At 38.3% G+C, this 66,015-nt stretch overlaps 2 protein-coding genes across 4 annotated transcripts in view; one reads left to right on the plus strand and one right to left on the minus strand.

Annotated features, from left to right (window-relative positions):
- LOC145987651 (sarcospan) overlaps positions 1-6,149 on the minus strand; it is a 72,260-nt gene extending 66,111 nt beyond the window's left edge. Inside the window, exon 1 of the mRNA XM_083122154.1 lies at positions 6,022-6,149. Coding sequence (XP_082978280.1) covers positions 6,022-6,070 — 49 coding nt within the window. The 5' untranslated portion in view covers positions 6,071-6,149. The remainder of the gene's footprint in view (positions 1-6,021) is intronic.
- A 27,081-nt stretch (positions 6,150-33,230) lies between these two features.
- LOC145988210 (abasic site processing protein HMCES) lies at positions 33,231-56,542 on the plus strand. 3 transcript variants are annotated; one of them, XM_083123052.1, is made up of 7 exons: positions 33,231-33,319; positions 34,174-34,248; positions 40,621-40,861; positions 47,933-48,127; positions 52,332-52,445; positions 53,047-53,154; positions 56,281-56,480. In XM_083123052.1, the coding sequence occupies exons 2-7, from the start codon at positions 34,229-34,231 to the stop codon at positions 56,431-56,433; spliced, it is 831 nt and encodes a 276-aa protein (XP_082979178.1). In that variant the 5' UTR covers positions 33,231-33,319; positions 34,174-34,228; the 3' UTR covers positions 56,434-56,480. The 3 variants fall into 3 exon arrangements, with proteins under 3 accessions (XP_082979178.1, XP_082979179.1, XP_082979180.1); XM_083123053.1 differs by lacking the exon at positions 33,231-33,319 and adding an exon at positions 33,630-33,649 and having other exon boundaries at positions 56,281-56,481; XM_083123054.1 differs by lacking the exon at positions 33,231-33,319 and having other exon boundaries at positions 34,229-34,248; positions 56,281-56,542.
- Positions 56,543-66,015: the final 9,473 nt, after the last annotated feature.

The following is a 66,015-nucleotide window of genomic DNA, read 5'->3' on the forward strand; positions in this document are numbered from 1 at the left end:
CAGAATCTAAGAGTAGCAGGACAAAATTATACTCAAGATGGAAATAGTTTTCATTATTTCTTGCATTTTTCTAACCGACTGCCAAGATCACTTGCAGGAGCACACAGGGGCAATTTTTTTCCTCGATTTAAAATTTTATGCAAATAAAAATACGTTTCGTAAAATTTTCTTACTCGCTTCGCTCGCATTGTCTGCTTTTCTTACAGTCTCATCAAGTTCGGAGCCGTAGCTAGGGAGTGACAGGAGTCGGACCTGGGCACCGAAGGATCTAAATGAAAAAGTTGTTAAAGAGAATGCCATGGCACCCCGTGAATTTATTTGCGCCCTATTAAATCAATAAGTTTGCAAGAATTGGATCTGAAAATTTTCTGGCTCGCTTCGCTCGCATTGTATTTCTTTCCTGTAATGCATTCTAAATTACTAGAGAGAGAAGTAAGACCAAATGTGTACTTCAGACTGTTGTTGCTAAACAGTTTTGTTTTAATTATATGAAAAATAGTTTTGAGGAAATGGAGCACACACATGTGAGAGGATAATTTATATCATTTTTGTTGTTGGTTTGTTATGAGGTGGATGCATTGATTATAATACAGCATGAGCATAAAAACACTCCCTGATTTCAAGATGTCATAAAATTATTAGTTACTTGAATATATTGATAAAATTGATATCCAGAGCTTAGTTAGCTCAAAATATTTTCATATCTTCCTTTCCACAATCGCTAGTTGTGACTTCAGCAGCTAGAGGGCAGTGACATCGAAAATGGCGTTCATCCCGCAGCAAAAAAGCTGGTGCGTGTTAGAACTTGCCAAAACAAGCAGTGTTGTGAGAGTGCAGTGTGCATTTAAACGAAATTTTGATGTTGATCCACCAACAAACAAATCCATTTTAAAATGTCATAAAACATTTGTGATCAAAGAAAATAACATTCTGGCCGACCGTCCGTCTCTGACTAAATTGTGGAGCGTGCGCGAGAAGCCTTTGTACGCAGCCTCAGGAAATCAACACGTCAAGCTAGCAGGCAGTTGCAGGTGCCACAAACAACCGTAAGCAAGATTTTACGGAAGCGTTTGCGGTTTCACCCGTACCTGCTGCAATTGTTTCAAACGTAATATCCATAAGACAAGGTAAAGCGACGTGAGTTTTGCGAGACTATTCACACTTTAATGAAGGACGAGAACACCTTTCTGACAAAGATAATTTTTAGTGATGAGGCGACCTTCCATGAGAGTTTTCTACATTCTACAACAAGATAGAGCGCCCCCACACTGGCATCAATCTGTACAAACCTTTCTCAATAACCTCCCACACCGATGGAAAGAACGAGCTGGACCCAAAGATCAAAATCTATGCAAGAGGCCCCCACGATCACCGGACATGACAGTTTGTGACGTTTTCCTTTGGGGGTTCTTGAAGGACCAGGTCTATGTATCTCCACTACCCATAACCCTGAATGATCTTCAGGAACGCATCCGTGCAGCTGTCAACTTCATCACACCGGATACGCTTGAGAAGGTATGGTTGGAGCTGGATTAACGTCTCGATGTTTCCCGCGTAACAGTTGACGCGCACATTGAGTGTTTGTAATTCCAATGAACACCACCGGTGTCCGAACCACTATGTACCTCCATCGGGTAGTGGCCGCGGTGGCTCAGTCGGTAACGCGTCTGACTACCATACTAAAGGTCCCGGGTTCGATCCCCGGCCGGTTCAAATCCGGGAACTTTTCTAACGGTGGAAGCGGCCCCGGCGCCTACCCAGCGTCGAATAACATGGGTACCTGGGGGAAACCCTGGGGGGTAAAGGCGGTCAGGGGCGTGATGCTGATCACATCACCCCCACTCACGACCGGATCAAGAAAGTGTGGGGCGTTACCCCTACACCCCCTATACGCCTTCATGGCGTGGTGCTATGCACAGGGGAACACTTTACTTTCCTTTACTTTTATGAACACCACCAAAAACTTTATGAGTTTTTGCAACTAGTGTGAACATTTCCGCAGAATACTACTTTTGGTATTAAAGTTATACACTTTCAAAACCAGGGACTGTTTTCGTGCTCACCCTGTATATATGTATTAAAGAAACATTGAATACGTACGCAATTTTGTGTTAACAAGTTCCATATGTATTTACTTATTTAACGTCGCTCCATGTTGCATATGTGTAAAACATATGCTCTACATGAAAGTTACATATGTCATATATACACAAAAGGAATTATATTCGTCATTTTTGTCTTTCAAAAATACAGTTTGTGTGCTTTGTGAAATTGAACGTGTTGAAAAGATACCAGAAAAATGCCAATAATAATAATAATGCCATTATCATTATTATAATTCCTATTATTATTATTGCCCCCGCCCCCAGAAAAAAATTCGTTGTTGAATATTTGTTTCTATCATAGCAAATTATTATTTGCATGAATTGCCTCGGAATCATGGATGTTTCTTTCTTTGTTGTATCCATTCATAAGTTTCAGGCAAGTGCGATTCAATTTGTAAGTGTCACGATTAGCCAAAATGCCAGAAAAGCTACGAATAATAGGGAAAATATAAAACACAGCTTTTGCGCTTGCTACAAATCGAGTAATAGTCTTGATCGAGGACACCCTGCCGTACATGGATATCCAGCGAGGGGAACGATGTGCATACTAGTGCCATCTGTTATGCACTAATGAAACTAATTGCAGCACTCTCACAACGTGTCGGTAAAATATAGTTTTTCTGAAATTTCCCCAGAGCATAATGAATAGCCAACGTTTTCCCTTTATTTAAAAATATCCATCTATATGCAGGTGATATTATTGAATCCATGAAGTTCAAAGTTAAAATAATCCATAATGAAGGAAAATATACAAAGAAAAATGTCAAATCACAAAATATTGACACGTACAGGCACGTAGCCAGGGGGAGGACTAAGGGGGCTAAAGCCCTCCTACCGAAATCATACAAATATCTAATTTAAATAGTGTGTAGTTGTAATCATTTTAACTTCCTTCAGGATTAAACATCTTGTATAATACATTGTAAAATACTGAGAAATTCATCTTCAGGGCTTCTAGCCCCCCTTCACCTGTAGATGGCGGCTGCTGATAAGGGATGAGCCCCTCCCCAAACAAAATCCTGGCTACGGGCCTGCATACGTATCTAGAAATTTGGGGAGTTTGGAGTTAGTTTGCTCAAAAGGTAACGATAGGTTACAGAAGTTAGCATATCTCACCACCTATATCCACTAAAAATTCTACATGATAGTTTTTCAGTCATTTATAGTTGAGCAAGAATCTCTCACACACTCACTCACTCACACATACATACATACAGAGAGAGAGAGAAAAATGTAGAGAGAGGGAAGTAGAGAAAAAGTGGAGAGGTGGAAGGAGAGAGAGAGAGAGAGAGAGAGAGAGAGAGAGAGAGAGAGAGAGAGAAATAGTAGATAAAGTTGATTTGATTTTTATTTTGCGTCGCTTTTCTGCCAATTTTGGCCAATCACGACGGTGAAGATGAATGATGATATGAAATTAGTGAAGGGACACTCCAAAAGATCACCCATGACCAGGCCGGAATTCGAACCCTTGACCCTTGGCGTCGTTTCGCGCTGTGTTAACCACTACGCCACGCAGGTCAGGGAGAGAGAGAGTACAAATAGAGAGAGAAGTAGAAAGAATGAGTGAGGGAGAAAATAGAACGAGAGAAAAAATAGAAAGAAAGTAAGAAAAGCATCTGTATTACACATAAGAGAAGTGGAGCATACTTTCGTCACTCCAACACATCGAACTCTCAGATTTCCGGCTAAACGACTTAAAATAGACCTTCATTTCCCCTCCCGTCTCCTTTACATGTGGACCTTTAGTTGAAAGTCGGAAGTTCTCACTGTTAAAAAGATTTATGACATGAAAGCCACAATGCGAGCCAATCTCCTTCCCGAACATGCCTCCCCCCTTTTTTTGGCTAGCGCCTCTATCTAGACACTTTTAGCTGATGGCAACAATGAGAATGAATACTGATGGCTTGCAGTCGATCAAAGGGGATTCACACAGGAATTCGGTTCGATTCCGGCCTCGGTATGAGCGTTTCTCGTGAATGTCCCTTCATCAATTTCATCATATCATCACTCATTCCCATCTTCGCGATTAGCCAGAAGCAGGGATCGCGACTGAAATTAATTTCAGTTCGAGTTCTGGTTCTGGTCAGACTGAAATCACTCCTCGCAATACCAGTTCTAGTTCAGAAAAGCGAAGTAAAATAAACCAAATCAATCAATATTTCTTTGCATTTATAATAATACTTTACTTGCAAGTCTCATTAAATCGGACTTAATAGTTGACACCTGGATTCTGACGTTTACTAAATGGTTTCTATAGGTTACGTATATTGTTGAGACTGGAGAGCAGAAATCTATTTTTCACACAAGCATGTCGTTACGAAAGGCATCAATACTTTCAGGGTCCTCTTCAATAGTTACAGAAAGTCTTGGAGTTAAGTGAGCCCAGGGAAACATAAGGGACTTTTCCCGAACTGGAATTTCATTCAGAGCACCACATACGAGTTTATCTTGCGTTGTTGGTTGCTCGGAGCCCTTTTCAACACAAACTCAAAGTGAATCTTAATCCATCTACTGCTTGAATCAGGAAAACAAAAATATTCACTAGATACACCTAGCGAATCGTTACAAAATACACATCATTCATGGCACATTTTAACAAGATTTGCAGCACAGATTCTGTGAATACTTCCCTGTTCCTGATGCAAATCTTGTAAATGTGCAATGAGTAATTCGTCCTTCTAAGGCAATTCTTTGTCTGTGGAACCAAGAAAGTTTGTGTTTTTTGAACCGTATCATGGCTCCGTAATTAGGCGATAAAGCGACAATTCCAAATTTTTAGTCATTACTTAGATCTTGTCTTGAACTTTGAAGATATTGTAACGTATTCTCGTTGGAGATTTGAGTTGAACATATTTACATGAGTAAGTATATCTGACAGCTATGGTAATTTTACTGAGCACGAAATATATCAAATAAACTATTACAGAGGTGAAATTAAGGCTTCGTAAGAAATAATCTAATTTTCCATGATGCAGAAATCAAAACTTTACCTCGCAACAAACTCCACAGTGCGTAAAGGTAGGTAATATTTTTTCATTGTCGATTCTTTACAAAGCAATAGCTACTGGCTATTTCATTTCTCTCGCTGTTTTGTGTTTGAATCGAAGGTCGCGACTAAAGCAGATTGTACTTGGTTCATTGACGATTTGGACATGTTGATTCTTATATTTACAAGTTTTGTATTGCAAACAATTTCTAACGTTAACAAAAAGATGTTATGTTTCACCTACAGTAAGCCGTGGAAGTTAATTTTTAGATCGGTTTATTTGATAATTTTCCTCCAACCTTCGAGGAAAGCATAGAAGTTCATAACATTTCTTCAAGTTTTCGTAGACCCCTTAGTTCAACGGGCAACAGGTTAAGAACCAGATTTTCTTTAAATTCAGTGGAGAAGTTCTTTGTAGCGATATATCTGCAATGGATTGGTTGATTTGGTGTTTTAAGTCCACTTTATGCACCGAATTAGGACTGGACCTACAGTTTAAAGTGGGATCCGAACCACTATGTACCTCCATCGGGTATCGAACCCGGGACCCCTTGATTACAAGGCGACGACGCTATCATTGCGCCATCGGGGAGGCCATATATCTGCAATGGAAACTGTGTTTACGATGCCATGATTCTCAGTGACGTGCTCCGGGTGAGGGGTTGTTACCCCCCCCCCACCTTTGGGTAGATACTTCTAAAAAATAACTTCAAATGCTAGATAAGATGGGAAAATATAGGACTGACTATTTAAAAAATAAAACGTAAAACACTTTTAGAAAATCCTGGGCAAACCGCGGGTGCCCCAAATTCTAATTAAAAAAAACGAACTCTTACCACACAAAACCAATGCTGTAAAGATAATTTCCACTCTGATAGTAGATGTCTGTGACTTTAAAATTGCAAGGCATGCAGTCTAGTGGAAACTCACCGTTGTAAAATTTGAAGAAGGTGTCGGCGTCCATGTACCCAAGCTCCATTTCTGAGAATCGAACTTGATAATCTCTCAAGTGGTCAGCTGGTGGAGTTCGCACAAAAATATTCCTTCTTGACTGCACATCGACTGCATTTCCAACCATCATGGTCGACAGCGTCACATAGTGAGAACAAGCTTGAACTGTTTTGGCAAAAGAAATGACTCCAGCCGGAATAGATAGTCTTTTTTTCTCTCCTTCCTTCTCTCTTTTTTGCAAGCCAGCGCGCACACAGGGGGACAAAACGCCCAAACATCTATAATTTCTCCGGAGAGTTGGTTTTAGTGTTGCCAACTCGTGGATTCAAAATATTCCTGAGCGGGACTTCGCCACGTTTCTTTGAATCTTATTCAATCAAGTTTAAATCGATTTACTGTTCTCTTATCCAATTACTCTTTCATTCCACTGTATAAATGAGACACTACTGTTAAAAAAAAAAAAAAACACGGTGATATTGAACGTATAGTGAAATACATAAATACAATTAAGCACATTGTTCATCGCTATTTGCATGATTTTCTCTAACATCCTACGCGTTTCAAGGGATAAAATTGTACTGATGCTGGAGTAGATATCAACTGATCTCTTGTGCTTTGTTTCAATTCTTGAACATTGATTGATTGAGTTGGTGTTTTAAGCTCATTTTATGTACACTGTACAGTAAGGCTACTCGGGACGGACTGGACCTACAGTTTAAAGTGGGATCCGAACCTAGGGTGACCATACGTCCCGTTTTGACCGGTACAGTCTCGTTTCAGAGGCGTGTCCCGGTATTCCCGTCCATATTATTAAAAATACACCATTTGTCCCGTTTTATAAAAGTCTAGGAATTATATTGAATATGAAGTCTAAATTTGAGAGACATCTCATGCTACAATCAAAATGTTTCATTATCGTGGAGAACTTTCGAGCAGACAGCAGTTTTGTTTAAGTTAGCTGACGTCGCGGGTTGTATTTTTTTGTATGTGTTCCCTTATTTGTACAGCAGCGAATAAGCATGGCCATGAAGCATACATGAAGTTTCAATACTGACCTGCAACAAGAATTTAAATTCCTAAGTCTTGACACAAACTCAAAAGACAAATCGTTGTGTGTCAGATTTGTGGGGGAAGTTTTTTAAACGGTTGGTGAAGAATATAGTTACAGCTGTTCTGATGAATACTTCTGGCATTCCTCAACTTCGGTGTAGAACTCACATCAAAGATTGATCAGAAGTTGGCAGAAACGCTATGTAAGTCATATTTTTATTTATTAATTCATATTATAAAATAATACGTTAATAATTGTTATTATTAACGTAATATTATTTAATATTAATACGTCAATAATAACAATTGTTTTATAATTAGGTTTAAGCGATTTTTCAGGAAAAAGGGGGGGGGGCAATCTAACATTCTTTTATGTTCCGTTTTGGAATCAAAATATTATGATCACTCTAACCCGAACCCCTATGTGCCTCCACCGGGTATCGAACCCGGGACTCCTTGATTACAAGGCGACTACGCTAATTGGTAGACCTCAATTCTTGAAATTCTGGACAAAAAAGTGATGAAATAAATTTGTCTACTGTAATGTTAGCCGCCAATTGCAAACACACATACACATTTCACAATAAATGCATTAGTCTGTTTCTCTACACAGTACATTTGCAAAACCTATCGTTGAAATTTCGCAAAGAGGCAGAAAATCGGCGTAAAATAAATCAAATCTTCAAAAGCTGTTTCTTCTTTCTTCAATTCAGGTTGTAGTCTAAAATGTTTCTATCCAAGTGTCTAATGTGTGAAAAATAGGGCGTGCGTCTACGTCGTGTAAATTACACAGCACCACTGAAATGACTTGCCAAAACTGTACATAAAAAAATCGGTAGCACATACAAATATGGCTATTCTTATCGTGAATGGAAAAAGTAACCCCAGAGAAGGAATTTTGAGGAATCATTTCTTCAAAATTCCTTCGCAAGAAAATCACCTACCTTATATCACTGCCTGGCTTGCCGTGCCAAGAAAGAGTCACTTTATTTTGCATCATTGATCTCTCGACTTCGCAAATGTGCTGGTCGTGGGTCGAAAGAATTTAGCACAGCAGTGTGAAATTTGCGTGCCCCAAATAGCGTGCAGAAAAGCAAATGGTAAACAGATGAGAATACAAACTTCCATAGAAGTTACACAATTTCAGCAGTAAGTTTACACATGACAGTACAGGCGTTAGTCGTGACGTACTTACACTGAACAACTTGTCACTTGGAAGTTTTCAACAAAATGAATACTTATTACTTTATTAGTCTTAAGGGGTCCCAGGTTCGATACCCGGTGGAGGCACATAGTGGTTCGGATTCCACTTTAAGCTGTAGGTCCAGTCCCGATTAGCCTTACTGTGCATAAAGTGGACTTAGAACACTAAATCAACCAATCAACCAACTTTATTAGTCTTGGTTTAATAATAACAATGTAATAATGTTGACACACGAGAGTGACATCACAAGATAACAGGAATGGGTGAAATTTAAACACACTAAAATTAGATTTCAGCTAATTGACAATAATTGTCTGCAACAAAGGTCTGAAGATATGTTGACTGGTCTACACACACCTCCACAATAATTCAACAGTTGTACGGTCAGATTCTTGTCACGTTATGCACATCAATTACATGTAAAAGTTATATCGTTACCTGTATTCTTTTTTGTATTGAATTTGCTTAATCCTATTCTCGTATAATGCCATTGCTTTTCCGGTTAAATATGGTTTTGTAGCTTAATTGTCTCTCTGTTTTCGTAATGAGTTTGGTGTAGGTTCAATTTTGCGAGCCACTCATATTTTAACTACAGATTATGTAGTATTTTGTGAAAATAGTTCTGTGATCTGCCGCAATGTCGCTACTCGTAGGACCCTACAGAATTTTTAATATATGGCTAAAATTAACATTTTTCTCTGTGCAAAAACGCGACTCAAAGGATTATTTTATTTGATATTATGGAATTATTCAAACCTGACCTGCAAATTATGTACGTTCATTCTTTTTTTCGATTGAGCTTAGTTTATTTGGAAAGTGAGATCAACGTCATTGATCTGATCACTTTTCCAAACATAAACAGATCAAAACTCTTTAATTGACTACATTCACATCACAAATACATAACATCTTGACTTCCAAGATAAACTCCACGTTAGATTTTTATCATACCTCCCATTTCAGCAAATACGGATCAACACGCCTGAGATGTATTCTGCGGCAGCTGAAGCACGAAGTTGCGTCACTCATTCCTGCTGCTTGATGCTTTACCCTGTCACCACGCCCCCTCGCTGCATACTTTGGCAGAGAGCTTGTTTGGGTCATTTCTGGCAAATATCGTCGAATACTTGTTATCTCGAGGCGAGGTGAGGACAAATCGGTCACATTTTGAAAGGAAGTTCTGGGCCTGTGGTTGATCGGGCGATTATTTTCACAATGAAGAAAAAAAAGATGAAACTCTTTCTGCAACAAGGGCAAGCTGTAGTTACAGTTTAACTATCACTAGCCATAGGTTATGTATGACCTTGGAAGATCACATAGCATTCCTATTCCCCGGACCGGGTGACTGACCGGGGGGTCTCCCCTGAGTAGCACCAAATCCAGTTTCTAATCACATAATCATGGCAATACTCAATTTGTTTTTAGAAGAGTTGGATTTGTGTGGGCAACAATGTAAGGATTGAATGTACGTTTCTACAATAAATGTGTTCTTTAAAGTAGCACTCAAGGTAAACAACAGCAAACAATGCTTATTTAATTTTGGGCTTGATAAGTCTTTTGTGAAGGTGCGGACCCCAGGACCCCCCTTTCTAAACACGTCCTTTTAGACAACACATAAGGTACCTGAACCCAATATGGCCTAGTACCTAATATGAACTATTTGCTGTTTCCAAGTAGTTACAAGGTTAATTCAACAAATGATGTTAGTATGGCATATAGACTGTCCGAATGACGTGATTGAACCTGTTTGCTGTACCTATACTACGGTAACTTCAGAACAAAGAAGCGAAATAGCTAAACCTCGTGATTGTGTTCTATGTGATCTAGTATTGCATAGTCAAGTCATTACTTACTACATCTTCCAAGTGATAGGTGTTTATATCTCTAGTACATATTATGATAACTCATAATTTATACGTTACAACGATGTTTAGGCTTTAATCTGAAGTATTGTTTATAACAAAGGAAAAAATAACACTATGCAAGGTGTAATCAATATGGCCTACATAGGAATATATCGCGATGCGCAAATATGACATTTGTTACTCTTCTGTTCACATAGTGTCTGTGGAACTCAGGATGATAAAGGACTTTTAATTTGCCCAGACTGTGATGTGTAATCCATGGTCTTCTGGTAACAAATTGTGACATGTCACTCCCTTGATTATTGGTTTGTAAACAATGTTATTTCTTTGTGAAAATCTCACGTTATTATGTAAATAAAATGCAAGTGTGTCAATATATCTATAAAACAACATTGTGGTACTTTATTTACAGTTTCTGTTGCATATTTTGATGTAAAAAATACCCAACATGCCCTAAATGTTACTTATTAATAAAATCTTTCCTGCACCTATGTTTTTATTTGGAATTGGCTCCGACTTTCAGTAAACGTCCAGAAATGTTCCCTCTTTTGAATCTTGCCACTATTTTTACCTTTCTGACTTTGTACGTCACGGACACTGCTGGGTTGTAACGATTCCATTGAAATTCAATGCATTCATTACAGTGTCCGGCAGTGTCCGTGACGTATACAACATTAGAAACAATCAAAAACCTTAGGTAGGCCATATGGGTTGTAACGAACCTGAGAGTTTAAGGTTTTATATTTGTAAGAAGTTAAGATTTATAAAATGTTTGTTAACTAATTAATTAACTCTCTAGCCTTCTTAAACCTGAAGGTTCATGGCTGCAGCAACACAGGCCTTCCATCTGTCCCTATCTTGAGCAAGATCTATATACTCTTTTCCATCCCTACCGATTTCCCTTAGGTCCATCTCAACGCTGTCCCTCCATCTTCGTCTTGGTCTTCCTACAGGTCTCTTACCATCAGGTTTCCCAACAAGAATCCTGTAAACTCCTCTTTCGTCTTCCATTCGTGCCACATGGCCTGCCCACCTAAGTCTTCTTGATTTAATCATTCTAATAATATCTGGACATGAATACAAATTATGTAGTTCTAAATTATGTAACCTTCTCCACTCACCTGTCTCCTCATCCCTTTTAGGTACAAAGATTTTCCTAAGGATCTTATTTTCAAATACTCTCAATTTATGTTCCTCTTTCAATGTAAGGGACCAAGTTTCACATCCATATAATACTACAGGCAAAATTACTGCTTTCTATATTTTTACTTTTAGTTTCTTAGATATTAAACGAGAAGACAAAAGTTTATGAAGAGAGAAGTAACATGCATTTCTTGAATTAAACCTACTTTTTATTTTCTCTTTAATATAATTTTCACTTGTTAATATTACTCCTAAGTATAAAATGTTTGTTACTTCAAATAATGTGCAAGTTGTCACAGACAACTATAGTTAGATTGATACAGTTGTGTTCGGAACTTGTATATATGTTTATAAATACGTCATAATCTGTTCTTGTTGACGTCACTTTCTTATCTCAGCAGAGGAAGTGAACCCACCTGAATGTTTTTCTCGTGACGACAAACTCAGTTAGAAAACAGGTGAAGCTGGGGGATCAACAGAAACGTGGTAACGGTTAATGGAATGCCCAAATAGTGTAATTGGTAATTACTTTCGTTTCATTCTGGCTATACTCCAAAATAATAATTAAGTACATAAACTTACGTGTATTTACGTTTGTCTTGTCCAACGTTAATTTTATATGCAAGTGTGTTTAGTGATTGTAATGTGATTAAATATGCTATAGAATTGTTCGTCTTCAGGTTGAAACGTAAGCAAATCTGTACCTTGCTTGTAAGTCCACATACGATAGGAATATAAGTGATTATAAAACTGCTTTTAACTTGGAATACTGTGATGTGTTTCTTCTCTACCCAGCAAGCCCTGGTGATTTGCAAAGATTCTCATGTTCCCCGCTGGACCTTGTGGCCGAGTGGTTAGCCCATCGCGCTGCGACACCAAAGGTCCCGGGTTCGAATCCCGCTCGTGCTTGGTTGTTTGTGAATGTCCATTCGCCAATTTCATCATTTCATCACTCATCCCCATCTTCGCAAATTAGCCAAGAGGCACAAAACGCGAAGTAAAATAAACTAAATCAATCAAGCAATCAATCTCATGTTCCCGACTAAAGGAGTAGCGTACTAACTTTCTGACGACTGGTGTACAACCGGGGACGTTGCATAGTTATTTTGGCGCCCAACGTGGGGCTCGAGTGCATATTTATTTTGGTTCAATCGTGGGAACTCGAGTGCAAATTATTTTAGCAATTAAAACGTGATGCCCGATTTAGTACATACTGAAAGTGTTCGTCCATAGAATTCACGAAGGTGATAGTGAAAGTCCTTGGCATTCACGAAGGTAAAGTTGTGATAGTGAAGTGAAGGTATTAACTCGGAAGAGCCATAGACGGTGTTGTAGAATGGATAAAGACGCTACAGGAATGAATCTGCGAAGCAGAGGAAAAACAACAATGGATACAGAAACCAAGTTTGGATTCTGTGATGATCTTACCAATGACAGAATTCTTCCAGTGTTGCCAATGTTTGCAGAGGTTTCATAGTAGTTGTGATGGGCAGGAAGTAACCTCGGCATCAAATAAAGAGATGCGATGCACATCATGCTTGTCAGCACCAGAAACAGAACCAGAACCGAGCGTTCCTACCAAACCCTCATCAGATCACTGGCTACTTGATTGATTGATGGAAGATAAAGCAGAACGAAACCAGAAAGAAATGGGGGATGAGGAGCGTAGACATAAGGAAAGGATAGAGGAGGAGAAACAGCGTAAGAAAGAGATGGCTCAGATAGAGAAAGTTCGAAAAAAGGAGATGATGGAGTTCAAACTCATAGTTTAGTCTATAGAAGAAAAGAGAAGGAAAGAGAGAGAGGAGGAAGAAGAAAAGAGAAGGAAAGAGAAAGAGGAAGAAGAAGAAAGAGAAGGAAAGAGAAAGAGAAGGAAGAGGAAAGAAGAAAGAATGAAAAAGAAGAGGAAGAAGAAAAGAGAAAGAGGAGGAAGAGAGAAAGAGAAAAGAAGACTTTAGATATTTTCCGTGCATTGATTGAAACCCAGGAAGAAAGGAGAATACAGGAAGATATAAAACTAAGGTCAGGGTTACAGGCTCTATTCTCTCAGCACAAACTTGAACAGGTAGAGGGCATCAGAGGGGAGATAGAAGAGCTTAGTATTAAAGTCACTGAAAAGGTGGACGAAAGGGTAAAGGAAATTGTGGAAGAGCAGCTACTAGAGTTCTTAACAGTTCGGCAAGGACGGATAGAGAAGGAACAGGATCAATTGAAGAAGAATATGGAAACCTGTCTTGAAATTGTCCAGTCTGGAAGAGAATCTGAATGTGACCCTCCAGAGAGAGTTCAAGAATTAAAGAGTTCTGTAGAGTCTATTAATGTAGCACTAAAAACCTTTGGTGAACAGAACTCATAGAAAATATAGTGCAAGAACAGAAAGTTGAAATAAAGGAAGCTGGAGAAAAGGTTAATTTTCTCCATGACAAGGCTAAAAAGATGGAAGTATCTCTTCGCCAAGAAATTCAGGAACAGGCAGGTAGGAGGGGCGATCAGGTTGCTCTGACCCTAACATAGAAAGAGCGGCAATAGGGTTTCAATTTTTTTTTTTATTTTTCAACATACTCCCCTGCAACTCCAATGCACTTCTCCCATCAGTGCTCCAACGCGTGGATACCTTACAAAAAAAATTCTTCCGACTGGTCCTCCAACCATGAGTCCACAGCCCTTATCACCTCAGAATCATCAGAAATTTTTTGCCCACGAATGTCATTCTTCAAATGTTTGAACAAATGGAAATCACTGGGGGTCAAATCTGGGGAATAGGGTGGGTGGGGCAGCAATTCGAACGATGCATCTGCGATAGCGGCCCTCGCAATGCGTGAGGTGTGGACAGGTGCATTGTCCTGGTGAAGGAGCACACCACGGGTCAACATCCCACGCCTCTTTTTCTTGATGGAATCACGTAATTTCTTGATTAGGTCACTGTAGTATGTGCCAGTGATGGTTTGGCCTCTTTGTAGATAGTCCACAAGAAGGACACCCTTGGCTGACGTTTGCACCTTGAACTTCTTCGTTGGTGGAGAATGTGGGTGTTTCCACTCCATGCTTTGTGATTTTGTTCCTGGGTCGAAGTGATGGACCCATGTTTCATCCATAGTTACAAATCGGGCAAGGAAATCGTCTATGTCAGCACGAAACTTGTCAAGAAGTTCTTGACTGATGAGCACTCGGGTGCGCTTCTGATCTGGGGTGAGGTTTCGAGGGACCCATCTTGCAGCAATTTTTTTCATTTGCAATTCCTGTGTAATTATGTTTTGCACAGTGCCATATGACAGGCCACACATCTCAGCAACATGACGCATAGTGACTCGACGATCCTTCAGCACGATATCGTGGACTTTGTTAATGTTTTCGGTCGTCATGACAGTTTTTGGTGCTCCACCTGCATGTTCATTCTCACACGACTCTCTCCCACAATTAAACTCACGACACCATCTCTTCACCATACTGTATGAAGGAGCACTGTCCCCTAATGTATCCACCAAGTCCTCATGAATTTTGGATACCGTCCACTTCTTCTTCACAAAATATTTAATCACAGCTCTCACCTCAGTTTTCTCCATTCTGGCACATTGACACAACTTCACTCAGTTAAACCCCTGTAAAAAGAAAACTGTACGCTACTCAGACTTGCAATTCAGATTGAAAGCATATAAAGGATCACTAAACAATAACAAAATAAAAAATCAATCGTGACGTCATTCCTTCTATGTTAGGGTCGGAGCAACCTGATCGCCCCTCGTACAATTATAAGTAGGGTCAGTGAACTGCAGGAAAAGATCCATACTTTAGAGATACGACCAGAGACCTCTTCCGATATACTACCTGATCCAATCCGAGGACTGTTGACGTCACTTTCTCATCTCAGCAGAGGAAGTGAACCAACCTCAATGTTTTTTACCTGACGACAGACTCAGTTAGAAAACAAGTGAAGGTGAGGGATCAACAGAAACGTGGTAACGGTTAATGGAATGCCCAAATAGTGTAATTGGTAATTACTTTCGTTTCATTCTGGCTATACTCGAAAATAATAATTAAGTACATAAGCTTACGTGTATTTACGTTTGTCTTGTCCAACGTTAATTCTATATGCAATTGTGTTTAGTGGTTGTGATGTGATTCAATATGCTATAGAATTGTTCCTCTTCAGGTAGAAACGTAAGCAAATCTGCACCTTGCTTGTAAGTCCACATACGATAGGAAATATAAGTGATTATAAAACTGCGTTAAACTTGGAATACTGTGATGTGTTTCTTTTCTACCCAGCAAGCCATGACGATTTGCAAAAATTCTCATGTTCCCGACTAAAGGTGTAGCGGACTAACTTTCTGACGACTGGTGTACAACCGGGGGACGTTGCAGGGTACAGGTACCTTATAAGTAGTATTGTGAAATGTATGGTATCCGGCTTGCTCTTTTGATTGGTTTGATTTATTTTACTTCGCTTTTCTGGCACTTTGGCTAATTGTGAAGATGAGAATGATGATATGGTAAAAAAAAGGTAAAGTGTTCCCCTGTGCATAGCACCACGCCATGAAGGCGTATAGGGGGTGTGGGGGTAACGCCCCACACTTTCTTGATCCGGTCGTGAGTGGGGGTGATGTGATCAGCACGCCCCTGACCGCCTTTACACCCAGGGTTTCCCCCCCGTTATTCGACGCTGGGTTGGCTCCGGGGCACTTCCACCGTTAGAAAAGTTCCCGGATTTGAACCGGCCAGGGATCGAACCCGGGACCTTGAGCATGGTAGTCAGACGCGTTACCGACTTTTTTTTTTTATTTAAAAGGAAAGCCCCTAAGCGGAAGCTTTCCCCATCACACTTCATATACTCATATCATTTCATTCATATTTCTATTTCAGGACTTTTCAGGACAGACAATCACAAATACCCATGCCTTACCCGGGACTCGAACCCGGAACCCCTGGCGTTGTAGCGCGCTCTGTTAACCACTTCGCCACGGAGGTCGACAACTGAGCCACCGCGGCCATTGATAAAGGGACATTCACCCATGCCCAAGCCGGGATTTGAACCAGCAACCCCTGGCTTCGTAGCGATATGTTATAGGATTTCCGGGTAACCGGTTGCGACCAAGAAATTCCCAACTTAATGGGAGTAACGTAACTAGTTCGGTCATGGTCCAGATTTCTTTACCATTTAGAAAATGCAGCTCATAAGCTTTAATTTTTTGCCAGTTATCTCATTTTAGTGTATGAATCTTTAACGATTCTGGCTTGCAGTGACTGAATCTTGGGTTGGATTATCTGTGGCTGCATATTGAAATATGTAAAAACATAGACCCCATTCCTGATGCTCACATTGTATACAAGGAACACATCTTTTTCAGTCATAGAATTTACGAGAGTAAGCGACAAATGCAGCAGTTGGCTACACTGGCCCAACTCCCAAGCAAAACAAACACTTCCCTGGCAAGCTTTGGCATCGGGTTAGCCCTGCGTCGACCACAAATCAAACAAGAAAGATTTTTAACGAATCGTCAATCAAAGACTAGCATGACGTCATCTAGAGCAGAATGAAAAGAAGAAGGGAATTATTTAACGTGCTCGTTGAAGCTCCGAAAATACCCAGAATGCCTGCTGTCAGTTGTCTTCTTAGTTATCGAAATAACTTTGAAACGATTCGATTTAAAATAATGTTCCAATGTATAAGCATTACCTCTGAAAGTCAAGCAAGGTAGCATTCGATGAGTTTCAAATGAACTACAAAATGAACCTCCACCGTGGTTCGAACCCGGGAGCCTTGATTACAATTCAACAGTGTCACCACTACGGCACCGGGGAGGCCTGACATAGTTGAAAAGTAAGCGAGTAATATTTTTTCAACACATATATAAATATAAGGAGGGTCGCCCAAACATTTTCATATGAAGGGCCAGTGAGGTCCATTAAATGATTGGCCGCAGCTATATTACATTATATTACATTTTACTTACATGGAAAATAATGCCACAAAATCAAACAAGGAGGATTATTAAGTGTTAAGATGGGTCATAAAATAATTAGCTGGATGTGGACCGCGGGCCGCGGGTTGGACTCATTTGTTGTTCTCTGCTCGGCTTTTGCTACCACATTTTTGCGCCTAAGGGAGCTTTCAGACCGAAGAGACACGCGAGGATTTGTACTAAAAGTTATAGAAAAAGGTGATATATGATCTTACTTGAGTAGTGGTACTTGTGCTATTATAAACCCGAGAAAGGAAGAGCTCCCCCCAAGCAGAATTGTCTACACTTAAACCTAGCTCAACATGCTTATATGAGCTTTTTGCTCAAGTGTGGAACCCCCTCTAATCTAAGAATTTTGTAAAAATGCCCTCATGGATTCCATGAGAAAGGAAGAGCCTCTTAGATTGATGTGCCTATACTTACAAAAAGGCACTTCTGTGAGATTGTTGTCCATAAACTTGTCAAAAATTGGCCACACCTAAAACTAGGCCAAGACACACACACATACACACTTATACACACACATATTTACTTCCAATTTAAGTTTAATTGGACCCCAGCCTCAATCCAATATTAAAACAATGCAATATGCAGAGCTCCTCTAGAATTGCTCCGTGACTCTCTCATTTCTCACATCATAAACATATGATTTTTCCGCTATGAGAATAACACTACATATGGTGTCATCAGGTAAAGCCTCATGAAATTCACAGATAATTTTAATATTTGTTCTGTCACTCACCACAACTTGTTTTCTTTTTGAAGTGTTAATTACAAACATGGGTCTCTGTACCTTGAATTCATCTGGTGTGTAGTACATCTCAGTATTGCCTGTAGTGACTCTCTTGAAAGCCGAAAAAGCCTCATATAATTTGAGGAAATCATTCTTGGACATGTCTAAATTGTAATTTTCTCTAGGAAAGACCTCATTTCTGCCATTTTTAAGATATATGTTCTTGATGTTGCAGCTATCAAATTTACTTGAATTTTTTTCCTGATTGTTGTGTCTTCCAGTCTGAAACAATACCACCACAAAATCAGGCATGTCATATTGAATACTGGAGAATTAATTTGTAGCATCAAACTCATAATATGTACCAGATGCGGGCTTCTGTACGCATTGATACGTATAAAATTGCAGAGGAATCTGTGGATTTTTTATTATATCAGCTTTGTATTTAAGACCATAACTGGCCTCATACTCAACAACAGGGATTCTTAACTCCATAGTCTGAATAATGCATTTGCCTGCATCTGGTAGGGTATTGGGCAGAGCTTCCCCTGTAGAGTTTATTGCACTGTACCTCATCAAAGCATTGTTATCATTTGCAGCTCTTCTAAATGTGATTCTTAAACCACCCTTCCACATAATATCTTTGTAATCCGAGAAGAATCCTGGCAATAGGCGCATGGGGAACAGCACTGTGTGGTTCTTAGATAATATCTTATCACCAGCCTCGAATCCTCCTATTTTGTAATATGAAGCCTCGGTTTTGGATAATTTTAATGTGGCCAAAGCTGTGGAGGTAATGCCGGGATAATCCACTCTGTTTATAACAACACCATGCTTTCTGATCTCAATTTCAGAGAATAGATGTGGCACAAAATTGTCTACCAATCTTATATTTGAATTTGCCGGATAATCTGTACCATCGAGCTTTACAACATCAAATTTGATGTATAGATCTGCTCTGTGAGGGTGTATAAATCCATCCCCTACATCAAGATCAACCTCAATTTCTGTGTTGGGTTGATTTAAATTTGCAAATGTCCTCCTGTTTGGAGGGAATGATTGTAGCTCATAACTCTCAATATTTTCCATTGTATGTATTTTTATTTAAATATTAATCTCTATGATTGCAGTTGTTGTGGCTCCAGCAAAATCAACTAATTCTTCTTTTTCATTAGTGACCATCAATTCAATGTAATCTATTCTGTTATGACACACAGGAAAATATAATGTTGGGGATGGATTGTAGATGATGGGCTCCATGAATTCAGAATTAGGCTTGAATGTTGCAATGATGCCTGTTTGTTTGTGAGTGCCTATGCCATTTGATTTGGTGATCATACCCTCTGCTATATTACAGTGTATATTCAGAGTCTCTATGGCCAAGAATTTAGGTATATTCATAGCAGTGTGTTTGATGCCTGGTTCAAGTTTTGTGTTGTTCTCAAATCCCAACAGCTCCCCAATAGTACCCAGATCCACTGTTTCTGTAGCAGATACAATTTCTACTCTGTGAGTGACAGAATTTTGACTTAACACTACACCTCTGGGTAATTGAGCATTTAGAGTGGAGAGATTATATTGCCCTGGAGTGATGACAATTTTTTCATCACCAACTGCAATTGTGTTGTTGTGGTGTGTAATATTAGGGATCAAGTACATGCCATAAAATGCTCTGAGAGCTATTGTTTTGGGATACACTATGTCATCATGCAATTTGAGTTTCAATATTGAATTTTGACTGGTGAGATGGAATACCCCCATGATGTTTCAGATACCACAAGGCTTTTTGAAAATCTTCAATTGATGGTTTATTTATTTGAGACATGTATCTAAGAACAGATAAACACAAATGTCCGCAATTAACATCTTTGAAGTTTTGAACACGGGCATTATTGTAATAAAGATTAGCTGATTTTAGATATTTTATTAAATTTTCAGGTGGAACACCTCCAAATGAATCAAACACAAATGCCTCATCTTTTAAATATTTAAGATAACAAATCCAGTGAGTACCCTGATTTTTGTACTTATCCAAATTAACAATGCCACACTCTTTGTTGAGTGGTTGTTCTGGTAAAGAATCAGACATGTACACACCTCTAAAATGTTTGATGCCCAGGGGCCTGATTAAAGCTTCAATATCTTGGTTTGTAAGTGCTTCTTGTTTTTTTTAAACTTATTCATGGCTCTCTTAACACCCTTGCCTTTTTTCTCCATTGCCAGGTTATGGCGCCTCTGCTCATCTAATTCTGCCCTATTCTTCTTGGCATCTATTACTGTTTTTGCTATTGCAGCTGATCCCCCAGCCAAGCTCCCCACAGCCCCGAGAGCAGCTAAGATGGCAGGGATGGTAAATATGAATCCCCCCACATGTGATTTTTTTCTTGATTGCTGTAATTTTTTTAATTGGGGGGTACTAAGCAACAATTTCATACCATGACCTTTTGCAAGACAAGAATTTTTTTTCTTGCGCTGCTTTTTGGTCAAAAGACTGTCAATAGTTTTAAGAGATTTGAGACCTGCATAAGGTACTTGATACATAACACCCTTGGCCCTCATTGTAGGTTTATTATATACATATTCACAACCCCCACCCCAGTTTTTGTTTGGTGCTCATAGCTATGGTGGTTCCCAATGCTGCTATTTTTTCACTCAAAGAAGCATCTTTGCTTACAAATCTACCAAATGCAGCCTCTTCTAATTTCTTGTCTGCAACATGTCTCTTGTCAAGATCAGAATGTGTGTTGTATGCAATGTCATGGTCTCTACAAGCAGCATCTAGGGGATTAACACCAGGATCACCTCTGTTTAATCTATGGTCCAGTTTTGTGCCTGGACCACAATATTGATAGCCTGGAATGTGCAGTTCAAATGGCAACTTGTTTATAATGTCATTAACAAGGCCCCGACCCTCAGAAACATTCCAAAATTTAGGTGGTAGAGTATTAATAATTTTTATGAGATATCCAATCCCCTTAGGATCATTCACTATAAAATTAGACAATTTTGTGCTTATCATGTCCATAATTCCAACCTTTTCATTGTAAAAATTGTGGTTCCCAGCATTTTCCTCCCCAGCTATCACCAATAGCCTATCTACAAGTTTCCTGACATCATCAACCCACACAAATTCTTTGGGCAGGGTGTTGTATTGTTTGATTCCACTGCCAGTCTTGATTTGTGACCATATGGGCTTGATTAGGTTGTTGTATTTTGCTCCACTGCTAGACTTGACTCTTTTTTGTGTGGGATCATTGTTCTGGTATAGAGCATCTGATTTTATTAATATTTCTTTGTAATCCTCATAATCTTGATCTGTATAGCTGCCAGGTCTTTTCCTAGTCATCAGTTCCCACAATCCAGGTGTACCGGTGTACTTAACAAAAGCACCTTTTTCTCCAAGTCGAGATTCTGAATATACAATTATATCATCTCCCATAAATGTTACTCTGAAATTGCCAATTCTATGAATAATGCTGCCATCAAGCTCTGTGTCAGCATATAAGCCAAACACCTCATCTTTATTGTCTTTAGGTGTGGTTAAATATTTTTGAGCAAGAAGACCCAATTCAATAGGATCCTGACTAGCTTCAATTCTTCTAGGAGGACTAGGTGTGTGAATACTTGAAAGTGGAGTGAATGGATAATCTAATATGTTCCTAGCAGCTACAGGTACAAGCTCTGTGATCAAATTTTGATTTTGCTCTGTAACAGTTTTGATATTCTTACCTAAATTATTAATAGCATCAATTACAGGCTGTTCTGTTTGTTTGTGTTTTTCATAAATTCCACGGTTCTCTGATTTCCATCCCTTAAATCTTTTTACAAGATAATCTCTTAACTTAAGATTATCAATGATTGGCCTTTTCATGTTTATTTATATACGTCTCTACGTCTAGAAAATTGTTAATTTTATTTCTGTATTTGCCACTGTTAGGTGTTCTTGTCATATCAATTGTGACAAACCCATAACTGTCCTGGTTCCAGCACCTGCTGCAAAACTTAGAAAAATCATTGTAGCTCAGGTCCCCACCTACATATTCATCATGTATGTGTTTGAGGTTGGTATGGTCTTGATGAAACACGCATATAAAGTTGCTGTTGTCCCGGATCAGTTGCTTGGGTATTTTTGAAAAAGTCTGTGCCAGGTAGAAGCAATCAATGTTTTTGTGCCGGCCCTGTGTAAAAAAATTTCTAACCTTGTTTTGATTATCCAATATAATGTCATCAAACACAACAACAGAATTATCGAGACATTCATCAAGTGGCTTAACATCTGGTTCAAAAGTGGCAATATCCAATCCATCATATAGCTTCATCAGCTGCTGATATTTTAATTGTTCCAAGCTCTTAGAGAAGATATACAAGTGCCTTTTTTTCCAGTCTAACCAGTTGGGTGCCAATAAAAAATTATCAACCATTAGTGTAGTTTTACCACAAGCAGATGGCCCAACAATAAGACACCTAATATTATCAGGTAACAAGTTGCCATTTCTCTTATTTTGTTGTTCAGGTTCTGGCAGCCTTTTTATAACATCCCAGGTGCTCATATTATTATTTTGTTTGCATCGATCCAGCTGTTTTCCGGATGACCCAGCCATTTGACAAGTAACTTGTTGCCTTTTCTGCGGATGATTTTTTCTATGAGATATGTGTCAGGCTGTTTAGTTTTGCTGAGCTCTTGTTCATAGAACCTGCCTTTGAGAATTTCTCCTCGGTGATCCTTTATTATATATGTGTTAAGGGTCCCGGGTTTAACCTGAACCACTGTAAATAATTCAGTGCTCCAGTTTCTTGTAAAGCATCTCTTGAATAAGTGCTTATATTTACTGATTCTTACTTGATCCCCTACCCTGTATCTGGCCTTTCTTGTTGTTGGCCGATATTTAGGATAATAAACAGTGCTGATCAATTTTTGCTCATCAGATGAGCTTATTACTTCAGAGGGTTTCATGTTGATTGTGGAATGGACCGAGTTGTTATATTTATGTAGAAGTTCTGGAAGAATATTAATCCATTTATAATTACCCTGCAGTGTAAATTGTTTATACATAAGATTTTTTAAGGTTCTGTTGAATCTCTCTACAATTGAGGCCTTGAGATCACTGTAACTCGAATAATGTTTTATTGCCTGGCTTTTCATAAATTGTTGAAACACTGAATTATAAAATTCTTTGCCATTATCTGTTTGCAAATAGCGTGGGGATCTTCCACTCTGATTGATGATTGTTCTGATGGCTTCTGTAACACATTTTCCAGTCTTGGATTTGAGTGGCACAGCCCAGGCAAATTTTGAAAATGTGTCTATTATAGTGAGTAGATACTTGTAGCCCTTGTTGATTTTGTCTAAGTTTTTCAACTGTCCACTTGCTAACTCAATCAAGTCGCTCTGCCATAAATCATCTATGCCCTTTGTGACTACTGGGAGTCTCTTAAAATTATGTCTAGCCTGTCTGTGTAATTCATCAACAATAATTTGTCTAGACATAATATGTAAACAAGAATATTGCAACTATAGGGTGTTCAGCAGCTGAAACTGCAGGATTTTCTAAATATAATTTGTCCCCTATCTGTATTTTAAATTCCAGAGTGCCATCATCTTCAGTATAGGCTGTTTCTAATGTATTGGGGTCTGTAAAATCCTGTAGCTCTACACTGGTGATTTTCACTTTGTTATCAGCATTTGTTATTGATAAGGTGGGGTAGTGGTGTGCCTGTGGCTGAAGCCAATATTTGATCTTGATTGGTCTCAATGTGCCCCCAACAAAAAATTGGTAATAAAATTGTGCAGGGGACAGCATATATATTTTGCCACCCGGTGTAAATGGAGAATCATATTCTTTGTTGGGGATGCTGTACAATTCAAGAATTACTGTATGTTTTGGATTCTCGATTATGCCTGTTATTTCTTTTTCTGCTGTTAGCAATCTGCTTGTTACAGATTCAAGGTGCTCATTGATAGTTCTAACAATCTCATCGTGCCCAGGCTTGATTCTTATGTCCACAGCAAGTTTCTTGTATTGCTGCACAATATCTTGAAGCTGGGTGGCAAAAAGAGACAGAGCATTTGCTTGATTGGATTCCATGGTCCCTAGCTGTTGCTTGATATTAGCTACAATTTGTTGCAAATTTTCAACAATTGCCAATTTTGAATTTTGAGCTGTAAGATCATGGACCTGCCTTCTGATATCCTCAAACAGGGCATGCAGTTCATTAATATGTTGATTGGTTGGTAGAGTGGCCACTGTCTGTGTGAGTTGTTTGATCTCTGCCTGGATATTCTTGATATCTTCTGATTTCAATATGCGATTCACTGCTCTCTTAATATTTTTAAGTTCCTGTGATGTAGGCAAATTTGACACTGTATTTTGTAAAAATTCAAGTGCCAATTTCACAGTGTTTAATTCAGAAGCATGAGCCACATTTTGCATAGCATTTTGGAGCAGGGCTATATCTGCCTGAGAGGGTGTTGATTGTTGTAAAATTTCAAGTTTTGTTTGGATATCATCTATCAAGTGATGAAAATGAGACAGCTCAGATTCAGTGTTGAGGTTTTCAAGCTTTGTGATTTGTTGCTGGACACTGACAAGGGTATCTACAATCCCAGGCAATCTGGATTCTAGTACATTTGCCAAATCACTTTGCACTGCTGCTATTGTACCTTCAAGATGGGTTATGGAACTTTGAATTTTTCCAAAATCTTCATATGTTTCAAGTTGCAGCTTAATATTTGCCACACTCCGAGTTATTGCATTTAAAGCATCAGAAGATGGCAAATTGTTCATAAAATTTTCAAGTGTCTCAATTTTTTCTTTAACCTCGGCTATGGCATTGTTCAGAGGATCCAGATTAGGTATTTGGAGTGACTGAATCTGTTCTTTTAGAGTGGAAATCACTAGATCAAAATCTTCTTGTGATTTTATGCTTTTGACAATTGTTTGGAGCTGTGTCTGGACATTATTTATTTGCTCTTCCAATTGCTGTTTCAATTGCTCAGAGTTGTTAGCCTGGGTCTTAAATTTGGCTTGAAGAGCTGCAACAGCCTCTTCTAAACTTTGAAAATTATCTAATGTAGCCAGGTCAGTATATTTCTGAAGCAATAATTTAAGTTCAGAATCAATTTTAAGAAGAGGGTCCATGCATTGTGATTGTAAATTTGTAATTTCTAATTGAAGACTGGCATTGAGTGTAGTTTGTAAAGCTTGTAAATCACTTCTTAATTTCTTGACTCTGACATCAAGCATCAGAATCTCATCACTGTGATCTTCATGTCTTGTGTGGCCAAAAATATCATTAGGCATTTTGTTTAGTAGTTATTTATTATAGAGTATCTGATTCTTAATTCTATAAAAAAAGGTATAAGCTTATCATAAGATCCAGGGACCTCAATATATAAGCAGTCACCAGCAGAAACAGTATAAACAGTGCCAGAAACCATGTTTGAGTGCTTAATTCTGTAAATATTTCTCCCTACTGAAATTTTAACATCACCCTCAGGGGTTGTAATAAATTGCAATTGCCCACCTACAGGTAATTGGTAATGATTTAAATTATTGTTAAATATGTACAATGTTTTGCCTGTTTCATCATCAACATCTGTAAATATGCTGTTCAGATGAATAATTAACAAGCCACTCAGTTTAGACAGCATATCAGGAGAGGGTTGTGGTGTTGGCAGGTCCATAATACCTTGTTTTTTAAACCCAAATAAGTTCATAGGCATGTTTATTTATTTCAAATCATGCTCTGTGATTGGGCATTGATTCCCATTTTTCAAATCACAATGACCCCATGGTAGAGTATGTATGCCACATGATAAAATGCATCTCTTATCATCACGTGAGTCCAGAGCCACTTTTCTTACAACATTTGAAGTCAACAAGTGATCCACACTCTGAATTCTGGATTCTGATGTTTTGATTAAGCTCTGGGATTTGATGCAATTTTTATAATCATCAAATTGGAGCTCTTTTTCCACAGCTACTTTGCCAATACCCTTGGCTTTTTTGACAACAGCACTACATGTTTTAAAACTATACACCTTGGCACTTAACCCAGCAAATTCCACAATAACATCACCAAGTGTCTCATCTTTTAACTTGCCGGGCACTTTTTTGTTGTGGGGTTGAATATTCAAATGGCTTGGCAATTCACTGGTATCAAAGTATTGAAACAATTCAGGCTGTGCAATATCTTGATAAACATCTTCTGTTTGAATATCAAGAATAAAACTATCCGTATCCATGTACATCAGTTTTACATTATCACCATAAAAAGGTTTCAACACATCATAATACAATGTTAACATATGTAATTTGGACAATTCCAATATTGCAGCCCCTACATAAATAGGTTTATCAAACTTAATTCTTGTTTTTTTCATGTTGAAAAGTGCCATATCTTCATCATAAATTCTTCTGTAATTGAAGTTGGGCTTTGCAACCAATTTTTTGCTCAGGCTGGGGTCAGTAATTATTTTAACATCGGTATGTTTTCTGACATTTTCAATTGTTTTGCCATATACAGAATTTACCATCAATTTAAACAAGCCCTTATCAAATTCGCTCTTTGCAGATGTTCGAAGCTCCGTGTTTGTATCAATATATGGTTTCAACCATTCTGAGTGCCTGAACCTTAAGACTTTGCCAAGTTTGGTCACTTGAACACCATGTTTCATCAGGAACTGGAGGTTTTTGTAATATATGACACAACCCTGTTTTGCCTCCAGAGTCATCATGAGCTTCTTCTGTTTAGAGCCAGGTGAGCACTGAACCTCGGGAATTGGGGGCAGATCTGAAAATTTGTTGTGTAAATGATCTGGAATTGTCAAATCAACCTCTAAGAATAAGCCATAATTACTGTCATCAAAGTCCTGAAGATCCTCAATATTGAAATCTTCGACCCACTCAAGCCCTGCATATGGCAGTTTTTGCATCATGGCATGACCATAGAGGCTGTTTGCATCCACATACAATATATAATTTGATGGCAGTGCTGGATTATAATCAGGCATATATTTGTTATTTGCTCTGGCATATCTCTGAGAACATTGTACCATGCCTCCTCTTATACCTTGCTCCATAAACAGATACATATCTTGATCTTGGATCAAATCCAATTGCTTTTTGGTGTTGAAAAACATTGCAGCCCATGCTAGGCCCGGGGCACTGTAGAAATACACTGGGTCCAGTTTATAATTTTGCATACAAGATTTTCTGAATGTCTGCATTATATCTGCTGAGATGGTCACATCAAGTTTCAAATATGCCATGTGATAATCACGAAATGTCTTGCATTCGAAATTGTCCCACACCAATTGGGCATGGCGATAATCCTCATCAATGATTCCAGATCCTCTGATTTTGCTGTAAAACTCTTCTTGTGGAGGCAGGGAACACTCATCAAATTTAGAAAAATCTGTAACATAATCATATGGATACACACCCTTCCGCCTAATTAATTTCGGGTCCTGATTTGGAAACACTGCACGTGTGATTTTGAATTCACCATCAGATAATTGAGAGGCCAGTGTATCCAGGCTAGCAGATAAAAATCTGTAAGAATCAAGAAATCTTATGTGAATAGGAGTTCCATTAACTTTAATTGTTTTGCTAATAGATATATATTTTTCATCATTTTCAGCTAAAATATTTAAATTCTCCTTCTCAAACCCCTCGTACCTGATTAGATGATGGAAATCATAATTGGATGCTCCATGACAAAATATGGGGACAAATCTTGGTCTCTTGATCTTAATATTACAGCTATTACACAGGGCCTGTTTATATCGACCATCTGTATGAGAATGGTGATGCACCTTGATATTTGTATCTGAAAATTCACAATCACATAGTGGGCATTTTTCTGCATTGTTGAAATCCTCAATCTGTTTCTCTGTTAAAGGCAACATGGGTTTTGATTTTAATAAGATGTTAGATGCTATGTCACGGCACTTATTTTCTATTTTATGTGCAAATATTTTGATGGCATCTGGTCCCATGTATGAATCTATTTTGGTAACAACACCATCCTGTACAATCACATAACAAAAGCTGGAAGGTTCATGTAGCTGGTATGGTGTAATAGATGATTCTTCAGGATCTGGGCTACAAAATGCAAGAGATTTGAGATTTGATTCAAAATCACAGACAATATATGCTGGGTGTTCCAACAAGGCTTCAAACTTTTTGAATTTGCAATTTTCACTTGGCATTGGCATCACCATATGAACAGGTTTATGATTGTTACAGTATTTCAGATGCTCAATTAATTTGTTTTTGGCAATTTCTGCACTCACTTTACAAACCCCATTCACTGTTTTTCTACCATCAAATACACTTGAACATCTTCTGCATATTCTGAATATTCTATTAGATTTGTCTAGTTGTGTTCTCACTAAAGCTAGAAGATTATGTATCAGAGTGTAATGGTGTGTGTCATCCCCTTCAATTAAAAGCAAATCAATCGGAATATCAGAATCATCAACAAATGTACTGATTCTGAGAGGTGCTATCAAGCAATTATCACGACCAGTGGAACAAATATATACATTAATAGATAATTGTTTGCCATTCATATCCCTGGCCCTTTTTTCAAATTTATCAATATTCTGAACAGACATTGGATATTCCAAACCCTCCATTGCTTCATCAAAATCGTGCTCATGTTGTTTATAATAACTTATTCGCTCAGGATGCCTTGAAACTGGATACAAAGCAGCTAAAATACACCACAAAAAGCATTTATTATCATTATTTTCTATATTAACCACGGCTCTTCTGTTTTTAATATTGATAGGTAATGGCAAATATGTAGATCCTTGTAATGGGCAGAATTCAGAAATATTAACATATAACTTGTGCGGAAAGCCGCATAGGCTCCATCCAGACTCTTTTGCCTCAAATTCAGAGTGTTTAATGTTCAATTGATCTATTAAACTGCTTATTATTGTGTCTGAATTTGCATTTGAATATACAGGTACAGTTTCTGTTATGTGGGGCTGTGTAAATTTTGTGCCATTTGGCTTCTTATATTGAGTATACAATTTGAGAGAGAGCTTATAAGAGCCATTTTGTGCATTAAGAATTGCCTGCAGATCAGGTTTTACACTGTTCAAGAAATTCTGAATGCCACATCTTGGCTCTGATACAAACCGATAATCCCTAAGTTGGGCATTAAAACTGCTATGGATGGGTTCATAGCGTGGCTGCTTTGCTGCTCTGGCATTAACAGGTGCTTCATGCTTCCTTTTCAGACCAGATGTGGATGGTTGTGGGGGCAATGTTGATGACTGTGCAGAGCAAGTATTTTTATGTTTATATGTGAAATATTCCATGCTATATTTTCTATTGCATTTGGGGCATATTTTTGTGGGAGTTCTGTATTTGCCTGGGTTACAAATCTTTTGGTGTCTAGCCCAATTAGAGCTAAATATATTTTTATTGCACTGATTGCAATATTTTTGATTCGGCATTTTTGCTATTGTTTATTATATACAATTTCCCGGGTTTCAATTCAAAACTTTATACTGGATCAGTTGGGTTCAGCACTGTGCTGTGTGTATGTGTGTATGTATGTATGTGTGTTAATATTTCTCGCTTTGGTATTTATATAAAATTTCCTGGGTTTTAAATCTAATCTCTATGCTTAATCAGTTGGGTTCAGTGCAGACAAAAAAACTGCATAGCTCTATGTCAATTAGTTCTTGAGATATTGTATTTAGGAACCACTTTGGGCTGTGTGGGGGTGGGGGTGGGTAAGTGTGGGTAGGGGTGCATCTTGGCTTAGTTTTAAGTGCTGTGTTCAAAATAAAAATATAATAGCTGGTAGCTGTATCCAAGCCCTATTATAATTTTTGTTTCTCTATTCTGTCACTAATTTTGATCCTAGGATAATTATATTTATGGGGGTGACTCTGCATGGCTGGAGTATTTTCTCCTGTGCGTACCTCCCGTTTCTCTGCTAGGTGTACATGCAATCAACACGCAGCGCCGTGTCCCCGCGGGACTCTCAGGAATTAATCCATCAAGGCAATTGCTGAAGGCAAAAGAACAAATCAATATATTGATTCCCAGGCCGGTTGAGAATTAGAAGAAAGCAGCGGCCTTCAGAGGCACTGACCTAGCATAAACATGCATGTCCCAGAAGGCACTGACCTAATGCCATGTGTATTGATTTTATATAACAAGCTGTGACAGGTATAGGCCCGACCCTAAATAAGAGTGGATTACAACAAATAAGCTAAAAAAAATGCAAAATATCCCAGTTTCAATTCGATCCATTTATCTGAATCGAAGAAACCAACAATTCACATATCCCCATATCATTGTATGCTTGCCCTATTAACACCTCTTTTGCTGTTGTACTCAATTAATTTTCACTAATTGGCAATTTTCTTGAAGAGGCCTAATAGAACAAGATACGGCGGTATGAGAAATATGTGAATTAAAGATATTTTAGTAATATACGACGTCTTAAGAAAAGGCATATTCGGCTCCAAAGTACTTTGTCTAATGCTTACTACCATTCCCTATTACTAACAGAAAGAGTTAAAAATGATGTAGTATTGAAAAAAGTTGACCTGTTCCCAAGTGTTCACCGAGTTCAGACATTTGCTCATAGATGGCCCCTGTTGTTGTTGCTTATCAAATACTGGAATATCTCTAAAACAAGCAAATTTTGTTTACTGTTTTCTACAATTGGCAATACTAACATGTACTACACACCAGATGAATTCAAGGTACAGAGACCCATGTTTGTAATTAACACTTCAAAAAGAAAACAAGTTGTGGTGAGTGACAGAACAAATATTAAAATTATCTGTGAATTTCATGAGGCTTTACCTGATGACACCATATGTAGTGTTATTCTCATAGGGGAAAAATCATATGTTTATGATGTGAGAAATGAGAGAGTCACGGAGCAATTCTAGAGGAGCTCTGCATATTGCATTGTTTTAATATTGGATTGAGGCTGGGGTCCAATTAAACTTAAATTGGAAGTAAATATGTGTGTGTATAAGTGTGTATGTGTGTGTGTCTTGGCCTAGTTTTAGGTGTGGCCAATTTTTGACAAGTTTATGGACAACAATCTCACAGAAGTGCCTTTTTGTAAGTATAGGCACATCAATCTAAGAGGCTCTTCCTTTCTCATGGAATCCATGAGGGCATTTTTACAAAATTCTTAGATTAGAGGGGGTTCCACACTTGAGCAAAAAGCTCATATAAGCATGTTGAGCTAGGTTTAAGTGTAGACAATTCTGCTTGGGGGGAGCTCTTCCTTTCTCGGGTTTATAATAGCACAAGTACCACTACTTATGTTCAGCGCACATTCTATAATATTCTCCAGTCCAGCCTCCTCGATGACGCAGTGCTAGCGTCGTCGCCTTGTAATCAAGGGGTTCCGTGTTCGATACCCGGTGGAGGCACATAGTGTTTCGGATTCCACTTTAAACTGTAGGTCCAGTCCCGATTAGCCATATTGTGCATAAATTGGACTGAAAACACCAACTCAATCAATCAATCAATTCTCCAGTCCTTGCACATTCCGTGCCGCGGAGCGTACCTTATTTGTTGGAAAATTCGAGGAACACGAGCTTCTGTTCTGAAGAACTGAATCCTTCACAATGTACCATCGTAAACAAGGTTCCTATTTCCAGCCCACTTCTTGAATTTCGTATGTTTCAGTGGCGTATACTGGGTTCAGAACCTGGGCTATCACACCATATCATAGTGTTCGAATGGATAAAAATTTGCTGGTGCTTTTTTTTTTAACTCATTTGGGTTGGCGGGTTGAAGTGATGTGGCTCTGTGATTAAAAACTGTAGGTCCGATCCCCATTAGCTTATCTGTTCATAAAGTGGACATACAAGAAAAATCCACAACGATTTGGAGTTTATCGTCATTCGTAAGCCGAATAGACAGCTTGTTAATTATGTCCCTCATTTCAGTTCACTACACAACACAGCACGTATCATTCACAAAAATACAATCCACTCACTACTGTATTCACTCACACGCTGCCTCTAAATAAATTCCACGCATCAAGACCACTCGACGCGGTCTAGACTAGAACTGGCCCTTGTCATTTCGGTAATTTTTAGATGCACTCATCAACCATTCCCGCTCAGCCAACAATTTTCTACTCCCCACTGTATCTCTAGTTGTTTGAAGGTCAACGACCTCTTTTTCAAGTCCTCTGCAAGCTTTCAATGATGTTCTTGTCCCTGCCATATGACACACTTTCCCCTTGACTGCGATAATTTGACTTCAAAATTCCCCATTCCTGGGAAAAATTGGTTTGCAACATTGACCCAGACTGTTGAGGAAGTTCAAAGGTTTTTTTTTCCCCGCCATATGCAACCCTGTTATCTCTCCTGTAACAGTTTGGCTCCACAATTCCCCGATCCTGGAGAAATTACATGCTGGGAAAAATTGGTTTGCAACATTGATCGGGTGATTCTTAAGGTAGCCCTGTCAAGCTTGCCCGTCACACCCGTGGAGTGGCCCGCCGGCGCGCGCTGGGCCAGTCGTCTCGCGAATTCAAAGAAAGCGGGCAATGTTTCCAACTCCTAAGAAATAAGGGTCTTCTTATTGAAATGAACAATTTTATGCACATTTTCTGATAGATATTTTTTTCTATATTTTATTCACTGAGTCTGGGCTTCGCAGATAGCCTAGATAACCCCTCTGGTATGTTTATAGGTGAAACACAATGGCGACGATTAGGAAACTCGTGTGGGCAGTTTCCCCGCAACTTTTAGCCACTTTTGCTCCCGCACTATGCTAAACCTTACCTACCAAGGGAAACAGTGGCGTGCCCAGGATTTTTGAAAGGGAGGAGTTATGTACACAATTTCTTGGTAGTCAGCCCCAATTTTGACATATTTTCCTACCATTGGCGTTCTTTTTTTAGGAATACTAGACAAAAGGGGGGTTATAACCCCCACCAACCTACCACTGGGCACGCCACTGAAGGGAAAGTAAACTGTCCTTGCACCCCAGTGTTGGAACAAAATCGCCGCCACTGGAAACGCACCTGTATGTATAAAAAAATTGCATAAACTTTACTTACCAAGTTTTTCTTGTTTTCTAACAAAGTCGTTCGGAACACCATAACCAGAAGGGTACAAAAGTAATGCTACAGTTACATAATCCAAATATAAATACAAATAAATATCTATATAGACGTCTGAGTGACGTCACGATTATAGCTGTCAAACATATGTTCGGATGGTGCTGCCATCACGTGAGCTGTCATCAAACCTGCATGGAAAACAAACAGCAAGAACACGCGCGATTTTGATCAGGCCGGTTGTTTTATTGTACGTATTGGTTTTGTAGAGATTATGTACATACTTTAAAATAACGATTACATTCAACTTTAAATATCTGAAATAAACGTGCATATATTTTTACATAACAATTGTTGTTTTCATTTTGTAAACAAGAAAACGAAAAATGAGGTTTTTAGCACAGAACATACATACCTTGCGGCCTTGTATTATTGAAAACTTTCATCTGTATATGAGATGCAGTTTCGTATGTAAATATTTTTTACAACAAACCATCTACAGGAAAGTGTACTTTGCAAGTTGCAACTGTTGTAAACTCAATATTTTCCGATTGCCACAATAGCTTTAACCTGCTTGTTTGTAAGTCAAGAAATTACGTCGAAAAACCACATCTGCTTTACAGAAATTATGCTACTATCTCCAACTTGATGTTGTCAAGATTACCCGCTTTATGTACAGTTTACAAGAAAATTGAACAAATGTTTGTATGAAGATATTTTGTTTACTTGACAGTAGAAAATATGTGATCAGGTGCGTTTTTGTGCGCAGCTTATGGTTTTCAACTATAAGGTAGGCGTATAAAATTGCACTAGATTCTTTATAATTTCTGCTTCCCCGATGAGAATGTTGTCATATTGTAATCAAGAGTTCCCAGGTTCAGTAAGTACTGTTTGTAAATAATTAGTGAATAATTATAATGTATTTTCCAGCACTAGGCGTACGACATTTTCTTGTGTCAATCAAGTGTACTCGAAGTCATGGGTTGCCTTTACCAAAGGAGGAAAAGAATATGTAATTTATGATCATTTGGTGCATGTTAGAATATGATTCCATGTCTGGCCTAGTATTATGTTTGTTATACATTTGCACTCTTTCTGTTGCAGATTTGGTTTGAGATTTTTACATACCATAAAAGTGTAATACCAGTGATAGAAAAATATGTGTGGAAGAACTGCTTGGTAATTATTGTTTTTATTCTATTCTTTTAAATGTATTTCAGCTGTTTTTTTACTGAGCAAGGAACGTCGGTAACAGTTCGTTATATCGGAGACACATTTAAATCGGATATTTTGTGTTTCGCATGGTTCGTACTTACCAATTGTGTATTGTGGAACATAGTTCAAGGTGCCATTATGCTTTTTACACGAAAACAAACACAATTTTTCACATACAGAGTGATTTTTTTATTCCTTTCTTTGCTCCCGGAACACACAATATGGCAGGCACATCTTGACTCACGTTGTGGGTATGCAGTATTTCAACCTTCTTCACCGAAAAATACCTACTATCGTGTTCGTCACTGGTGGAAATTATACATTATGCACGGGTAGCTGACGATATCCCGGGTAGCTGATGGATAGCCTCATGAACCATTGACGGTTAGCCCCACGAACCATTCACAGAAAGCCCCATGAACCATTCACGGATAGCTCTACGAACCATTATGCATGGTAGCTGATGGATAGCTCACGAACCATTTCCATAAGGTTAGGTTTGGTTGGGTTAGGCAAGCAAAGTAAAAATAAAAGGAGTTTGAAACTGACAGTGGGTTACATCATCAAACGTGCAGAGCATGCAGTTCACGTACGGGAAGCATGTCAATTGTGCGTCGGTGGGATATTTCTCTTGAAAAATATATGATTTGCCGGTCAAATAGATTCCACGATGAAAGAAAATACCTCCACGAACGTTGTAAACCTTGGAGAAACTCATTTCCGTAAGTAGTTTCGGTCTCACTGCAGAACATGGGCTGCCTTTTCCCTCTAAATAGACGAACGAAATTTATATCAACTGAAAGTACGTACTTTCTTCTACTTCCATTTTCTGGTGTTCCTTTTACGATTACTATTATATTATTGCCCGTAAAAAATGTTTTTCTTGCTACTAAAAGCAATGCATTTCCCCATTTGTTCGCATCCATATTGTTTACGCACTCAAGTGTTGTGCGATAAGTGAGACCCTTCATTTTGCGGAATTCGAGTTGATTTGTCGCTCCGGATTCCACCCACAGATGCTTAGTTTCTTTCATTATTTCTTCGAGGAATGCCTAGAAGGTTAGGTTAGGCCTGTTAGGTTAGGTTTCATTAGCATAAATACAATGACTAATTATTATTTAGGCTAAGTAAACTAAACCTAGCTACCTAACAACACAGGCATTTTTTGCTTTCACTAGATTTGTGCAGGAATATGCCTTTTCCTTCGCTGCTACGATTTCAATACCGCCCAACCTGGACACGTTTTTCTGGTTTTTGTAAAGAAAAAATTTTTTCCGCACTTTAAAACTTACTTTTCCCGATTACTAACTACAAAATGTTACCAAAAAATTATGAACCGCGTTCCTCCTAAGCAGCCCATATTCTGCAGTCTTACCAAAAATGAAGAAATATGTCTCCGATATAACGAACTGTTACAGAAACATCAATGCCCTTTTGAAATATACAGTTACTTTGTTTAGTTATTGTGCCACTGAAACATGGCTTGTGTAGTTTCTGGAAGCACTCTGCTTGCTGTCAAGATTAGATGTTTATGCATAGATCTATTTCAATTTAATTTAAACATTTCACAATTGCAAGTAAGTAGTCACATGCATTTGTCACATACTGCCATCTTTTGAGAATATTTCCTTAAAAATTGACTTGTCCATGAGTAGAGTTGGAAGTGGCCGGAAAAGAACTGATTTTTTTGTCCGCAGCTTTTTTGGTTGGGCTTTTTGCAACTTTTCAAATCGATAACAATACATTACTTGATTGCATTTTTCTTGTTCAACAGCTTTCAATTATCTCTCTACTGTTAAAAGAGAAATTCATAGCTAGACATAAGCAGTAGTTGCAAAAATGCAGGTTTTTTTTGAATGGATGGTTTATCCACTTGTGATCTTCATATTTCAGTAGGCTTATTAGATATATCTACAAGCATTCACACTCCCGCATAACTTACAGTAGTTTTGTATATATTTTGTAAATAGAATCTAATAGTATACTAACATAATTTTTAGAGCTGAGCTGATGCTTGAAGATTGTAATAGCTAATTAAAAGTTGTTCAAAAAATTTATTACTATCATTAATTATTAAAATTACTAAGGCATAAGAAAGTATTTGTACGAAGCAAAGAAAAACAAGGATAAAAGATAGATATGGAGTCGCTTGCAAAATATTTCAATGTGTGTCGATGGTCTCTGTGGGTATTTATAGAAGTGGCAAATGAACGATAAATTTTAATGCATTCTATGCATTACAGACGATTTATGGTGTTATTTATGGCATATTCATAAAAAGTAAGCTTTTTTCGAAATTGCAAAGTGTTCTGTCAATATTGGTCATGTCAGAGGGCAGTGCCAGGTGTACCCGACATCTGGCTATGTTATGCAATCTGATGCATGACCAGATGGAAGAACATATTTCAGATTTTACGAACATATAGATAGGTTAGTTTTTGTGCGATAAATTTCAAGTCTTTTCTTTCATGTACCAAAAATATGTGAATTAGGGAGGCTGGTATTTGTAAAGATTATGAGGATTGACCATTGACGCACATCAATTTTTTTTGCAAATGACTCCATTTGCTTCGTACAAATACTTTTTTTTAAAAAACTTAGAAATTTTTTCTCCACACTGAACGTTCATGCTGAGAATCATTTTCTTTTTTAATGTTTTAAAGACATCCACATAGACAAAGTTTATTCGCAGTGCAAGTTTCATGTCTCTATTACTTTTTGCACAAAAGTTATGTACATGTAAAGTCTTGGTTGCGTGACTTTTTTAACACCCTGTAGAAGAAATGGCCATTTTGTCTTCTGGCTGCTGCTGCTACATGAAAAAATTATTTAGCTATTTCCAAAACATAACATTTCAAACCTCTAAACCCTTAACTGAGACTACAAGTGAAATGGGTTATCTGCAATTGGTAAAATTCCAAAATTTCCATTTTTTTTTAAAAAAGGACAGCTTTTTATCAGAAAAAAGACCATACATTCAAAAAAGTCATCTTTTTTGCAACTCTATTCATGAGTATGTTTTCATATAACAACCACACGTAAAAATTCTTTGTTCTAAAGTGTACATACGTTGCAGCATTATAACATGACTAATAACACTTATCATCACTCAACACTTACTGATTTACCTCTTATCACCTTAACTATACACAGATGCGAATATAAATCCTTCAACATGACACATCCATCTGTATGAAAGCAAATACTGACATTCACAGCACACAGAGAGGTGCCACATTCTGATCTTTTGCATTTGCTGTCATGTTGCTGACAGCATGCATGCAAACATGTTGATCAGAGTTAGCCCAATTGCAGTGTTCTGTATCATCATCCTCCTCACCGAAGAGAAACTTGATGAAACCCTGGCTTGGAGAGCTACCAACAATATGCAAATTAGGGAGGCTGGTATTTGTAAGTGTTATGAGGAGAACTTTTCCCTTTAGACTTTAGGAATGGAGTTGTTTTATGTGCTTCAAAAGATTTTACTACAATTCCTCATATGTTTGGTTGTTTGAAACAGGTTAGCTTGAACCAGATAAAATGCACAGTTCTTAAGTCATACTAACACATGTGAATAAATTCAACTTGAGTAAAATTGCACCCACTCTCTGATGTGGTATTCTACCCACAAATGTGTATCAAAACCAGTAATATAAGTGTGTGGAGTCTGATGACTTATATTATTTAATCACTCAAATGAAATGTGCATCCACTGGGTATTGAAGTCAGGACCTCTTCGTTACAATGTGACAGTATGCCATTGGAGACACCCTTTATATTATTTATTCTTAATAGATTAGTTGTATTACTGTATTATTACATATGAATCACTAGGTTAGCATAGTGATAATACTTCACCTTGTAATCAAGTGACCCTGGTTCAATCCTCAATGGAGGAACATCACTTAATGGTTCAGATCCCACTTTACTTTTTAGGTCCATCCAGATTAGTCTTATCTGAGCATAAAGTGACTGAAAACAAAGAAGCATTGAGGGAACCCTCCGGAAATATATTTCCATACCATGTATGCTTTTACTACTACGTACAAAAAGTACCCAGTATTTGTGAATAAAACACAAAATCCATGGTTAATCATCAACATTAATTTTGTCGCCTTCAAAATAGGCCCCACCAGATGCAATACACATATGCCAACGCTTAACCCAGTCTTCAAAACACTTTTCAAACGCAGGAGTTCCTTCTGCGAATTTCCTTTAAAGGATTCGATTGATTCAAAATTCCTTCCCTGAGGTAGTAACTTCAGTCGAGCAAAGAGAAAAAAAAACACGGAGCCATATCTGGAGAATATGGGCCTTGGTCGAGGACATGTGTTGAGTTTTTGACCAAAAACTCGCGAACAAAGGTCAACATGTGCGACAACGCATTATCGTGTTGTAAATTCCAAGAATTGCTTTTCCATAACTCTGGTCTTTTCCAGCAAACATTCTCACGCAGACGCCTCATAGCGGTCACATAAAACTCTTTATTCACAGTTTGTCCCGCTGGAAGGAATTCTGAGTGCACAACACCATGATAATTGAAAACAATGAGCATGACCTTAATTTCTGACCGACTTTGGTGTGGTTTTTGGGATTTTGGTTTAATTTTTGAAGTGCCATCCCAAAGATTGTTGACCTTTTTGCATGTCATACTCATTCACCCATGTCTCATCAACAGTTATGATGCATTTCATGAAGGTTGAGTCACTAGAGGCTCGCAAAATCATGTCTTCAGCAATATCCCTGCAATGTGCTTTTTGGAGGAAATTCAGCTCTTCTGGAACAAGTTGTGCAGCAATGTGTTTCATGCCTAACACATCAGTCAAAATGTTGTGAACGGACATGTGTGATATGCCAAGCTCACGAGCCACCTCTTTCACACACTTACGCCAGTGTTCAAGCACCATTGTCCTGATTTTTCCGACATTTTCTTCAGTCGTCGACGTGGAAGTTCGACCAGGACGTGGCAAATCAGCAACCACTTCTCTGCCTTCTTTGAAAGCCTTGTACCATGCATACGATTGTGTTTTCGACAGACACGAATCACCACAGGCCTTCTGTAGCATTTCCAACGATTCAGCACGTGACAGTCCGTTGGCAACACAAAATTTCAAACAAATTCTTTGCTCGATATTTGTCTCCATTCTGCAAATCGCAGGACACTCGTCAACACAACTGACGTAAACAGCTGCTGTGCACAAACTGATGGATAGATTACTCTACCCCTCTGCGTGGTCATTCAGTACAGTGCTGTTATCCTACGGACAAAATGAATTCTCGATACCTCCAATGTGGGACTTTTACCAGCCAAATTCTGGGTACTTTTTATACTGAAGGTAGAAGGAACATGAGTTCAGCCAATACACGGCCAGTGCTATTGCGCTGTTGCCAAACTAACTGCTAGCGGAAGGAAAAGAGAGAGAATTCACTATTTGTCGAATATTCAACTATATATATAATGCAAAATAATAACACAGTTATTTTTAGTAGTTTTTATTTTATTTTATCTGCGACCACATTCAACAGCACAACCTCACATGGCTAGTCACTCATATGTGAGGTTGTTTTGTTGTATGCGTATCTTGGTGTAGCTTGAAAATGTTCTGGAAAATCAGGATGAAACGTCATAGATAAAATAAAATATAAACCATTAAAAATAACTTTGTTAGATTATTTTGCATCTACAGAATATATATATAATTGTCTCACAACTGTTCTTTGTGGCGTATGAGTAAACTATAAGTGACTAATTTTGCACTGCCCTTGCTACGAAAACACTGAACTGAAACTGACTCAGACGTATGAGAACGTGTCATCCTGTATATTGAGACAAATTTAATACCCATTGTTTTTCCAAGACATAACAACTCAGCTTGTGTCAACACGGTGGCAACAAGAAAACCGAGGGAAGGAAAATGAAAGGGTCATTGTATGTGTGTTGAGAGGTGTTGTTTCTAAGTGTTTCTGGCTGTAGGCGATGGAAATTTATGGGACTTGAACAGTCATATAAAAAATGTCTTGCCCCATCTTATGATGAACCTTAAAGTGGTAAATTTTATGAAAATTTCTTGCGTGCAAGGAAAATACAGAACACTGTATTTAACTTGCACGCCGCAGTTTCCTAACTGTACACAATGTTGCACTCCTGCCATTGGCTGGTCACCATGGAGAGGCTCTGCATGATCCTACCTGATATTGCTTCCAAAACCGTACTCCGTATAGATGCTTTCCTCCATACTATATACATCATGGACCCATATATAGTGCTGATATGCGAACTAAGTATTACTTCCTTCTTTTTGTATTGTTAACACATGCAATGCTTTGTAATTGCAGCACCCTTGCACCTGACAGTATATGCAAGGCATGCAGCTACAAGGATAAGGATACAAAGAAATTCCGGCAGCCAGAATGGAAGGAGTCTGAAGGTGGCGGACAGTATCACCCTTCGCATAATCTCGCTCCCACCAACTTCTCCCCAGTGCTCATCTCTAAGACCCATTTCTCGTCTGAATCAGATGCACAGGATTGGGTTGTTCAGCCCATGATGTGGGGGTTGATTCCACCATGGCATAAGGTTAGTGACAATTATTTTTCATAAGCTTATAGAGTAAATTCATGAAACATGCTCCTTATACAGTGTAAATGTTTAATCGGAACTTTCATGTAGTAGATATGAGAGAGTATTGATGGTTATATCTAGGGTATCAAGTTTATTCACTTTTTATGTTAACCAGTAATGTGAGAAAGAGTGCTTTTTTGAGGTAGCACTTCTTTAATTTGTTTTGGGTTTTATTAGAGTTGCAATAAAGCCGGCATTTTTGAGTGGATGTTTTTTTTTCCGAAGAAAAGGTGACTTTTTTGGGAAAACTGGAAATTTTGGATTTTTATCAAATACAGCTAACGTTGTTTATTTGAAGTTAATGTTATGAGTTTACAGGTTTGTAATGACATATTTTACAACTAGCTAAATAATTTTACATGATGTAAGAGCCAAGGGACAGATATTGGCCATTGCTTCTTGCTATTAATTTATTTCTGCCTTACATGTATATGTGTACTAGGGATGGCCAGATCCGGATCCTGGCGGATCCGGATCCTAAAATTTTTCAGATCCGGATCCGCGGATCCGGAATTTTCAGATCTGGATCCGGATCCGGTACTTTTGGATCCGGATCCAGAACTTTCGGATCCGGATCCGGTACTTTCAGATCCGGATCCGGTAAATTCGGATCCGGATCCGGTACATTCGGATCCGGATCCAGAACTTTCGGATCTGGATCCAGAATTTTCGGATCCGGATCCGTTTTGCCATCCCACATGCGCTTCTTGGGAAAGTAAGAATGTGCTAATATATATATATATATATAATATACATACATATATGTGTGTGTGTATATATATATATATATATATATATACATACACACACACACACACACACACACACACACACACATATATATATATATATATATATATATATATATATATATATATATATATATATATAGTGTGTGTGTGCGCGTGCGCGATTTGTAATTAATTAATACAAGGGAGGTCTAAGTCACCCCCTCCGATTTGCATGAAACTTGGCAGGTGTATAGAGGTCCCCCCTCATATGTCAAGATGAGGAGAAATTGAAGTGGGGATCAGACCCCGAAACCACCCTAAATATGGCATAGGAAGAAACAGGGGGCATAGGGCCTCTCTATACACCTGTCAAATTTCATGGAAATCGGATGGGGACACAGGGGTCAAATGATCCCCACGTCAATTTGTCCTCATCTTGAAATTTGAGACGGGTTTTGCCCCCTAAAAAAAGTTTTTTAGCCGAAACAAAAAAAACACGTATTTCTTCCTTTGGGCCCCCTCTATACACCTGCGAAGTTTCATGAAAATCGGAGGGGGACACAGGGGTCAGATCCCCACTTCAATTTGTCCTCATCTTGACAATTGAGTGGGTTTTGCCCTGTAAAACCGTTTTTTTTAGCTTAAACAAAAAAACACGTATTTCTTCCTTTGGGCCCCACTATACACCTGCCAAGTTTCATGGAAATCGGAGGGGGACACATAGGTCAAATGCCCACTTAAATTTGTCCTCATATTGACATTTGAGGGGGGTTGCCCCCTAAAACAGTTTTTTAGCCGAAACAAAACAAACACGTATTTCATCATTTGGGCCCGTTTATACACACACCTGCCAAGTATAATGGAAATTGGAGGGGGACACAGGGGTCAGATCCTCACTTCAATTTATCCTCATCTTGACATTTGAGGGGGTTTTGCCCCCCTAAAACCGTTTTTAGCTGAAACGAAAAAACACGTATTTCTTCCATTGGGCCCCACTATACACCTGCCAAGTTTCATGGAAATCGGAGGGACACAGGGGTCAGATCCTCACTTCAATTTGTCCTCATCTTGACATTTGAGGGGGTTTTGCCCCCCTAAAACCGTTTTTAGCTGAAACGAAAAAACACGTATTTCTTCCGTTGGGCCCCACTATACACCTGCCAAGTTTCATGGAAATCGCAGGGACACAGGGGCCAGATCCTCACTTCAATTTGTTTTCATCTTGACATTTGAGGGGGTCTTGCTGAAACAAAAAAACACGTATTTCTTCATTTGGGCCCCACTATACGCCTGCCAAGTTTCATGGAAATTGGAGGGGGACACTTAGATAACCTCCCTTGTTAGCCTTACACTTTGTAATTATATAACATTGCATATATTATAATGTTCTATTTTAATTTGTAAAACTGTAACTGTAGAACAATTGTATAATTTTTGTATAACATTTCTATCTTGTTATATGTGTTAAAGGTTTCATCCTGGAATGGAATGTCTCACATTTATGTGTGTTTTCATTTCCAATACATTGGAATGAATACATATTCGTTTCAATGGCGTTTACAAAATCACCTCTGACATTTTATGTTAAACAAGTAAGATTATTTTTCTGCACGAGTGTGTTAGCCGATGCGTAGCAAAGTATTTTAGGAACAACACTTGAAAAAAAATCTTGTAGGACTAACTAATGAAAAATTTCTTTGTAATCAAAGATCATAATACCTTTTAAGGTGTGGTAATATTATAATGGGATTGAGATATGAAACTCTCGGATCCGGATCCAGATCCGGAACTTTCGGATCCGGATCCAGATCCGAAATTTTTGGATCCGGAACTTTCGGATCCGGATCCAGATCCGGAATTTTCGGATCCGGATCCATATCCGGAACTTTCGGATCCAGATCCGGATCCGTTTGGCCATCCCTAATGTGTACCCAATGGCATAGTGGTAATGTTGTTGTCTTGCAATGCCAGTGGAGACATTGCATAGCGGCTCAGATACAATTTTAAAACTAAACGTCTAGTCCTGATGACCACATCTGACTATGAAATTGACTTAAAGCAAGCTTTTACATGTTCGTGTCTCAATTTAAATGTTGATGTCATAAAATATGAAACAAATGTTAATATCAAAATATTCGATGTTTCAGGACAATGTAAAAAAAAAAAAACTTTACTGTTCACAACACATATGCAGAAGTATACATACAGGGTGTCCGAATTGAAACACCCTAATTTCAAATACTTATATTAAACATAATATACAGGCAAGAACAGTGTGGTAGGTGATATATGGTAGCTTAGCTGTGGAAATTTTAAATAGGTAATGAATAGTAAGGATTCATTTATCTTGTATCATTCCAGGGGGTGAAAAGTGAAAATCACAACCAATGCTGAAAAAAGCGGAAACTGAATGGTGATACACAGAATTGGAATCCACTATTGCAGTTGAATGATGGTTTCGTGCAGAGTATCACAGAGACCCTCCCGATGCTAAGAGAATCAAGGCGTGGAAAGCAGTGTTCCTAGAGACAGGATCTGTCGCTAAGAGACATGGTGGTGGCCGATCACGAACATCAGAGGAAAACGTTCAGCGCATTGCAGATGCATTTGCACAAAGTCCAAAGAAATCCGTTCGTACGGCATCACGTGAGATTGCTCTCCCAAATTTTCGCGTATGAACTGGATTTCTTGCAATAATGGATCCCAATTCTGCGTACCACCTCACAGTTTGCGCTTTTTCAGCATTGGTTGTGATTTTCACTTTTCACTCCCTGGAACGATACAAAATAAATGAATCCTTACTATTCATTACCTGTTTAAAATTTCCACAGCTAAGCTACCATATACCACCTACCACACTGTTCTTGCCTGTATATTATGTTTAATATAAGTATTTGAAATTAGGGCATTTCAATTCGGACACCCTGTATTACTTGAATGTGTGTATATATCCTGTTTAACGGAGCTTTGAGACCGAAGCGACACATTACTCTTGGAAACCAACCCTTAGAAGTAAATGCAACCTTTCGAACTGAAGCAACATAAGGGCCTCCACAATGGCACTGTGGAGGCACATAGTGGTTTGGATCCCACTTTAAACTGTAGGTCCAGTCCCGATTAGCCTTACTGTGTATAAAGTGGACTTAAAGCATCAAATCAATCAATCACACTGGACCAACATAAGCTGCACGTTTTGCTTGTCACTTGGCCTGGACCGATTTCTCAGGGACTTTCAGACCAAAGCGACAGGTGACATGTGTCGCTTGGAAGCAAACCCTCATTAATCTATTCGACCTTTTGAACCGAAGCAACACAACAAGCTACACGTGTTGCTTGGACTGGACTGTTTTCTCAGTGGCGTGCATTGTACTGCTTCGGTCTGTTGTTCTTACAGGTGCTGTGAATGTTGTGCTTTATACTGGAAGGACACTGTGTCACTTGATACCTGTGACTTCAGTCTGAAAGCTCCTTCAATGGTGTGCATTGTGTCGCCTCGAACTTGTTTGTACATGCATGATGAATGCTTGCTGCTTACAGACTGAAGGGGGCCAATGTTGCTTCATTGTGAGCCCCCCCCCCCCCTTCCCCCGTCATGTGTTGCTTCGGTCTGAATGTTCTCTATACTTAACAAGATTGCTACTTCATCAGAGATTAAGATTTAATAAAACCTGTAAATCACAGAGAACAAATTTACCAGTATTGCTTTTGGAAATGCTTTTTGATAGAAGGTTCCTTTTATAATTATGTGCCTCTGGAGTGGCATAAAGTAATGCCATTGCCTTGTAATAATGAAAGGGTCTGAGCTTCAATCCTCATTGGAGGCAGAGTGCTTGTGATCTCATTTCAAACTGTAGGTCCAGTCTAAATTAGCCAGATTTTTTGCCATTTGCAGCCAATCTTATTTGCTTCTGCTTCAGTTTTAGTACCAGTGTTTCTCAACCACTGGGCTGCAAAGGTCTTGTGCACCCAGGGGTTGACAACTAATTTAAATCTAATTTTATATTTGACAGCAAGTCTGTATTTATTGAACTATTTATTACTCTTTATGATTATGTCTTATGAGTGCTTGTAGCTGGAGAAGAGCAGGTTGGGTGGGTGTGCATATTCCCACCCAACCTGCCCCTCCCCAACCTGCTCCTCCCCTGCAACAAGCACCCACCCAATCTGCTCCTCCCCTGTGACAAGAAACCAAGCACAGACCCCAAACGTTCGCAAAAAAGCCCGCCTGCGCATGCAAACAAACACCGCTCCGCGAAAGCAGACGACAAGATCTGGAACCACCTTGTGCAGCACCAAAACTCCAAGGCGCGGCAAAAGAAGGAAGCTCTACACCCGCACGAGAACGACAAAAAGTGAAAGGGCTGCATCAACTAGTGCCGCCACAAGTGCAAGGGGAAGAAGAAGGAACCATGCCAGCTGTAGCAAGACAGTTCACGCCTGACTAAGCCACCAGACGAGTGGCAAAATCGATCGCTGAAAAAAACTTACGCAGAAAAATGAATAGTAAGTTTAACAGAGTTAAACTACAGTGTGTGAAAAATAGGGTATGCAGATTATTATCAATATTTGTCTTACATTGCTGAGTACAGTGGTGACAATAAAGTTAGGAAAACACATTTACAAGTTCTCACTGAACGTGAATACTAGAAAAGTCCATGAAATTAAATGTTTTTGCTTGCCAGGATTTTGAAACTGATAACACTTTTCACATTTTCTTCCCAAATTTGAATCTCTGCAAATTGTCCATGTTAAAATCAATATTAATAAGAACTTCTGTTTCTTCAGTGGCTGCACATACATGTTTTTCAAGAGTTAATGCCTTGAAAAGTCTTACAATAGCATGGACAGAACAAAGATTTGGAAGGCTCTAAGATAGAAAGGAGTCGAGGAAGAGATAGTGTGTAGAGTGCAGAGTACATGCAAGGCCAACCAGAGCTGTGTGAAGACACCAGTGGGAAGAATGGAGTGGTTCAGTATAAGTAATGGACTAAAACAGGGAAGTGCTCTTTCCCCACTGTTCTTCATAATTACAATGGATGCAATTAACGAAGAGTTGGGGAAGAAGATATGAGAGGAAGAGATGAAGGCCCTGTAGTTCGTTGATGACTTAGTAATATGGGGGAACAGGGAAGCAGAAGTACAGAGACAGCTTGATAGTTGGAATGAGGAAATCAGAAGAGCAGGAATGAAATTCAGTGCAGAAAACAGCGAGGTGCTAACAACAACAAGAAACAGAGCCAGAAATGAACCAAGAATAAAGATGGACACTGAAGAATTGAGGACAGTGGAGAGCTTCAAATATCTAGGAAGCATAATTGAGAGAAGTGGAAGAATAGATGAGGAGGTAAACAAGAGGACAAATGGGTGGTGGACTATAGCAAAGTGTTCGAAGATTAATATGGAACAGGGATGTACCTATGAAATGCAAGATGGTAATATATAACACATACTATGTGCCGATAATTAGGTTTGGAGCAGAGACTTGGACAATGACAGAGAGAGACAAAAGAAAGATGCAGGCAATGGAGATGAAATTTCTAAGGAATATATTGGGGAAGACTATAAGGGATAAAATAAGGAATGAGGAGATCCAACAGACAGTGGGGGTGGTGAAGCTTCAGGACAGGATAGATCAGGCACTGATGAGATGGTTCAGACACATGGAAGAGTATGGATGCAGAAAGATTACCAGTAAGAGCTTATCATGCACAAGGAGTGGGAATAAGGCCAAGGGGGAGACCAAGATGTCAGTGGAAAGAGCAGATAGCGGAGAGTGTTAGGAGAAGAGGACAAGATTGGAATATGGTGGAAAGAAAGGAGTGGTGGAATACCAGGAAAAAATGGAGAGGCTTGACTTCTATGCCGGCCCAGCCAGAGTCAGGAAACGGCGAAGGATGATGATGAATACCTTGAATGGAAATATCTAAGAAACAAATGAAAGCTTTTATTGATAATTCGTGGCTAACTTTTCTTTTACTGTATTTTACCTAATTTATTTTGAACAATTTTGAATAAAATTGATTTTGATAAATATGAAAAATATGTTGGGGAATTTGATTTTACAAATTTAGTGGCATCCTCGATGTGTCTTTGGCAAGAGCAAAGAATGATTTAAAAATGTGTGGTAGAAAATATATTTACGTCCACACAGAAATTCACTTGAATGCCCTACAAGGAATTCTAATCAAATGTAATTCTCAGAATTTCGATTTATATAGGTTTTTTTTGAAAACTGAATTTTTAAAAACAATTGTGACTATAATTTCCATTTTTTAAATTGAATACATTTCTACAGGGTGACCCCAAATCGCACAACCTCTCGACCAATAATTGTCGCCTTGAGTCCATGGCATCCTCCAAATTGTACGGCACACCTTTCAATAAGGGCCAGCGCTGCGTGATCCTGGCAGATGGGTTATACGAGTGGCAGACCACCAAGGGAAAGGGGAGCAAGCAGCCGTACTTCATTTACATGCCACAGCCGGATGGGGTGAGTAGGGTTCAGGACATATTTATTCTAGTTTGTATCTGAATGTACCTCTTGTCATCTTTACACATCTGTAGTATATCACAGCTGCCCTATGTGGTGGATTGGTTAGCACAGCTACAAAGCTAGAGATCCCAAGTTTGAATCCTGATTAAGGCATGGATGTGTCAGTGTGTTTGTCCCATCACTATCCTCATTGTTGCAAATAACTCAAGAATTAGCCCAATTATATAAGGTAACTGAAACAGAATAGAACTATGATATCACAAATTTTATTCATAATTGTATTTCAATTGTTACTTTAAAATTAACATGTTTGTATGTACTTAAAATATCCAAAATAAATATAATAGAGCTGCAATGGTCCAATCAAATGGGTGTCTAACTTCCACATCGGAGAGACAGGTTCGATTCCTGGGGTGCATGATTTCAGGTGGGAACTTTTCAACCAATGTTCCTGCATGGAGCAGCTCTGCAGGTCACCCAGCCTCCAGTGACATGCGGTGATGTCGACACTTGGGATAGCAATCAGTGGTGTGCCCAAGGGAGGTTGGTATGGGTCATAATCCCCCCTCCTCCCTTTAGGGCCCAGTATTCCTAAAAATAGAACGTCAAAGAAAGGAAAGAATTGCAAAATGAGGAAGGACTACTGAAAAGGAGCTCACTTTCGAATATACAAAACATGTTGATTTGACTATTAATCAAGAGATCCCGGGTTCGAACCCAGACCTGGGCATGGGTGTTGTTTGTGTTTGTCCCTTCATCAATTTTATTGTATCATCTTGACGATTAGCCAAAAGTGTAGGTAAAGGGAAGTAAAACAAACCAAATCAAATCAATGATTTGATTTATGCTACTTAGCGTCGCTGACACATTTGGTTAATCGCAAAGATGATACAATACAATCAATGTAGAGACAAACACAAATAACACCCATGCCGAGGTCGGGGTTCCAACCTGGAACTCCTGGTGTCATAGCATGCAGTGATAACCACTCCCTCGGTTGGTTGATTTGGTGCTTAAGTCCACTTTATGTACATAAAAGCTAATCGGGACTAGACCTACAGTTTAAAGTGGGATCTGAACCACTATGTGTCTCCACCTGGTACCGATCCGGGACCACTTGTACTCCTCCACGGAGGTCGGCCGACAACAAAGATGAGTGGAAAGCTCTAACTATTCGGATACGTGGGTATCGGTAAAGCAAACTGCGTATTTACTCAGTAGAACGTTACCGACTGAGCCACCTTGGCCACTGTTAATCATTGAGGGTGGACAAAATAGTAGATGGCAATAATGCAGAGAAATAAGTGAGAGAGGGAGAGAGAAAGAGGGAGAGGGGAGAAAAATTCAAAAGGATAAAGGGTGAAGGTAAGAAGAGACAAAAAAATGTACAGAGGAAGATAGCAATCAGCAAGCCCTCGAATGATGTTGGAGGAACATAGGAACAAGTAAACACAGGCAAGTGTTCCAAGTAGAATGGGAGGGTAAAACGAGGAAAATTTCCTATTAGTAGAAAGGAAGGATATAGAAGGAGGCAATTTTTCCAAGGTAAAGGGAGCGAGATATGATGAGGCAAGTCCTCAAAGGACAAGGAGAGTTGATAGGAGAAAGAGGGATATAGTAAGTGGCATTTACTTCAAAAACATAAGCAGAGACAGCAGAAGTAAAGTTTAAGAAGGAGAATGGATGTAAATAAAAGGAATTAAAAGGAAGAAACATGTATTTGTGGGAGAATAAAAGCTGATATGAAGTAAAGTATCCTCCAAGAAGACAGGATGAACATAATGGACTGTAAATTCACTAAGGAGAAGGAGAGAGATAAAGGAAATAGAGAGGTAGAGAAGAGAAACAAGCATTAGGAGACAGCTTTTTTGCCAATTTTGGCAAATTGCAATGAAGACGATGAGTAGTAATTTGATAAAATAAATGAAGGTACACTAGTTTGGAACTTCTGTGACAACATGGAAAGTAAACTACTAAATACACTCGCCCTCTGAAAAGGTTTATTACATAACGAAGAGTAATTATAAGCATGTTGTCATAAGAGAAAGAGATTAGCTAATTCCAAGCTGATAGAAGGAGACAAAAAGAAGCAAGTTCTCTAAGCAGAAGGAACACAGAAGGAAATTACTTACCAAGGAGGAGAAGGGAGATAGAAAGAATGGACTTCTTCAACAAGAAGTGAGGAAATTTAAAGGATGATAATCCATCAAGGGAAAGAGGGAGATAGAGAGAACAGAGTGCAGCAAGGAGAAGATACAGCAGCAAGAAAAAATGAATGTACTTAGGTGAAGGAAGGGAGAAAATAGAAAGGAGAAAATAAAATCAATCACTGCATCTGCAGGGCACTGTGAAATCAGGAGTCCAGAGTTCTCTGTTTATGATTGTCCCTCGTGACTTCCATAAGCTCATTAGCTATTTATCGCGTTTAAATCTATACAGCTAGAAAAGCGATGGGAGGTGGCATAAATTCAATATATTAGAGGAGATAAAGAGGTAACAAAACACACTTTTTTCTACTTTCTTCAATGATATTCATTTGGCTTTTTGAGTTCTCGGATACATGTTTCATTCCAAATTATTTCATTATTCACTGCAGAGTACAACACATAGGAACAAGAATGCGTGCTCGTCACGGGTTCGAATCCCAGCCTGAATTGTTCTTTGTGAGGTCCCTTCATCAATTTCATTATATCATCACTCATCCTCATTTTCGCTATAACCAAATGTGGCAGAAAGGCGAAGTAAAAGAAACCAAACCAACAACAATAATTAGAACACGCGTTTTCTTGCCCAAATTAATCCATCCGTATTTATGACTGTTTAGCTTACCCATTTTTTTTATTAGAAGCCAAATTATTAGTATGTTTAAATAAAACACTACTAAAACGAGAGCCAGAGAGAGTGTGAGCAAATATTTGTTATTTAATCATTATATATTCCATATTTTACAAAAAAGAAAAAAAGAAACCATAACAATTTTGTCTGCACATAATACAAGTACATTCTCATTCATATACAAATAAAACTACATCCCATATTATACATACATATTGTACAACGTTTAAAAGGTTGTGTAAATACAGAGAACATAAGTACTGCAGAAAATTTTCCCCTGAGTTCTTTAGAGGTTTTACAAAGGAATCGAAGGGAAACCTATCCCTAGGGGCATGCATATTTCGTTTTTGACGAAAAAACGAAATTTGAAAAAAACACATTGTAGTGTTAATTTTTCATGTTTTTGAAAGGTGTGAGGTGCATTTTGTGACCATATTTTGTCACGAAATAATGCGAAATGAACTGCAAAAAACGAAATTAACTCTTATCTGTCCTATAGGAGATAGACTGGAGGACCTGAAACCACGGTCTTTCAACCATTGGAGCGGGGGGCGAGGGGGTAAGAGAGGTACAGGCAGAAATCTTCCCTTTCTCTTCGGGTGGTTGTCTATACCTGGATAGACGGAAGAAGAGCTAGCTAGGGTATTCAGCCTTGCCAGCTGATCACATCGAGGGACGAGAAGCGCGTGGAAAGAAGTGTTGCATATGAACTGAGGCTTCAAGACAATAAATATCGTGATTTGAAAATAATTAGAGACGTGAGATTGATTGATCTATCTCTGCTAGACTAGCTACTCCTCAGTGCATGTCACTGCCAGCCTCTAACATATGGGTACTGGTAGGATATAGATGGCTGGAGCATGGTGCTGATCACTAGAACTAGGTGTTTGTTGCCCTAAAAACAGTGTATTTATAATCTAAAGAACTTCAGAAAAGCCTAAAATATTTTTTCTTCTTGCATTAAGTATGCTAGAAATAAAGAATTTGACCCAACCAGAAAAACATTGGCAGTATCAGTGAATAGATTCCAATGTTTGGTCAGCCCTTAACTATAACCATGTGTGATTTAGTATTTTGTCCAGACATCCTAAGTCTTCTGACTGGAAGTCCACTGAATTCTGGGAATTATCCATGCATTATACATTAATTTTCTTCGCAGACATAAAACAGTTGTAGCACATGGTAAAACAATTATGTGAAATCTAGACACTTTCATCCATATTTGTAGCCACTGTCATCCATATTTGTAGCAGCTGTAGCCAGAGCAGTTTCTACAGTGTCAATTTCACACCAAAAATCTGGAATATACGTGCCTTGGTCTTAATGTAGCTACCTTCTTAAATATTAACTCTTATGTCCTCTTCAGATCCACATCGAAGACCCCAACACCTGGGAGGATGAGTGGGACGAGGACAAAGGATGGAAAGGACCGCGTCTCTTGAAAATGGCTGGGCTGTTCACTAGATGGAAGTCTGCAGAGGTAGTTATCATAGACTTCTTGATAATTATCATAGGCTTGATGACACTGGTTGAAATGAGTTTTCTTCCTTCTGTTTGTTTGGTTAAGATGTGGTAGTTTACTCTGTGGCCATGGGTGGGTGCTTTGGCAGTATACCCTTGGTTGATTTCGTACTGTGAAATTTAAAGTAGAAAATCCTTTTTTATAATCTTTAGGAAGTTGTTTTTAGAGCTGAGCCGATAACACCATTTGCCAATACCGATACCAAGATTAAAAAACGAGGTACATTTATTGTCCTGTGCTATCTTTTGTGGAATTATGAAAAAACATATTTTTTCATAGCTATTTAATTATGTATATTATTTTGTCAGGGCTCCAGTTCAAAACATGCTAATGTATCAAATGTGTAGTTTATATTGCAGGAGTAAAAGGCATCAGAATTTGCTCCGTACATATATTTATTAGAAAGCAAATGTCATTTTACACTGAATAAGTTATCTGTGTGTCTATTTTTTTATGTGCATGATATTAGTATCTAAAAATTTCATGTTCATACAGTCATAATATGTAATTAACATTGCACGTGCATGTTTTTTGTTATTCAATGTAATTTTTACATTAGGGCGAGATCATATTCAGTTACACTGTGATCACAATGGATGCAAATGACACCCTGTCTTGGTTACACCATCGCATGCCAGCCATCCTGGACAATGATGAGGCTGTTGCCGTAAGTAACTTCTGTAGTTTGTAATTTAGTGTAATTTGTTTTAAATTTGGTAATAGTTGTATTCAAGGACGTAATTTTCGCATGTCAAGGATTGTTTTTCATATGTGTTTTTTAAATTTTATCTTGCGTGCCTACCACTTTTGGATAATTGTGACAATGAGGGTGATCAGACGAAACTGATGAATGGATACCTACAAAGAAACATCTACGCCGAGGACTGGTTTCAGATCTCAGATGACATCTACCTTCTTCGAGAGTAGAATTACTTTGAAAGTACGCTGGACACCATGGTCCCCAGATCTCCCAAATCAACACACACACACATGCTGCACAAAGTGAAGTACAACATCACTCAAATTGCTCTGCATCACTCCTACTTTGTTCGCTGCAGTGTTGGTGAATATGACAAGAAGTGTCACCCTGCCTTTGCAACAGGGTGGTGCCCACTTCCAGCACGGTGTAATTATACTTATTTCACTTGTACTTCCAGTTTAATCTTCCTACACTAATTAGCATTTCAATACTAATTAATATATGGGGTTAATCTGGTAGTGAAACAACCTGTAGTAAGTCGTAAGGATGCAGTTTGCTTTCTTACAATAGTCATAAAAGTTTTCTTTCATTTATTGGGTTGGAGTAATTGTAACTGGGCATTTTTCTCTAGCTTTTGGAGCACACTCCATCAGTGAGTACCTGTTTGAGTGGTTAGCATGTGCTCATATTTTGATATGAATGAGAGAGAGAACATTCTCAGAAATTGAGCAACTCTTTATGTATACACACACACATGCACCTCTGCACACTAGCATGTGTCACTAGGAAGTACCCATAAGAGGGAGGGCTTTTTTCCAGTGCTCGAAACTGACTGGAACGACATTCTGGTTTGTGAATATTTGTAAGCTTCCCTTCTACGTGGAGATGCATTGTTGGTTTTCAAGGGGGCTTGGCAGAGTCTGATGGTGTCTATGTTGCTCTTATCTTTCTGTGCCTTGTGGTTCTTGTTTTTACTTTTTTATTTGCTTTTTATTATTATTATTTGTCTTGTGTTGTGGATTTGATTCTTCCAACAGAGGTCCTTCTTCAGATGATCTTTATACGTAGTCATATCATAAATTCTGTTACAAAGTTAATAATGAACTACAGGCACAGTAAGCAAGCTAATGTATTAATATTTGGATGTTAGAAAGGTACAGGTCTTGCCAACACAGAGTACCAATCACTGTTCAAAGTGGCTACCTCTGGCCTTCACATAAGCCCGAAGTCTCTGAGGCCAGTCATCGATCGCAGCACGCACGGTCTCGAGGGGAAAGTCCGCCACTGCTTTCACAAGAGAACGCTTGAGACTCGCAAGTTTTGGATGCCTCTTCCTACAGACCATGCCCTCCAAAACGGACCACAACCTGTAGTCCAATGGGCTGAGGTCGGGGCTGCTGGAGGGCCAATCAGCCTGAGCAATGAAATCAGGCACATTCCTCTGAAGCCACTCCTGTGTGGTCTTCGCTTTGTGGGCCGGTGCTGAGTCCTGCTGGAAGCTCCACGGCTCTTTGTTGAACATGGTGCGGGTCAACAATTTCACAAGTGGCTCCAACACTGTCGCTTGGTACACTTTTGCAGATGTTTTCACACCATGTTCACAAAAGTGGAGGTCACTTGTGCCATCGTACGAAACCCCCCATCAAACCATCACTGAGACGGGATGATGGCCTCTGAGGATCCGTGGCGTGTTTTCATGAGCTTCCTGGGATGTCGAGGCATAAAGACGATCGTTTTGACGATTGTAAGACTCTTCGTCCGTGAAAAGGATTCTCCTGTGGCCACCATTTGCGTAACGCTGAATTAGTCTTTTTGTTTTCTGTTCCCTCTGGACCTTAAGCTGTGGAGTGAGGAAGTGACCAGTACTTCGCCTATAAGCGTGGGGGTCATAGGTCACTTTGTAGCACACAAGACATCGACATTTTCGAAATGTTCAGCTCTCGAGCCAACACTGCTTGTTTCCTGAAAGGATTTCGTCGAATCCGCACCGCCACTGCTTTCACGAGCTTCTGGCCCCTCACGCTGCAAGGTCTACCTTCCCTGGGGCGATTCTCAATTGTCCCTGTGTCACAGTATCTGTTGATGGTCCGATGCCTGCTGATATTCATCTTTTTCAGGGTGTTGAAAATGTCCGATGGTGATTTGCCAACTTTGTGCAGTGCAATTACTGCCACTCAGTTCTCTCGTATTTGACTCGCAGTGAAATTCATCTTTCCGCTACCACAGCCAAACACACAATGATCCTGGTTGTTGTTTGATCCAACATTGCGGGGTTACCTTGCCAACCAGTGTTACCATCCCTGTCTAAAATTTGTAACAGAAATTATGATATGTCTATACAAATTTGAATTATTTTTTCATGATCACTATTTTTTCTTTTGCACCTTCATCTTTTATATCTTTCCCTTGATCCACCTAAAGAATTGTTCCTGCAGCATGATTTTTATATTTCTGGTACTAAGCTGAGCAGACATATTGTTGACATTTTGAAGAAAAATGCAAAATGACAATCTTTAACATGCACAAATTGATTTTTTAAATAAGTATTATTGTGACAAAGTATTGAGGATATATACATTTAATTTTTAAAATAATTCTCTGGTTGGCAAGCTGACAACCATCCACGATTTTTGTGAATATTCCAGATGACACTTGTGCAATGTATTTTATAATATTTGATATTTATGTAAATATTTAATATTAACTATTGTTAATTACAATAGAGTGCGCCATTTCACTAGTCATTAATCTCGTCACTGTAGTAGGCAAGAGTCAAAATAAAGAAAGACAATAGCATGTTAATGAAAGTAAAGCATTCCTTTTCGTGAAAATTTGAAGCCCTACTATTTTAAAATTGGAATGGAGCACATCTTCACTGACTGAGTACCTGCTCCACTACAGTTTTAGCATGTGATCTTGAGCTAAAAATGTACAATTTGCACCAAAATGCCTGCCTTGGTGCAGATCTAACTCTAAACTGTAGACCCAGTCCAATGACTTTTCTTATCCATAGAATGTTATTAAACTTGTACTCTTCAAAAAGCTCATCGCTTAACTATTAGATCTTAATGTGTCGTTTTGTGGCCATTCCAGGACTGGCTGGACTTCGGTAGGGTGCAAGGGAAGCAGGCGTTAACCATACTCCATCCAATTAAGCTTCTGACATGGCACCCTGTCTCCACCTTGGTCAACAACTCCCGCAACAAGGACCCCAGCTGCAACAAGCCAGTTTCTCTCGAAGAGTAAGTAGAGAGAAAAACACTTTTCACACTTTGTGGCTATCTTTTTACCCTTCATGAACATTAGTTTAACTTTGTATTTGTCAGTCATCAAAATCCTTCTTTATTGGTATGAATTTTTTTTCCAGTTTTTTTTAAAGAAACCACACAAAAATAATGCTGAGCCCAAGCTTTCTCCAAGAATTTTCCAATGTTCACCCGCAAAATCTTGTACAATTAAAGAAACAAAAATACGATACTACTATAACATAGTATTCCATTACATTTATCTGTACTAAATATTTCAGTAACTCATTCACATATATCAAAATATTTGTTTCAGGTTCAAATCTGCTCATTTATTTGGTTTGGATTTCAACGTAAGCATTCTGAATCTAATCATGTGTATTGAGCAGGGTGGCTACTCACCGGGAATTCCTTGAATTCTGGGAATTATTCATGAATTATTGGCCCTGGGATTATACGTGAATTCTGCGGGAATTTTGCTCCTTAGACGTGAAAAAATACAACCTTCATTAATCCACATCTCATTTAATCTATTCATACTCACAAATGTTCAGAGGCATGTTTTTCATATTTTAGATTTTGCGTTTGTCGAGGAAGTAGAAGAAAGATGCATTCGAAAATATTATAAAATAGAATTCTTATCTGAACTCGTGGTAGGACAAATGTATAACATTGGTAGGCTAGGATAATGCGAGAAAAGATCCCAGAGGAAAGTACAGTAAAGGAATAAGTATAGATTCCTCTTTTAGCTTCTTGTTCAGTCTTTCCTTATTTTAGCTTATTTTTATGTACAGTGTTTCATTTCTAAAACTGTTACTTCTATGTACGAGTACAATATCGTAGATAGACCATTAATTTGCATCATTTATATTTCTTTAGAATAGAAACAGCAAGTTTAATTTCCAGAACTTTAAATATTATTTTTTTCTCGTTTGCTACAATCTGTGACAGTTCTGGAAAGTAATATACGAAACCTGCTTGATGTGCTTTATCAAAAATTTTGTACTCTTCTTATCCAAGCATCCTCCTACAAAAAATATTGTTTTATGGAACACAATCTTCAACTGTAAAGAAATTTTCAGAGAAAAAATTCTATCAGGACTCGTATGACCGCCTACCTATTCTCGTAGCACTTCTCGCAACTTGAGAATCGCAGGGGACCAACTTCCTTACTTGGATTTTTACCTTTCAGGCTTAAACCACATACGCTAACTCATGAAAAATGTCAAAAACAAGTCTGGTGTTAGTAAATTCAGATTTTTATTAATTTTTACATGCAAACATGCTTGAAATTTGTTAGAAAACAATCCGATTAACATGCATCGCATAAACTTACAACCACCGCTTCCATTAAGCTAAGCCACAGAATCTCTCCACCCTCCTATTCCTCTATTTTATACAATGCGATTGCCAATATGACTTTTCTTTGCAGCGCTGTCAAAGTTATAATTTGTACAGCGTGATTGCCATTGTAGTTTTTTACACATTGCTGGCAAAGTTGTAATTTGTACAGCATGATTATTTTTATATACAACATTTTCAACTAGAGAACTTATGATCTGTCATAAATTCCCCGGGGTTGGGAAATTTGACTTTCTTACTGAGAATCAAGAAGAAATGTCAAATACTTCATGCATTACTAAAATTATGACATTGTTTACATGCAAGAAGTTAGTTACAAAACAAACACCACATAAACAAAGATATAACATGTAAGATTATGACAAAATATCAGATTCATATATTAAATAACTTAACATGCATAAGCACAAAACAGAATACACATGTGTACAGTGTGTATGCATAATCGCAGAACCCAATTTGTACAATTTTCAAGAATAAACACAAAATAACACACGTGCAGTTTACATGCATCAGTAAAAAAAAAAGAAAACAAATCATGTACAATTTGCATGCAGAGATAAAATCATAACATATGCATCTCGCATACATAAATTAGCATGCATACATTTAACATGCAATAGACAACATGTATGCACAAACTCCACTTATCACAAATATGGTACCACTATAATTTACAATTTGTTATCATGCTCTTAATAAATATCGTTAGACAGCATCATGCAACTGCTCCAAACCTAACTCATGAAGTTGCAAATCGTTACGCATGCTTAAAAGTTCGTTTATCCAAAGTTTTTGTTTGTCCAATGAACAATGCCAAGCTTTGATATTTTTTACGGAAATATTTGCAATGTCTTTTCCAGTATTGCAGCATATGGCTTTCACTGTGTTATCATCATGAATTTGCATACAAACAAAAGGACCTTGGTATAAATTACAATATTTTTTTATAATGCAAGTGATAGTGTCACTTTGAGGATGCAGTTTTATGAAGATCAGATCGCCTTGCTTTACTGGATTTTTTGTTGCTTGTTTTTCATGCTGTTTTATAATATGTTTTTGTCTCTTATTGAAACTACATGTTTCTGCCATAAGCAGCTTATTTTTCCTCATCTCTACATCAGGAATGCGATCCGTTAGTACTTTTTTACAGATATTTTGAGGTTCAATATTTAGCCTGAGTTCTATAGGAGCATAACCTGTACTGGAACAAATTGAATTATTTAACAGATGTAAAATGGCAGCAACATGGCTAGACCATTGCTTATGTTTACCATTGCAAAATATACGCATCAATCTATTTATTTCCTGGTGATATCTCTCCACTAAGTTAGCACTTGGATGATAACTGGGTATGTAAAAAATTTTTACATTGAGAGCATGCATACCTTTTGTAAAATGTTCTGCACGAAATTGTGGACCATTGTCACATATAATGATTGTTGGTATTCCCAAATGGATGAAGTAAGAATGTGTTAGTTTTCTAGTTACGATGGAAGCTGTACTATTGCCAATAGGATATGCCACAAGATAACGGCTAGCAGAATCTAATACTGTTAGTAAATATTTTTCACCTTTGGAGGAACGTATGAATGGACCTTGTAAATCAATAAATAATATTTCACCTGGTTTTGAGGGTTTGTGCATGATTTCCAGATACTTAGGAGGATGTTTATCTGGTTTATTTTTCATGCAAATTTCACAATCAGTGATGTAAGATTTTGTGTCTCTTTTCATATGAGGCCAGTAAAATATTTGGTAAATTTTACCGAGTGTCTTGTCTGTACCAAAATGACCACCTTCATCATGATACTTGTGCAGTACAAGATTTACTAATGATTGAGGCACGCATATTCTAATCCGGTTTGGATTGTGAAAATCTTTGATGGTAAGTAGATCATTGTGAATAAGGTATATATTTTTCCAGTTTCGATGTTTGCTCTGTTGTGAACTTTCACAACCAGCGAGAACAGATTTAACACCACTGCAATACGGATCACTATTTTGTTCATTAACAAAATTGTTTTTATCACATATTAATGACTCGTCAAGATACTCAAAGTTATTCATGAATATGAGTTCATTATTATGGTCATTAAAAGATCGGCTCAACAGGTCTGCCAAGAGGTTTTCTTTACCTCTACAATACTCGACATGGAAGGAGTACTGTTGTATTTGAATAAACCATCTAGTCAGCCTATTGTTCCAAGTGTGTGCAGATTCTAACCACGTGAGGGATTTATGATCTGTGATAACAGTAAATTTTCTACCTAACAACAGTGATTTAAATTTGTCCAGTGTAAAGAGTATTGCTAACACTTCTACTTCAGTGGACGTATATGATTTCTCAAAAGGTTTCAAAATCCTTGACACAAATCCAATCGGACGCATGTTGTTGTCTACCAGTTGAAAACAATATCCTGCAATACCTATATTTGATCCATCAGTTTGAACAAAGAATGGTTTGTTCAAATCTGGATGGTAAAGCATTGTTTCTGCAATAATGGACTGTTTCAACAACTCAAAGAAGCATTGTGCACTTTCATCCCATTCCCACTTTTTGCCTTTTTTCAATAACTGGTACAAGGGATGTGCCATGATGGCATAATCTTTAACATATTTTGATAGCCAATTGAAACTTCCCAAGACTTTCTGCAGTTGCTTGATATTGCAAGGGACAGGTAAGTCTTTTATGGCTTGAACATACTTGGGAGATTTCTCATAACCCTGTGCACTGATAGAATGCCCTAAAATTTCCACCTTGACTTGACAAAACCTACATTTGTCCAGTCTCAGTGTCATGTTGGCATCTTGTAACTTGTCAAAAATAAGTCTTAAGTGAAAAAGATGTTGTTCGAAAGACGTGCTTTTGACAATTACGTCGTCTACATAACATACTGTAAAAGATTCCGTACCTTCCAAGGTTCGTGTCAGAGCATTAATGAAAGCAGACGTTCCATTGATTGATCCGAACACTACCCTTGTGAACTGGTAAAGTTTTCCCTGAAAACTGAAAGCAGTATACTTTCTTGCTTTGGGGTGTAAGGGGACCTGCCAGAAAGCATTAACCAAATCTAGGGAGGACAAACATTGACATCCATGGAAACTCATTAAGAGTTCATTTATGTTCATAGGATGTAATTGCTCAAGCTTGACATGTTTGTTGATATTCCTTTGGTCTAAGCAGAGACGAATGCCTCCTCCTGGCTTGACTACAACCAGGAGAGGACATAAGTACTCTGATTCAGAATATTCAATAATGCCTAAGTTGAACATTTGTTCTATTTGCCTGCCAACTTCATCCCTATATGCTAATGGTATTGGATAGTTTTTGTTAACTATTGGTGTGGAAGTATCCAGTTCTATTGTGTGTGTATACTTGTTACAGAGACCTGGTAATTCAGAAAACAATGTTTTATATTGCTTTAACAACTGAACTAAAGCTATCCTTTGTGACTCATTTAATTGTTCACACTCTTTAACCCTTCTCCACAAGTCTTCATCGGAAGGATGAGAGGATGACCGTGGGGATATGTTAGATACAGAAGGTCTGAAATCTAACTCTTCTTCCGGACAACTTTCATTTGAAACAGCGATAAATTTGGAGAATTTGCTTCCTTCGCTCGATTCCAAAAGTAAGCCTCGCTGGACAAAGTCTAAAGTACTGTCAATATTGTATAGGACATCTAAACCGAGAATAATGTCTACTTTTAAATGTCTGACTACCAGGAATTTAATGTAAAAGGAAAGTCCACAAATTTCCACGTTCAAATGAGTGGAACCTATTAGCTTGTCTTTCCTTTTCCCTGTATAGTCCACTAATTTTATACCTGTAACTGGCAATAGCCGTGGTTTAGAAGCCTGAGTACAAATAGACTTCCACAGGGTTTCCGAGAGAACACTGACCTCAGCGCCACTATCGAGTAAAGAAGTATATTCCTTATTGTTTATTCTTACTTTTATGTGAGCAGAAGGTTTACGCTTGCTATTAGTATTTATGGGTTGCTTACAATTTTTAATTTCTGCACTGTAATCTACTTCATCACATTCACTTAAGTTTATGAAATGAATAGCAGGATTTATCGCATCACTCACATCACCTGCTTTTTGACATGAGCTCGTAACTAGTTTAACGAGTTAAACTGGTGTATGTCTGCCTGGACTGTGATTTTATTTTGATTGACATCATTGAACAGACCTTTTTGTTTCAAGAAATCAAAAACTACATTCATACCAGACTTTGACCAATGAATTAAATCAATTCGGCCATTCCTTGGATTTCCTAAGTGTTTTTCAAATAGATCTAGTTTTATACTAGAATCTGCATTCAAAAACAGATCACTAATATTCACTACAATGAGATTCTCATCATTCTCTAACTCCATTAGAAAATTATTCCACTGACTCCACTTACTCCACAAATCAGGATTGTCAGCAGTTAACAACTTTGGGATTGGTGGTAACGTGAGTAATATTAACTGATTCGTTAAAGGTAATAACTTGTGTATTAAACCTTTGAGGTCACTTTTCATTTTGTGTAGCTCTGTATACCTCAAAAAATCATTGGTGCCAATAAGCAATATCACTTTTTTACCAACTTTGGTATCTGGACGGATTTTTTGAGATAGGTTGGAAATAGTTTGGCCGCTAGTACATAACCCTATGTTCCGTTTACCTAGTGAATCATATGAAACAGTGTAGTTTGCCAAGGTTTCTGCTACGCGGATCATCATGGAATCACCTAGCAAATGGACATTATTGTACAAGGGTTGAATGACCTGTGCTTCGGTATTTGTTTTGACTGAATTGTAAAATTTTTTGTGTGTGTGATTAAGATTACTAGAGTTGGGTTGTTGCAAAGGAGGTTTAGCAGGTACACTCATGACACCTCCCTCTCGACATGAGCGACTTACTCGTTTCCCGAAAAAGTAGACTTATTAGAATTGGTGATTACATTTCTTTTCGAGTTACGCTGTGTGCTGGAATGATCAACAACCTCGCACTTGAGTTTGTCACCTCTGTCTTTAGACTGATCGGTACATTTAGTTTGAATAACTGCTACGTTTCTATTACTATCAAAGTTTTTAGTTCTTCTGTTAAATACTGCCTGTGGCCTTTCACGTAATGAAGTTTTGCTAAGGGCTTCGGAATTTTCTATTACCGTGATGGCTTCACTCAGCTCGGTAACAGGTTTCATTATGAAAATTTCCTTGATTTTGAAAGGCATCAAAGTAGCAATTTGAGCTAGCCTTTGTGCTTCGTCAGTGTTAGGTTGAACAATCTGCAAAATTTTCCATTGGTCCATGAAAAATGTTAGCAGTGACCCATGAACAGACTTTTGATACTGGGAATTCAAGATTTTGGTGAGCATCGTTGTTTTCCAATTAGAATTTTGATAATGATTCAGAAACTGAATTTTGAAAGATTGGTAATCTGAAAATTTTTGCTTTGAGATCTTGTACCATTGCTTAGCATCTTTTGTTAGCAGCGTTGGTACATAAGTCATAAAATCTGTTTCTGCTATTTGAAATAACTCGAAATTCTCTTCGACATCATCTAAGAATTCAGATGGGATTAGTTCACTAGAAACTCCAGAGAATTTCGGAAACCTATTTAATTGATCTGACTTTAAGTAATTTCTTTTAGTAACGTGTGAGGAAACTTGATTTTCTTTGCACCTAGAAACACTCTTACTTGTTCCATTAGGGAAAAGTGTTGTTACGCTATCATTATTATTCACATTGGCTAAGGGAGACCTTTTCCTAGACCTATTCTTTTTTTTACTCTTAAGCCTAGATGAATGACAGCTAATTGTGCTGGGTGAACTATCTGAATCACTTTCCCGAAACCTGTGTAGCATGGTAGTAGTTGAATTCTGTAGAACTTTAACTTGTTGAGCTACACCTGGCAAAACGGGCAACACTGTATTGTTCACAATACCCACTAAATGTTCTACCTCATGGGAAACATTACCATTTTGTAATTCACTAGTTTCGAAGGGAATATTTTCACTTGTATGGGATTTACCAGCAATAAAATTAAACCATTCTTCAGCTTCTGATGGCTCTTCAGTAGATTCCTGCTGATCTACAGGTGAAAATGCAGGCTTCTTTTTGACAGACTACGGTACTTGTACTTGACGATGACACCATACAGTCTTGGCTTGATTGTTTTCTATTCTTTCTTCCAGTTCAAAAAGTTTGTTTTTCACAACCACAAGTTCCTGACGCAATTCATCCTTTTCTTCTATCAATTTTCTCACTTCCATGTCAACTTTCTGGGTTTCACTCCTAACCTTCTCATTACTAGAAATGCATTCTTGCCTGTATAGGGACACATCTTTCTGCATGACATTCAATCGGATGTTCAGATCAGCTCTTATATTTTTTTCTAGATTCTTTAGATCACTCTTAAATTCTGCTTTCACTTGTCCTAACTCCTGTTTAAGTTCCTCTTGTGACTTCGAGATTGCTCGCAATTCAGCCAATATTTGCTCCATATTTCTTATTTTCACGTAAAACAACTTAAGTTCACTTTGCACCAAACAAGAACTAGTTGAACACTATCACAATCGTGGAATCACATATTTCGTTTTTGCAAACTAGTTGCGATGATAATGTAAAAAATTTCACATTATAATCTTTAGACGAATAATCTTTGAGACAGCGTATTGAGTCTCATAAAATCTTTTATGACCGCCTACCTATTCTCGTAGCACTTCTCGCAACTTGAGAATCGCAGGGGACCAACTTCCTTACTTGGATTTTTACCTTTCAGGCTTAAACCACATACGCTAACTCATGAAAAATGTCAAAAACAAGTCTGGTGTTAGTAAATTCAGATTTTTATTAATTTTTACATGCAAACATGCTTGAAATTTGTTAGAAAACAATCCGATTAACATGCATCGCATAAACTTACAACCACCGCTTCCATTAAGCTAAGCCACAGAATCTCTCCACCCTCCTATTCCTCTATTTTATACAATGCGATTGCCAATATGACTTTTCTTTGCAGCGCTGTCAAAGTTATAATTTGTACAGCATGATTGCCATTGTAGTTTTTTACACATTGCTGGCAAAGTTGTAATTTGTACAGCGTGATTATTTTTATATACAACATTTTCAACTAGAGAACTTATGATCTGTCATACTCGAACTAGAAAATTTTGAAATTATTTGCTAGTGATCTATCTGGCCAGGTCCTCCAAGGCATCCACATTCAGTAAATTAATTAATTATAGAAGATGCCACGCACTCTAGTGGAAATAGCAGTGTGATGTATGTGGGTTTATTTCACGTTGTTGAGTACTAGCATGCAATAGGGTCCATATTAAATCTTGGATAAACCTCATTTTTTTGTCCATAAATTCCGAAAAACTGACACAAAAACATATGATGATTCTGAATTGTGTTTATTGAACGACAAAACATTTTAGAAATACAACACCATATATTGTGTGTTTTAGTGTTTTTGCCCTATTGTTCTTTTTAACAAGGAATATTGTAAAGGTAAAATTTTCCCCTGTACAGTCGCAGGCAATAAAAATGGGACACCTAGATCCTGAAATACTCGCTTTCTTTCAAGATGTTATGTGTGTTGCCTAACTCTAAGGCAATAAACTGATTTGAATAGATGCATTCGAATGGCAATGGCAACTTCTACCAGCCCTGCAGATTTAGTCAACACACAGCGCCTTGCAGGCAAACTAGTATTTGAGGATCTAGGTGTCCCATTTTTATTGCCGGTGATTGTACATTGCACCATGCCATTCAGGAATACAGGTGTGGAGGATAGAGCTTCATGCATTTTTGATGTCGGCCGTACTGGAGGTAATCTGATCAGCACTATGCTCCGTCCACCTTAACCCCCAGGTTCATGTTGATGAGAGGCTGGGTGAGCCACAGAACTACTTCTGCAGGGACATTTTCTGAATATTTCCATATTGTCACCTGAAATCACCGACCTCAGGATTGTAACTCTGGTTACTTAACAACGAACCTAAAATTTATTTTTCAGATGAATTAAATTGGAACTTTTGGGCCCATTGGAACCACAAGCACCCTTTGTATGAATTGTTAATATACAATGTGTGTGTGTGTGTGGTTTTTTTTTTGAGGGGGAGGGGTAATGAGTAAGGTTGAAATAGATGAAACTCGTGCTTGTACCCTTAAATTTTTTGCCTTGAATTTTTTGAAAGTTCGCCTTGAAAATGGGAATT

The sequence above is a fragment of the Lepisma saccharinum genome, chromosome 5, assembly GCF_977018435.1.
Source record: "Lepisma saccharinum chromosome 5, izLepSacc3.1, whole genome shotgun sequence".
Taxonomy (NCBI): Eukaryota; Metazoa; Arthropoda; class Insecta; order Zygentoma; family Lepismatidae; genus Lepisma; species Lepisma saccharinum.

What these genes read in the sequence shown, in the direction of transcription:
- LOC145988210 (XM_083123052.1), top strand. Translation starts at nt 34,229, where the DNA reads ATGTGTGGAAGAACTGCTTG. An exon ending in ACATGCCACAGCCGGATGGG is followed by an intron (nt 48,128 to 52,331) that starts GTGAGTAGGGTT and finishes TGTCCTCTTCAG; the next exon opens with ATCCACATCGAAGACCCCAA. An exon ending in CTAGATGGAAGTCTGCAGAG is followed by an intron (nt 52,446 to 53,046) that starts GTAGTTATCATA and finishes TTTTTACATTAG; the next exon opens with GGCGAGATCATATTCAGTTA.